At 31.5% G+C, this 64,200-nt stretch overlaps 1 protein-coding gene, 1 non-coding gene and 4 pseudogenes across 2 annotated transcripts; 3 read left to right on the top strand and 3 right to left on the bottom strand.

Moving 5' to 3' along the window:
• Positions 1-15,633: 15,633 nt before the first annotated feature.
• LOC148207731 (tetrahydroberberine oxidase pseudogene) lies at positions 15,634-17,566 on the bottom strand (annotated as a pseudogene).
• Positions 17,567-28,689: 11,123 nt separating this feature from the next.
• LOC111020245 (tetrahydroberberine oxidase pseudogene) lies at positions 28,690-30,357 on the top strand (annotated as a pseudogene).
• Positions 30,358-36,154: 5,797 nt separating this feature from the next.
• Positions 36,155-38,020, bottom strand: LOC111020159 (tetrahydroberberine oxidase). The gene has a single exon (XM_022296731.2). It carries the CDS (start codon positions 37,985-37,987, stop codon positions 36,365-36,367), a length of 1,623 nt encoding a protein of 540 aa, XP_022152423.2. The 5' UTR covers positions 37,988-38,020; the 3' UTR covers positions 36,155-36,364.
• Positions 38,021-53,971: 15,951 nt separating this feature from the next.
• LOC148207730 (U6 spliceosomal RNA) lies at positions 53,972-54,076 on the bottom strand. The gene has a single exon (XR_015787697.1). It is a non-coding gene; the product is annotated as a U6 spliceosomal RNA (small nuclear RNA).
• Positions 54,077-54,939: 863 nt separating this feature from the next.
• LOC148207729 (tetrahydroberberine oxidase pseudogene) lies at positions 54,940-55,896 on the top strand (annotated as a pseudogene).
• On the top strand, positions 55,896-56,819 carry LOC148207728 (tetrahydroberberine oxidase pseudogene; annotated as a pseudogene).
• Positions 56,820-64,200: the final 7,381 nt, after the last annotated feature.

Below are 64,200 nucleotides of genomic sequence, written 5' to 3'. Positions count from 1 at the left end.
CAACGGTTGGACACCCACCAGCTGGAAAAGGCAAGCGTCCTGCTCTTCTTGGCGATCCAATAACGAAGTTCGCCGAGAGTTGCACTAGACTCAATCCATGCAATGTTGTTCTCAACGTGGATGACAATTGATCTAAGATTAGCTGCTAAAAATAATTTACAATGACAGAATAACTTTATAGTAATTTATAAATTTAATTTTTTATTTATGGTAGTTTAAATATGATAATAGATAGAAAACATGACATGAACCTTCAATTAACATGACAATGGTTCTAAGATTTCCTGTTAAGAATAAATAGTATTATTTATAATAATAGGTAACCAAAGTGTACCTCCAAGTATCTTCATGGTACGAGCCTGCTTTAGACATAATCTTATGATTTTATACCAATGAAAATAATGGTTCAGTCTATATATATCATGAATCACTTCCCTTTAATTTATAATCAATGTGGAGTTTTATTTACTCGCTTACAACTCTAACAAAAAGAACCATAAAAATAAAAATTTTGGATTTATTGGTAGTTTAACGTTACCTAAATCCACACCACAAATGGGATATCAGAGATATAAGAAAGATCCTCGTAGTCATGACCACCTCTCCGTATTCTGATGTGAAAGCCATGGGCTCTACAGCAAATAACAAATGTTTGAAACATGGGAAGCTTTTGACGGTGTGATAATGAACAAGGTTTAGGGGTAGTGGCAGTTGAGAATCTGAGGTTTCGAGCGGAAAAGTTCAAAACATAAGAGAACGAAGAGTTTTCCAGTGTAAATGACTTTCGAAATGGAGTCGTCGCCCTTCGGAGAATGAAAGACATTGAGAAAATGAAGGTGGTTGCCAGCGGGAAGATTCCCAAATGCAAATTGCAAAAGTTACCATGAAAGGAAAGGCAAAAAGCAAGAAAGGAGCTCAAAAAGACTGGATAGAGCTTATGGCACTTGCATGGTTGGTTTAGGACAGTGGGGCTCGTTTTAATACAAGATAGAGAGGTGGTGGGACTTGGGGATTTAGTGAGTGAAGAAGTCGGGAGCAAGGAAATATAAACAAAATAAATAATAGAAATAGATGAGCCTTTTTTAAGGGTTTACTCACTAGATTCCACTTTAGATAAAAAACTCGTTTGAATTGGTTGGATGGCGACAATATCAAGAGGTTCATTTATCTTGTAAACTTAATTAGATTTCGTATCTTTTTCATGTGTGATCCTTAACCAAGGAAATAACAATTAGGGGGTGTTTGGTTCCCATTTTCAACCCGACGGGTAGAGTTTGTTAAGACAAACCCTCGTTTGTTGAGACAAACCCTCTTTTGTTTCACAATTTTATGAACCCAAGTTTATTATAGTAAATACTATTCCACCCCAATTTAATTAAAATTACATGTAATAAATAATTAATTCATATATTGATACTTTTTATCTAGTTTTTTTTTCCAAATGATCCGAGCATAATCTAATTTTTGTTTTGTTCTTACTATCTATTTCTAGCTGGTTTTTTTTTTTCATTTTTTGGTTTACTTGTTTTGATGGTGAACCATATGAAATGTATGTTGAGATGTACCTTGAAGAAGGTCTATAAAATGTAAGTATTCTTATCTATTTTTTGAAAATGTAAATGTCATTTGCTTAATTAATGAAAGACATTATAATTTTGTATAATTATTTTATTTTAATTTTATATCTTCTTTTTAGCTTATTAAGTTAATATTTTTTTAAACAATATTATTTAAAAGGCTTTGTAAAAACTGTAATTGTCAAATAAAATAAGTCAAATTTAATAGTAATTGATGATAATTAAGTAATACTTTTTTTTTACAATAATCAAGTAATCAAATTTACTTAAATAGTAAATAGTGAAAAATTAAATAAATGATTGATAACATTTTCTTTATGGTAAAATTTATGTCCAATGAATTTGTTACTCTTGTTTAAATTTTGATAAAATATTTAAAAGTATTTTTATAGATAATTGAATATTTATTTTAAAAATTAATCATTGGAAAAAAAAAAATTGGATTGACAAATATATTAAAAATATTTATATCCTTAAAATAATATTTCCTAATTTCACTTTTGTAAAATAATTTAATTATATTTTTAAAAAAAAAACTCAACCAACCAAACACACGCTTAATAAAATCAGTTTAACAAAATACAAAACACAGACTTAACAAACCCAGATTTAACACCAATCAAATACAAATTAAAGAAAATTTAGACTTAATAAACCTATTTCGTGTGTCAACCAAACACAGACTTAATAAACTCACACTTAACAAACTCACACTTAATGAACTAGTGAAAAATAACGAACTAAATACCACGTTAGAGGTTGGTTTTTAGCAAGTTGTTGAAAGAATGACAACTAATATGACACAGTGATTAGGACTTCGTCTAGAGTGATGAGCAAGTCATTTAATATTAAAAGAAGAAAAATATTGTCGGATAATGAAAAAAGTGTTTATATGTCATGCCATTATCATATCATTGGATCTGTGATCTTACAAAACGGGGCAATTGCATAAATGACCAAATTTAATAACACATTTTAAAAAATGGCCAAACCCATAGGATATTGCAATAATGGTTAAATTAATTTTTTCCTTAAATACTGAAAAATTGTTTAAAAGACAAATATACCTTGTAACCAATTAGGTATATATGCATAATTTTAGAGATTTAAGATTTTTACAAATAGCAAAAACAATTGAACTTAATAACAGGAATTCGATATTTAATAAAAAGTAAATGAAACTAAAAAAATTATCATAAATCTAATTTAAAAATTGCTAATTAGAATTTGAAAGTAGATTTAAAAAAAAAAATTTGATAAGACTGTATTGAGGTATATTTTGAAATTTACCCCTCTAAATCAGAAGATTTACAAATAAAAAATAAATGAAATTAAAATAATTAACTTAAATCTATTTAAAATTGCTAATTATAATTTGAAAGTAGATTTTAAAAAATGATAAGACTGTGTTGAGGTATATTTTGAAATTTACCTATTTAGATTTATAAATAAAAGGTAAATATAAATAGGGAAAATTAACATTATCTTTATTGGTTTTCTTAAAATAAAAAAAAACACAAAACAAAAAGTTTTGAATAGTACCATGCCTCCAACAATCCAACCCTCATAACTTCCACCACAGAACACTAAATCTTTTACATTTAAATATAAATTAATTATAATAAATACAAATACCATAAATAAGAAACAAATTTGACCATGGTGGAAAATTTTTAAATTCAGAAATCTAAATTGCAAAATTTGTAAACATTAAACATTTTTTAAAATGAGTTTTCAAACCAATCGGTCCAAGGCATTATCTCAAATAAATATTAAAAGTGATTGGCCATAAAATACAAAAGCCCAAAAACCAACCTCTCCTTTTTAAGTTTAGCTTTTCTTTATAACAAAACCTATTTTTTGGTCTTTAGCTGCCTCATTTAATTAATTTGGCTGTGAGTGTGTGTGTGGTTACACAAATATTGTGGTGGCAATGGTATTTTTTTGGAGGGGAAGAAAAAGGAGAACATTGGGTTGTAGAGTATGGTCGGTAGCTCGTTCACATGAGATTAGTAATTTTTTTTTTCATTCGGTATTCCTAAGTATCTATTGGTATAGTGCTTAGAAGTTAGGTGGTCATTGTTGTGGCATCTAGAGAGAGCTTTATAGAGCGTTTTATGAAGCCCATTATATTTATCTCAATATCGTAGTAGAATTTGTTGTCGCGGAAGATTGGACATAGCCCATAGTTCGATGAACCGACATAAATTTGCTTGTGTTATTTATGTGCTTTCCCTAATTTTCTCTTATTAATATTGTGATTGGCTTAGTTTCACTGACAAACTGTGGAAGGGAAAAGTTCTTGGTAAGCAATTTTCCCAACAAGTGGTATCAGAGCTGTAGGTGTTCAGCATCATGGGATCTAGTGGAAAGGTCAACTTCGATGGGGATACGAGATTTGATGGGGAAATTTTTTAGTTTTGGAATATGCAAGTGAATTATCTTTTCATGTATAAGAAGATGCACAAAACCATGAAGGAACGATAGGTTGGGATGACAGACATGGAACGGGTGGAGATGGACGAACAAGTCATAACAATCATCAGGTTGTGCTTGTCAATGAACGTGTCAAGTCTCGTGGCGAGTCAGACAACGACGATGAGACTTATGAAGACCCTGACAGACAGATATGAAAAAACTCTATGCCAACAGCAAAGTGTATCTTATTATGAGATACTTCAACATTCATATGGAGTAAGACACGTCAGTAAACTCCCACATAAACGAGGTGACTAAACTAATGATCAGTTGAAGTGATGGAGATTACTTTTTCAGAGGAAGTGAAGACTATAAAGTTGCTGTCCTCTTTGCCTGAGAGCTGGAAAATGATGAAGACGACTATCGAATTTGTTGGGAAATGAAAGTCTGAAGTTTTCAGAAATGTGTGATGCTGAAATTGCTGAAGAGATTCGTGGGAAAGGAAATGGGAAGAACTCTGCATCCACTTCTGGTGGGGAGAACTCTATGGAGTAAGCATTTGTAATTTAGAGCAAAGAAAAAGGGAAAATAAATCAAGGAGGATTAGGAAAATGAGTGCACTTTAATTACGTGTCAGCGGATGTGTTAGCTTGTATTGAGGGTAACACAAACCTGTAGACCAATCATCAGAGTAGGTAGTAGAGAGTATAGCTTCGGTGCATGTATCTTCAGACAGGAGTAATTGGTTCACTGATAGTATACTTTATAAACCACATTTCATGATATTCAGGTAGAAATTATTTAACAATTTTCGATCATTTGTGGTTTATTTACGTGCATAACTGATGTTTTTATAGGATCAAGCTATTAGAAAGAAATGAAGCATAAGCGATCAATTGAGGGAAACTAGAACGAAAAATAGGAGCTTGATGAAACCACTTCAGCGCTGCAGCGCCATCATTTAGCTCCATGGCGCGCCTGCAGGTCAGAATTGGTAGCAAAATCCCAAAGGAGCGCCGCAGCGCTAGTACACAGCGCCATGGCACCCTGCAGATGAAACTTGGGCCTTTTTCCGCGATGACAGCGCCGCAGCACTGTATAGTAGCGCCATGCCGCTACGAACTTGCACGTCCGTCACAAATCTGGGACGGCTCCATGGCGCTCACTAATGGCGCCATGGCGTGTAGCGATGCCTTAACTTAAGAGAAAGATGAGTGCGCCGTTTTTAGGACTTTTATAGGGATTCTCACATGGGGGTAATGGATCTTTGGAGAGGATTGGCTCGATGTTTGAGGCAAGAAGGCTGAGGAGACAATTTTCGAGGGCTCGTGATCGTGGAGATTGAGTCGGGGACGGTCAATCGACACTACGGCTTTAGTTTCTCTCATTTCCCTTATCTTTTCTAGATTATTATGAAATTCTTTATGGGATTTTATTGTATTTTCGTGAACATGAGTAGCTAATCTTCTTGTTCTAGGGATTGACGTAGCCGTTGGATTTATGAGTTGGATTTATTAACATTTGTCTTGATTGATTTGTTTTTAATCTATTTATGCATTTATTTGCTTAATGCTTTTAATCTCTTGATCACAGATTAATTGTTGCTAAGTCTGAATCTTATGCTCGGGAGAGGTGGTTTAGGTTGAAACATGCATGACTGGGGTAGTTCTAAGATCGGGAGATTTAGAATTATCTTAGAGGTTGTTAAAAGATTAAGACTTAAGGCCCTGCTGTGTTAATGAAACTAGATAGGGATATAGGTTTCTTAATAAGTGAGAGAATTAATTGTGCTCGGGAGAGACTTTTATGATTCTTGATTTCTTGTCTTATAGATTAATTGCATATTCAATCTCGGCATGTTTAATTTGTCCGGTTGTAGGTTCAATTGGTGAAATCATTTCCCTAGGACCCGTTCTCCATAAGAGTTTCTTAGAGTCTTTTATTCACTTTGTTATTTTATCTTTTGTGTGTCAAAAGAAATTCCTGATTGTTTCTCTAGATAAAATTGGACATTAATATCCGTAGTACTTGAGTGACTAGAAACCCAATCCAGTGGACGATATCAGTAATTACTTACCATCTTTATTAAAACTTGACCCGTACACTTGCGGTAAGCAATTTCTACTACATTCACATCCTTCATTGCAGTGAATTATGGTGCGGTGAGGATAGGGAATGAGAGACTTTCCAAATCATAGGGATTGAGGATGTTTGTCTGAGGACTGATAGTGGGACCGAGTTAGTTTTTCATGGTGTCATGTATATACCCAGTTTCAGGATGAATTTGATATATTCAAAGAAGCTAGATGATGAAGGGTACAAAAGTGAACTTGTAGAGAACATGTGAAAACTCATGAGGGGATCCGAGGTAATAGTTGTTGGCCATAGAGAAGCTTCAGTATACGTGTTGGGGTTTGGCATTGCCAAAGGACTAGAGAAACGGATCATGCACGGGGTCGTAGATGATTAAGGGGAGACATGATAGAACCAACAGTAGAGACAGTCAGGACAAATCAGAAGAATCTACTGTTAGTTCCTGTTCAACAGCTAGGAAGTAAAGGAAAGGAAAATAAGAATAGCTTAGTTAGTTGTTCAGTAGACTGTCGAAATTTAGCCCAAGTTGTTAGATGGATTAGCGAGCTGATGAAGTCGCATAGGCGAAAGAGTGTATTGAGGAAACAGACTACAGTTAGCGTTGAGGTAGGCGTGAGGTCTCTAGCTTGGCAATGGACTTGGTTAGGTTGGCCAAGTCGTTAGTGGATAAGCTTTCCTTCAGGAGTCATTGGGTGCGATGGAGGAAGGAAACATCTGGTACCACTTAATCCGAATGGGAGTACATAGCCGTGTCTCTTACGTCTGAGAGACAAGATCACGTAAGATTGCTCAATCTCATGACAATCGTAGATGGAACCTTGATTGGTACCAAAAAGATTTTAGAAGCTATTGGTGCAATGGGAGCAGAGCCTCGGTTTGTGCCAAGAAGGTGTTGACAGTATATTGTGGTGCAGTCAAAACTGAACCTTGATAGTTTGCCAAGATGAGGGATATTATTGCTATTGTTGTTTTATCTCTAAGTGGGAGATTGTTAGGATATAATGGAGACAAAATAAATATTAAAAGTGATTGGGCCATAAAACATAAAAGCTGAAACCCACCTCTCCTTTAAGTTTAGGTTTTTCTTCCTAACATAACTTTTTTTTTCTATCTTTAGCTACCTCATTTAATTAACTTGGCCGTGAGTGTGTGGTTACACAAATATTGTGGCGGTAGTGGCAGAGAAGAAGAGAAAAGAGAACGTTGGTTTCCAGAGCATTATTGGCCGCTCGTTCTCATCAGGTCAGTGAAGTTTTTTTTTTCTTTTCACTATGTATTCCCAAGTATTTATTTGTGTTGTGCTTAGAATCTAGATGGTCATTGTTATAACATCTAAAGAGAGCTTTGTAGAGCGTTTTTTGTGAGACTCATTGTATTTATCCCAATATCATAATAGAACTCGTTGTCACTGAATATTGGACGTAGCACATAGTTGGGTGAACTGGTATAAATTTGCTTGTGTCGTTTTTTGTGCTTTCCCTATTTTTCTTTTATGACGAAATGTGGAAAGAGAGAAAAATATTGGCAAACAATTTTCCCAAGAAAGATATACACTTTAAATAGTTTGCCTCATGAATACAATGTCTCCCGCAACTTGCTTCGTGTGTGTCAAACTATATGTATTATCTAAACTGCATACTTTACCTGTATATCTTAAATAAGTTGTAGTCATGTACGATTAATACCTCACGAGATGAATGTGTAATATGGACATTTACTCACTTTCTTGAGTTTCTTCATTCAATGGTTGTAAGCAAAAGCTACATTTTTTTAATTGAAAGTAACCAAAAATGTTATAAGAACCATTTGATATCTTTAGACCTTTAATTTTTGTATTGTTGATATTTTAATGTTTATTTCCCTAAATAAGAACATTACTTTTGTAAGACTAAAATATATTACTTTAGTAGATGTAATTAGATAAACATTTATTTTTCAACAAAATCATCAAATAATCATGACAATGCGAATAAATTGAAATTTATAATTATTTTTATTTAAAAAAATGTGATATGTACAATATCCCTTTAAAAATGGAAAAGTATTTTGATTTTTTAACCTTAAAAATGACTTATTTTCATTTAGGTTATATTATATATTTTTTGATATATACACAATAAACTTTACTTTAAAATTAATGAAACTAACTTTTCATAAAAAAAAAATTGTAATGACTTTAATTATATAAAATTTACTATATCGTGGCACTCTTATTTATTTTGTTATGATTTAATTATTAATTAAAATAATCGACAATCTACTTTATTTATTTACACTCCAACCGATCCTTCGTACTCTTTCATTATGAACTTCTCAATCCATAATCTAAGATTCGAGACTGCCAAAACCTTTAAGCCTCAAGCAATGGTGACGTTATTGCAAGTTTCCCACATTCAAGCATCCATCCTTTGAGCAAAAAATAACGGCTTCTAGACACAAACACGACGCGGTGGCCATGACTACGAGAGTCTTTTCTCTATCTCTTACAATGACGCTCCTTTCGTTGTCGTTGATATGATAAACATTCGATCGATTGACGTTGATGTGGAAAAAACGTTGGATGGGTGAAATTTGGAGCCACCATCGGCGAACTCTACTATAGAATTGCAGAGAAAAGAAACACCTTATGGTTCCCCAGCTAGGCTTTGCTTGACAGTCGGTGTTGGCGAGCACTTCAACGGCGGTGGCTATAGTGTGATGCTACGAAAATTTGGACTCACTGCGGATAACGTGATCGATACTTACTGTTGGGTGTCTCCAAAAAGGCAACAGACTTGGATGGGAGCGCCAAGTCATCAGGGGAATCTTCCTTCAGAAGTCGTTAGGTTCAATTGAGAAAGGAAGCGACGTTAACCACTTATTTCAAGTGGGAGCACGTGGTGTCTCTAACGTCTGGGAGACAAGACCACGTATGATTGTTCAGTCTTGAGGCAATCACAGACAGAGCTTGGGTAGGGTCGAGCAGTGTGGATCAGTTCATTGATATAGTAGTCAGAATTGTGCCTTGACAAAGGATGTCAAGAAGTTGATGGGACACTATTAATAGAGTGGGAGGCAGAGAATTGTCGCTTTGTCTCCAAGTGGGAAATTATTAGGATTATGGAGCCAAAACAAGAAACTCATGTCTATGAAGAAAAGAATTTTTCAACACTATTACCAATTCCTACCGGAGTAGGATATTGCTGTCTTATAAGGATTACAATATTGTTTTCCTATAAAAATTAGGATATTTGGCCTCTAGAGCCCTTATGAAAGGTTTCATTTTTACAGAATCCAAATAAAAGAGACTTGGATGGTTGTAGGCAGTGTTGAAAAAGATTCTGTATCCCGTGGGTTTATTGAGTGTTATTCATTCTTGTACCTAATTATAGTGTGTTATAATACTTAGAAGCTAGGGGCTTTGGACTTCTAGGGAATATTTTTGGGGAGAGTTTTGTATTTCAATTTTTAAACAGTTATTAGTGAATTACCCACATCTGAGTGGAAGAGTGGACGTAGTCCTTAGTGGTGAACCAGTATAATTTGCTGTGTCGTTTTTCTTGTGTTTTTACAGTTTTCTTCCTATTTGCATATTTTTTGTTGTGTTTGGATATTTCTGTGGAAGATGAAATTATTCTGGACCATTAATTTCCCAACACTTTCCACACAGAGCTGGAAATCTTTACAAGATTCATTATAGTGTGTTATTGGGAGAAGACGAAGATACTATACAAAGACAAATAAGTTGGGTCCATAAGCTTTACAGTTACATGACTCCTTTCGTGTCAAAAAAATCCAAGGACTGCATATATCAATTACAGATATCTAGGTATCGGAACAAACAACAAAAATGGAAACACGAGTTATGACAAAGCAAGCATATATATGGGGAGTGAAATACTTCAAGGGTAATTTTAAGAGGTTGGTGAGTGTAAAAACTAAGGTCGATCCATCTAATTTCTTTAGAAATGAGCAGAGCATTCCTTCTCTTTCGCCATGGTGGAAGAAGAAGGGACATTAGATGTCGTGATTCAAAGAAAATCCCAATTAATACAGTGGATGTATACTGATATCAGAATAATGGGGTTTTCTATACTTTGTTTAGTTTATGCCTTAATAAAGTTTTTACAATTGTATTCTTTTGGCTCATATATGATCAATTTGAAGGCAACTAATATACATACAAATCCTTTTGTATTTTTGCATTAAATAAATATTTCCTAGTTTGCTTGTTAGAATTTTTTTGTATATATATATATATATTTTTTTTTTGCAGCTAAGCTTTGTATAAAATTTATTTGAGCAGTTCTTTATTCTATGATTTTTTTATGATTTCTTTTGTTTTATATAAAAGTTACGAACTTCTATAGTGCATTTACCAATTGAGTTATATATATATGTTCATATCAATTCTATGAAATTCATTTTGGTTTTTGTTTTTTTATGTATATCAAGTTTAATATTTTTGTGCTTACTTCATCCCCAAATTGAAGTTAAAATTATTTTGAATAAAGAAAACTTGATGCTAAATTTGTTGTATGTGGGTAGAATTGAAAATAATAGCTCAGGTGTGATATACCATCAAAATAATTGAAAATATTTTTTTTTAGAAAATGATAGTATCATAATTTATGGATTTGGAAATCATACCGACTACTCCACGAGAGGTAGAGATTATATGTTGACAAAAGATATTAAAAAAAACAAACAAAATTAGATATAAAATATATGGGTTGTTATGTTTGAATTGAAAGACAAAAGTTGCAACTCCTTTTAGATCAATACATAATAAATGAACACTATTGGTTAAAAATTTTGTTATAATAATATTTGAGTGTTATGAAGAAAATAATTAATTAAAACAGATCTCGCGCCCCTCATCATCGAAATTCGAAAATGATGTCTAAACAACTATAAATAAATTATATTTAATTGAGTTTTTAATTAAGTTTATATTATAATATTAGAATTTAATACCTAAAAAGTTTAAGTTTATAGTTCAAATTCATAACTCCACCCATGAAGTATATGGGTTAATGTAAATTGGCTTGATGGATCAGAATGTTTTAATTGTGTTTAGTTTTGGAATAATCAGGAAATTAAGTTTTATTTTGAATGATATTTTATTAAGACTAATTGGAGCACTATTTTTTATTAACTTTTAATGTATGCGATATATAGTAGCTAGTATTATTATATTCCATGAAGAAGAAGTTTAATTTGCACAAATGCTTCTTATCCCTTTTCGGTGGAAAAATAAATGAGATTTTTGAACGAGAGATTTCCTTTCTGCTAGAGGTGGAAATCTATACCAAATCTATTATTCGATGGTTTAGACAGTAGAAGATGAAGATACTAAACATATAAGGAGTTGAAAACTTCAAGGGTGATTTAAAGAGGTTGGTGGGCGTAAAAATCAAAGTTGATCCTTCTAATTTCTTTAGAAATCAGCAGAACGTTCCATTCTCTTTTGCCATCGTGGAACAGAAGGGGACATTAGATGTTTTGAAATATTATTGGAAGAAAGTCTCATTGAATGGATGTATAGGGAGAAGAATAATGAGGTTTTCTAGACTTTGGTTGGTAGTTCTAAGCACCTTAATAAAATTGTCACCTTTGTATTCTTCATGTTCATTCATATATTATCGATTTGTCTTTGGAAGGCAACTAATATACGAACAAATTCTATAGTATTTTTGCATTAAATAAATACTTCCTTGTTTGGTTCTTCATTACTACTAATCTTGTCTTTCATGACAGTTATGAACAGTAACAAAAAGATTGGAATAAAAAAAATTGCCACAAATTATGCGAGCCCATTATTAGTGGTAAAAAATGCTAACTTCTTGATTTTTATAATTATATGATAGTTAAAAGCTACCACGAAAATTGATTTTTTTTAATTGTCACAAAATGATGGAGGCGCGATTTCGCTGGAAAAAACGGTGATTTACATATTTTTCCAATTTTTATGACATTATATAAATGTCACGAAAAATTAAAAAAAAAATCCAGTATTCCATTATAGTTAGTTTGACCATTTTGAAAATCTATGACAAGAAAAAATGTAACAAATGATTTCAAGTAATTTTTTTTCTTTTTTTTTTTACAAAAGAAAAGGAGTCTTTAAGAATGACTTAATTCTTTCGGGATTGCATGGTTGCAATGAGTAGAGATTTATGATTATTAGTTTCCACAAATTGTCCATAAAGTAGTAGAACAATTTCACATTTTTTTCAACTTTGCTCGGGGAACCTATACAATCACATTGCAACTATTATATTCTTGGAGTCGTTTATAGTGGAAAGAAAAATGAAGATGTACTATTATGTTTTGTTGTATACGTCTCTGAAATTAGTCGTGGAACTTTGATACAAAACTGCCCCGTAAAATTAGTTGGGTTTGTCTGAACATTTTCATTTTGATTTTTCACTTCTTTAAATTATAAAATTCCATTCTAATCCTTGTTCTTTGTCATTACAAAGACCCCACGTATTTCTCGCATTCGACAACACGGCAGTAGGCACTTCGACAATACTATGGCTGTTCTTTTTGTTCATTTTTCAAAATTATATCTTTATTACTTAGTTTGGATTTTGTGGTTTATTGTGTTCGAAAGGTGTACAATATTATTAAATCTATTTCGCAACCGTCATGAATTTGTCATATATAAAATTTCCTTAGACATTGCAAATCGTTATTAAATACAAAATGTGGCAAAAAAAAAACCGTTATAAACTAATTATTTTAGTGATATTTGATTATTTTAGTTACAGTTATAAACTGTCATCAAATAAATTTTTTGTGATATTTTTTAATTGTGGTGGATGATCCATTTGTGACAAATTATAACGTAAGTTTTTCAATAACTATCACGTTCTCTACTTTCTTGATGTCTTAGTTCATGACAGTTACATCACTGTCATCAATTATGTTAATGATAGGTTTTTAACTATCGTTGAAGCCTTAATTTGTTGTGCAGTGCTTAAACTATTTTGGTAAAACTTGGATCCTTTCTTTTTCATCTAAATTTGCATAAAAGATTGTTTGGGCAGTTCTTTATTTTTTTATTTTTCTTTTCTTGAATATTACTTTACAAATATGAGGAGTGAACCTATAACCTCCCATTCTATTAAAAGAAAATAGAAAGACCATTAACCAGTGTTATATACATGTTCATATTGGCTTTATGACATTTGGTTTGATTTTTTTTCCAATGATTAATGATTTTATAATAACAAAATTAAAATTAACAAAAGATATGGTATAAAATAGCATGGAGATTTATTTAAGTAAAATAATTAAACTAGTATGTATAAAAATAATTAGAATGTAGATTTTTTTTTTTTTACTTCGAATGTAGATTTATTTAAACTAGTATCTACTAAGGTTGAGATCCGAGAAAACATCTAAGGCAAATACAAAATTTGCCTCTCCTAAAAAAAATTTTAAATTAAGGTCAAAATACTACTTGATTCATGTACTTTAATCTTGGTTTATTTTAGTGTTTTACTTTCAAAATGTTTGTTTTAGTTCCTACACGTAAAAAATGGAGATTAATTTTGTCGCAACGTCATCGCGACGCGGAGCGGCCGACGTCATCCCCTGAAGGATCTCTTTCGAGATAAGGGTTTGGAGTCGCCACTAATCAAAACAGATTTTGGTTCGAGAGTCGACTGAGCGTAGGGAATGTTAGCACCCTACGACACCCGTTCGAAAACGGTACCACATTTTATCATAAATTATCTTATCATATCCTTGAATAAATTGGAGGGTTCCAATTCCCGTCACAAGGCACATTGAGACTTGAGCTAGGTGACTTAAGCATTGACATTCCAACACCTCACCAAAGTGCCACCACCTTAAGGATGTAAGCTATGTTCTTTTTGAAAATACAAACTTTGTATTTTTAAATTTTGTTTTAAAAAAAAAAAACTCTGAACGAAATTTTTTATTTAAAATAATTATTTAGTAAAAACAATGATAAAAAGAGGCATGCAAAGACTCGAACTTGGATCTGTATATTAAAAAATAAACATCTTATCACTATGTCAACACCCTAAGATGTAAACATTGTACTCTTTTACAAAAACAAAAGTTCTAATTTATTTTTTAAACTAAAAAAAAACCTACGAATTTTGTTAAATTTAAACAAAAAAATAATAATCTTTTATGTATTTTGACATTAAAAAGATTTTTTCAAGAAAAACTTTTATTTCTAATTAAAAAAATCAATTTTACTTAAAATAAATTGTTAAGATATTTTCTAAAATTATACTCATCATTTAAAAAAAGGATTTCATTCTCCTAACAACTTAGTGTAAATTACAAATGTTACTTTATTTAAATCAAATCCCTAGAAAACAAATTTCTTTAAATCCTCTATTTTTTAAATCCCTGCATCAGAAATTCTCTTTCTAAAAATAAATAAAAAAATAAGAAAACAAAATTAAGAACTTTGAAGGTAAATTTTAAAGAATCCAATTTATTTTTTAAATAAGATTTAGTTTATAAAACTCTTATTATTATTTTTTTTAACTTACAAAACTTTAATGCAAAATCTATTATTTAAATGAAATTAACTTTTTGTTACTTTATTTAAAAATTATTTTATTTTACTGTAAAAAAAGTATCTACATTATTTTTCAAAACTTATTTTAAAAAGTTTATTTTCTTTAAAAGGAAAATTTTTATTTTTTTTTGTTAAAAATAAACTTTTTTTTATTATTAAAAGAAATGTAGGGGTATACCGTGCAAAGATTTTTACCACCGATGTCGTTGGTCGTGTTAGAGTGGGTCGTTGGACTCTTTGTCGTCGTCGGTCTATCACCGGAGGATGGTCTCAAGGCGGCAATGGAGGTTGTGAGGTGTGCACCGGAGTCTTGTTGTGTGTTGGTTCTATTGAACCGCCTTTAGAGACTAAGGGAAAAAATAAAAAATAAAAAATAAAAAATTTTCTTCACCCAAATCATTCTTCTGTGGGCTCTCCGTTTTTTCCGTGTCCTCTTGTGTTTTGTTTGCCCTTTAAATATACTAAAAAAATAACAGTAACATGCGTGAGTCGAATAAAACCAGAGAAAAAGAGGGAAGGGAAAGCGTTCGGTTTTGACGGGAGGAGGAACAAATGTTTCTTTTTAACCAAAACAGAATCTAAATTTTTTTAATTAAAAAATCTTTATTTAAAACAAAATTATATAAATCTAATCAAATCTTTTTATTTCTTTTATTTTAATTTTAAATCAAATTCTTTAAAACAAAATCTATTTTTTTTTAATTTAATTTAAACTTTAGCTTATAACCAATAATAAAGTAATCCTATAGTATTTAATAAAATAAAAATTAAATAATTAAAAATAAAACTAAAATGAAGCCGGATCAAAAGTGTTGTGTTTTCTCTTCCGTTACGTGATTGATTTAAAATATTATCTACTGGTTCTTGCAGTAATAGAAAAATAGCATCTTAATAAGATCAGTGAGAGATAAATTTCACAAAAACAATTTGCCTTTCTCCAATACAAAATTTGAAACTAATATTTCAAAATTGAATTATTGCACCGAGTCAATAAGATGGAAAAGAACCAAATTTAACCAATCAAATACAAAATGTTGAAGAACCTAATTAGGATAAATTTCATCCTTTTTTTTTTTTTGACTTATGTTAGTTGTCTAAATTGATCATACATCAACTTGAAGAATGAAAGGTAGCTTTTTTTTTTTTTTTCCTGCTGCAAAAGAAAGGTAGCAATTTTATTTACGCATAAACTATAAACTAAAGTAGAAAACATCCATTTAATGGACCGGTCAAGCATTCTTCCAAAAATCATATCTCAAGACGTCTCATGTCCTTCCTTCTTCGTCCACCATGACAAAAGAGAAGGAATGCTTTGCTCATTCATAAAGAAATTATGAGGATCAACCTTAGTTTTTATGCTCACCAACCTCTTAAAATTACTCTTGAAATATCTAAGTCCCCATATGCTTGCTTTCTCATAGCTCGTGTATCCATTCTTGTTGTTTATTCCTATATCCAAGTCTCGATAATTGATATACGCAGCCCTTGGATTCTTCGAAACGAAAGGAGTCATGTAACTTTCAAGCTTACGGATCCAATTTATATGTTTTTGTGTAGTATCTTCGTCTTCTTCTGTCCAAACCACCGAATAATGAATCTTGTAAAGATTCCCAGCTCTATGCGGAAATGGAATCTCTGATTCAGGAATCTCATTCATTTTTCCACCGTAAGGGATAAAAAATATTTGTGCAAATTCAACTTCTTCTTCGTTGAACAATTCCCATATACCCTGAAGCCCAACTATGGGGATTGGCTCATTTACATAGTCGGTTTTGGCTTTTCCATTGGCTTCAAAAGCCACATTCCTATCGAGAAGGACATCTAACGGCTGTCCTCCACGGAAGCCGGCAAAATGGAGAACGGATTCAATCCAACTCATTTCTATACAATCTTCTTTCTTCAGCCCGAGCTCCGGGAAAGTATTTTGCATGATGGGAAGAAGCTCTTCGGCTTGTCCGAGGAACAAGGAGTCGAAAGATGTTTCCCGTGTTCTTTTTCCATTTTGATGATTGTTTGAGTTCATGCCTCTTAATGTTATTTTGACAAGAAGTCGGTCATCTTGTTTGTTGGCCACGTATTGCCAACGGTGGACTAAATTGGTAGCATTTTGTTCCAAGTTTCTTGTGATTTCAAAAACAGTCACCACTGGTGGAACTGGGAGGAGCTTAATTTTCCATGCAACAATAATGCCAAAGCTTGCTCCTCCTCCTCCTCTAATGGCCCAAAACACATCCTCTCCCATCGATTTTCGATTTTGGAGCTTACCGTTTACATCAATGAAGTAAGCATCGATCACATTATCGGCAGCGAGTCCAAATTTTCGTAGCATCATACCATAACCACCGCCACTGAAGTGCCCCCCAACACCAACTGTTGGGCAAAGCCCAGCTGGGAACCCTAGGGTTTTGCTTTTCTCTGCAATTCTATAGTACAGTTCTCCGATGGTGGCTCCAGATTGCACCCATGCAACATTTTTTTCCACATTGACATCAATCGACCGAATGTTTATCATATCAACAACAACAAAAGGAATGTCGACATAGGAGATAGATGAAAGGCCCTCGTAGTCATGGCCACCGCTTCGCGTTCGTATCTGGAAGCCGTGTTTTTTGGCACAAATGATGGATGCTTGAATGTGGGAAACTTGCAATGGCGTCACTATTGCTTGAGGCTTAAAGGTTTGAGCAATCTTCAAACCTAAGTTATGGGTGGAGAAGTTCATAATCGAAGAGTACGAAGGATCAGTTGTAATGTAAACAATCTTTGAAATTGAAGAACAATTGGGAGAATGAAGAGAAAGACAACGGAGAAAATCTTCATAGTTGGAAGCAGAAGCTACCCATACAAAGGATAAGACAACAAAAATATAGGCTAAGGAGGTAATTGGAGACTTCATATTTGGTTTTGTGTTTTGGCAATGGATGAAGGGTTCCATTTATAGTGTAAAAGAGGCACCTCTCTTTTTTATTTAGCTGAAGAAAACGGAAGTGTCAAAGTTTGAGATTTAGATTATTGAACAAAGAAAATTCAAAGCACGGAACTAATTATAATGTATTAAGAAAACAAATTTTTTTTTTTTTTGTCATTTTTTCTCCATATAGTTTTCTAAGAAATTTGGTCTAAGTCAATTACTGGTTAGAAAAAGAAGAAAAGAAAATTCCTCCTATTATGAGTAAGATAAATTTTTATTTATTTTTTCAATACAATAGGTAGAGTAGAGATTTGAAACCAGAGTAGGATATAAATATCTTTTAACCTGTTTAATCTGGATTGACATAATTTAACTAACTATAGAGAGTGAAAGTAGTAAATTAAGTTAGATTGTGAACATTCACAATAAAAAGAAAGTGAAAGTGGTGTAAAGTCAGATTACATATTCAACTTAATATTCATTTTATAAAAATCAAATATAATTTTTAAAATCAGAAAATGAAAAACAAAATAGTTATCAAATCACATATGAGATTTCCTATTTTGATATTACGTTAAAATTACTATTAAGTCTTCAGAAAATATTAATCGTTAGGGCGTCTATTACCCTCATTTGATCCGTGTGCGTACGTGCGTGCATATATATATATATAATTTTAAGAAACATGAGCTTTGAAAAGATATTAGAGATTGGTAAGAATTTAAGAGCACAAACAGGTAAACAAAGAAAACAAGCCGTTTAAGGTGTTTGATAATAGAAACCTCTACTTTGATATTTTAATTAATTAAACAAAAAGAAAATTGAGTTCAAATATTGATGGATATGTTTAATGTTTCGTAGATATATTGTTCTCCAAAATTGAAATAAAAATCTTATTAACTTCCAAATTAAAAAGTGGTGATAATGCCATTGCAGAACTTTCAAGCAGGATTGAAGCCTTTGAAATTTCTTTATTCAAGACTTTTTTGAGATACATCCATCAAAGAATGACAATGCAAAATTTGGAGGATTTGTTTGCCAAAAAAAGAAAACTTTTGACAAATCTCTTCTCTGGGCTTAAGTTAAGGTTTCGTGTGAATTTGTACTTAGTTTGATAAAGTATAAATTCACAGCAAACTTTAGCAAAAATATTTAGATCAATCGATTCTCTTGTAAGTTCTTTAGGTTAAAAGCAAATAAGTAAGTAATAATAACAAAGGAAAAAGATATTGAGATAGAAAAACTTAACACACAGGATTATACTGGTTTGCCCCTATCTTGGGACTACGTCTAGTCTTCTGCGAAAAAGCAGGTTCAACTATAGTTGGGAATATTATTACAATGAAGATCTCACTCAAGTTATTACTATCTTGCTTCTAAGTACCCTAACAATATAATGACTACCTAGGATTACACAATTGAAAATACTCTCACTAAAACCCACGGGATACAAACTCCTTTTTTTCACACACTGTCCACAACCACTCAAGTTTATCTTATTTGGATTTTGTACCAATGAAACCTTAACAAAATAATCTATTTATAACAGGTCAAATATCTCAATCCTTATAGGAAAACAATATTATAATCCTTATAAGATAATAATATCTTATTCCTTGTAGTAATTGGTAGTAGTGTTGAAAATTTTTTTCCTCATAGGACACAGATCATCTGTTTTGCTCCATTATCCCAACAAAACTCACCCTCACCCTCGTATATTATTTTTTGAAATTAATTATTTTATAATTAATGTTTAAGGTAAATATTTGATCGATATTGTATGCTCAATGAATGAGTTGGACCACATTTTTACTATTATTTTGAATAGACAATTTAAGTTATTTACCTTTTTAGTAAAGCAGCTGCCTCATAATTAAATTAAAGTATACTATTATTTTGAAATTATTCTCTTTGTTTCTTTTTGCAATAATCCTTAAGTGCTGTTTGTTTTTTTGGAAATGCAAATCCCCGATATCTTCAAATAACTAGAATTTCAAATGTCTGAAATTTTACATATCTAGTATCTTCAAATGACCATGTTTGTTTCGTAGGAAAATATATATGGATGTTCGGAAATATTTGGATAGCCACCTTTATTTTGTAGGATTTATTAATTAGAATATTCTAAATTTATATAATGTTCCAAAAAAGCCCTAATGAATATTCATATAATTTATACATTAATCTAATATAATTTATATTTATATAATAGATTTTCTTAAACTTAATTTAATATTTTAGGTTTTTTATATATTAATTCCATATATATATATATATATATAATAATTTTTGTATGTTACTCAGTTAATATAACACTTTTTTACCCCTTTTTTTTAAGTAATTAATATTGAATATAAATTTCATTTTCAACTTTAATATTTTTTAAAAAATATACAATTATATAATTAATATTATATGGGGTAAAATTCATTTATTATATTATCAAATTATATTCTTTTAAGAAGAAAAATATCAAAGATAAAACTTATCGTTAAAAAAATGTTGCTTTAAAATAATTTTTTTAATATAATAGATATTATTCATAATAATTTATTCCAAATATTAAAACTCAATTGAGATATTATATAATTTAATTGAAGTTTATTTTATATGTACTTGTAATACATAAACATACTCAATTGTTATTAGTTCATGAATATTTTAATTTATTTAAACTATAAAATCACAAATAAAACCAATGAAATTTGATAAAAGAAAATATATGAAAAAATAACTTAGGAGTAAAAATATCAACGTAGAATGCCTTCGACAGGGGAATTATAGAAAACTCATGTTTTAGAAGGGTATCTAAATCGACTCGGATGCCTTCTAAATGGACATTCTAAGATATTCGGATATCTCAACATACTGATCAGATATCTTACATTATCATAAAACAAATGTGGGAATCCAGATGTCTGTCTCACGAAATCTTAGATTCCCACGAAACAAACGGTAAACACTTTTTTTAATATGGTCGTGATTCCGGCTGTACTTCTTGTCACCGGGCCTAATTTATTTTAATCTAATTTTTCTTAAACTACGTGTTAAGTGAATTTTTTTAAAAAGATTTTATTGAGATAAAAGTTTATAACTTTTCTCCATTTAAATATGATATTTATCCCTTTAAACACAAGCAGGGATTCTAGCTGAAATTTATTGAAAATTTAATAAATTCTATTTGCAAATTGTCATAATACATATATATGTATGCATGCATATATATACAAATATATGTATGTGTATGCGTATACACATATATATGTATATATTTGTGTATATATATATTTTGTTATAGGAAGAAAATGGAGATCAAATTAAACAATTCGAAAGGAGGAATGGAGCCGAAGAAGAAGCAGACCTGTGAAGCATGGTAAGTGGGTTGGGACCCGGCAATCCGGGCTGGCCATAGTCGACTTTCTCGACGTCGAGGAGGGTCGAGAACCTCATCGATTCTCCCCGACTCCGCACAGCCCGAACTGAGATGACTTGGTCTCAGTCATGAATGCAGCATGAGGCCCACTCTATCTAGATCTCCTCAGTGGACTAGAATTCGACTTTTGTAAATCCTGAAGAGAATAAGATTCAACGGATGTAAATTCTAAAGAGATTAGGATTCGACTTCTATACACCCTACTCTCTACCCTACTCTTTATACTCAACTAATGTGATACTGACTTAAGCATCGGAATCCGTGTGGCAAAAGCCACATTGGTCTTAGAGTTATTCTGTTTTGAAGATCTCGATCCCTCCTCTTAGAAGATTTATGCGAATTTGGCAAGATTCCAAAAGGCCAAATTTGATAATCCTTTTTAATATAGTCGTAATTTCTTTAATCTAATTTCTTTAAAACTATATGTTTTAAGTGATTTTTTTTTAAGATTTTATTGGGACGAAATTTTATGACTTTTCTCTCATTTAAATATGATATTTATCCATTTAAACACAAGCAGGATTCTAGCTGAAATTTATTGAAAAGTTGATAAATTATATTTACAATTTGTCGTAATATTTTTTATTTTTTGTTTATTTTGAGTTGTCCATTATAAAATTTAAATGGATAAATTACAATTCGTAACCAACTTCTGTCACAAAAGATTTTTGTGAGTTGCCATAAAATCAAACCTCATTGTCTTTTAATTTTCACTCCATTTTTCATCTGTAAAATTCGGATTAAGGGAAAAAAAAAAGGTTGAGAGGTGGTGAAGTCTTAGTTCTAATAGAAAAAAAAATTATTTTTAAGAGAGACTTTAAAGAAGAAATGAAAAAATGTGAGAAAAGTAATTTCAAAATGTACATACTAGAATGGACTAGAAAAACAATTCTTTTCTTTTAAATGACCCAAGCTACTAAAAATGAAAAATATTTGGTAGAAAAGTCACATTAATTTTCCCATTTCTATAGCTCATATTGGATATATATATATATAGATAGATATTTTCGAAAAAAGCTCAATATATTTTTTTTGACATTAAAAAGAAAAAAAAGAAGCTCAATATTGGATTTAGTGTGACAAAAATCTTTTGTTCACGTTACATGGGAAAGACAAAAAAATAGTTAATTGGAAAATACGTGCACGTAAATTACTTTCTTGCCCCACTGGTCAATCGAGTAAATCTAAAATTCAATAACTTGGAGAAGACTTGCACGTAAATAACTTTGGACCCTAATTACAATGTTCGGTGTAGCACGTGATTCTAAATGTTTTAAAATAATCTTTGTCGGTAAGATTTTAATTTTATTTAATACAATATAAAAAATAAAATGCAAATGCAGTTTACCCAATAAGGTAGATCATTAATTTTTTTAATAAAAATATACCATGATAAACTATATGTAAATTTCCGACATGTCATTATTAAAATTAATTTTCTAAATCATGAAAAGTAAACAACTAATTTTTTTTTAATATGCCAACTTGAACCTAACTCAATTGATTAAGTCATATATTCTGGACTAAAAGGTTCGAGATTCAAATCCTCGTCCAAATTGAAAAAAATATATATTGTTGATGCATAGATTTGGCTTCCCTAGATCTTGCCAAATGTACACCAATCCTCTAAATATAAAAAGGGATCGATGGATCAACGTGACCTGCAAAACAGATTGAAACTAGGACCGGTGTGGCTTTACAACACAGGCTTCGATGCTTAAGTTAGTATCAGAAGTCGAGTGCAGAGAATAAGAAGTTCAAGCGTACCTTTTGGGGTTTGGTTAATCTCTTACCTTATAGTCGTCCAATCCCAATCCTCTCCAGATTTGTCCTAGTCGAATCTTAAATCTCCAGGCCTGTTACTTCGTTGTCGGTTTTAGGTCGGATTGAGAATCAATGCGAGTTAATACGGGTGTAACTGCGCAACGGTTGGATGGACTGTTATAGTTCTCTACCGGGGGATGAGAACTGTTCGGCACCGGCCACTAGTCGGCCGGGGGCCGGCTCGGGTCGCAGGGTGCCAGCCCCCTTTCCTGACTTGTGCTTTCTTCTCGGGTTCCTTTCGGCCTCCCATCGCTTGGTCTCTTCTCTTTTTATCTTTTCCATAACATATATTATTGTAGAATAACTTAAATGAAAATATGACAATAAAAATTTAATCAGTCAAAATATTTTTCAGATAGTTAAAACTAAAATTTAATATTAAATGAGAGGAAAGAGAAAATAAATTAAAATTTATTCCTCTCAAGTTATTTTTAAAGTTAAAAAAAATATTTTTTATTTTTAAAAGGTGATGGAACATAATATCGCATCTTTTTTAAATTAAAACCAATTACGATTTTTTCTAGCATTGTCAAGATTGTTGATGATTTTGTTGATAACTAAAAATGCTCATCGAATTACATCTATTAAAATAATATTTTTTTAGTCATAAAAAGAATAGTGTTCTTATTTTAGGAATAAATAAAGATTAAAATATGAATATTACAAAAATTAAAATGCTAAATATACCAAATGTTCTATTGTCGTTGACATCTTAAAATTTTCAATTTTGTTCTATTGTCCTTAATATTTTAAAATATTCAATTTTACTTTTAACGAATTAAAAATTTTCAATTAGATCATTGTATTATATCGATTAATTTTTGTTAATAAAATACATATATTTCATTAAATTACTCTTTCGATTAATCTATTTAGATACGCGGACATGCTACTTTAGACCTGCCATGTAGAAAAAAATACATTTAGTTTATGGGTAAGTTTGATTTTGAAGATAAGGCAGATGAATTTTATATATCAATGAGTAGTATCTAAGTAGCATGTTGACGTGTATAAATATGTTAATAAAGTAATAATTTGATAATATCAACTTTTTATTTACTATTCCAATAAACTTCTTTTTTTTGCAAAATGTCCTAATTGAAAATCTTAATACATTAGGGACAAAATTAAAAATTTTACAAGATTAATGGCCAAATTGTCAAATTACACCATTATTTATATTTTGTTAAAATTGAAATACAAAATGAAAATATAAAATTTATCTTCAATTTATATAGTTGACCATGGATTTTGGAAAGGTCCACGTGTCTCTCGAACGAGTAGCTTCGCTCGAGAATAAATGAACCTGCAACCAGAAAATTCGACGTCGGTGCAGTGTCTCGCCTAATACACTATGACGCTCAAGTTAATAATCGGAGTAGGAAATATGGAAAAGACACCTAAGTATTAGTGACATGTTTTTCACTTAGTGAAGGTGAGCGTTCTTCCTTATATAAGACTCGGGTTGCCGACCAAGAAGGATGACAGTTGGGGTGGCAGGGGTGCGTCACATGGTATGTGTATGTCCTCGACAATTGACAGGTGGTGCAACCACTGGCAGGCCTGGAGCCTACCACCGGTCGTTGAAGCACGCTATCGGACTTGGCCTGCTACCCTTATCGTGGAGACGAAAATGAGTATCCCCTACGGTTGTAGTGTACTGTGTGTAACCACTTTTGGTCCCGCAGCCATCAAAGGTGGATACGTGTCCTTCTCGGTTTTACCCTCAACATATATATTTATCTAATTTAAGGGAATGAAAAAGTAAAAAAAAAAAGTTATACATGAGTTAAAAAAAGAAATGGGAAAAATGAGGACAAAAATTTCTCCCAACAATCCCATTCTATATATACTATAGATGTCACCGAGAGGTTATTTTGTTTTAAATTAATCTTAATTTTTTTGTTGAGGGACTGTATAAGTCTTTGATAAACTTTTTATTTTGAGTTTTTTCATTTGCGTATATACCATACTTTTTTATCTACTTTTTAATAATGTTTTGAAATTTTAGCTTAAATTTTGAAAAGTAGTTTCTAAAAAGTTTTTTAGTTATTAAAATTTTGCTAAAGATTTTAAATGTGTTGGTAAGAAATTGTGAAAAATATATATAAAAAATTGAGAAAAAATAGACATAATTTTTAAAAACTGGAAACATGAAATCATTGCTAAATAGTTTGTACGATTTGTTTATATTAATATATTATAATTACATATTGGGGAAGGAAAAGAGAAAGATTTAGTAGAGGAAATTATGAGGGAGCTAGAGAAAATTGAAAGAGCTATGAGAAGAAGAATCGGTGGAATAACTCCCCACAAATAATATTGTTAGTTCTTTTATTCTACAATCAATTAATGTTTATGGCTTCAAATATATATATTAATGTAAATTTTAGTATATAGTTCGGCTGATAAAAAAGTTGTGAGTTTGAATATTCAATTCCGATTTACGAAAAAATATATATATTAATATATCACATAAACTAGTCGATGTTGAAATTGGATAGATTAAAACCTTTGCAACTCATTTTTTTCTTACCCATTTCACATCTTATGCTCTAAAAAGCCTTATTAGGCTCATTTTGTTTGTCACCGTGTCACCTCTTCCTTCATTCTCCTTTTAATTAGTGTATAATCAGTCTTGATTGCGATCAAAATAGTTATTTTTTAAAAAGGTAGGATCTAAAATAGAGTTAAAACAAAAAAGGTTACTAAAAGTTAAATATTAATCTTCTGAAGCAATTGTATAAAATGCAACTTACTATTATTTATCTCATATAGATTAAAAGTTCATTAAAGGAGAAAATAAAAGAAAAGAAAAAAACTTATTTCAATGATCCTAGAAAGCCCAATCCAAATAAGATCAAAGACGTTGAGTGTGTTTGAGAGTGATAGTAGAATTACTGATTCTGGAAAAAAAAGATTTAAGTATAATTGATTTTCCAAAATCTCATCCATGTGATAGTTTAATAAAGTAATTTGAAACTTTCCTAAAATCAGCTTTTTAATTTGCCAAATATAATTAATAAAAAAGAGTGATTTTGACCATAGTAGAAGTAATTTTAGTCGGGCCAAAATTACTTCCAACCCTTCATCTAATAAGTTACGAATTGAACCAATAGACTTATTGACTTCTTAAGATTGGGCCAATTGGGCCAATCAAGTAGTTTAGGTTGATTGAGCCTATGGTTTTGGGATGAATCCTAACCTAAATTTTTTAGGATCACAAATCCAGTGATACCACAATAACATGACATGTAAACACTTTTTTCATTAGATGATAATAATTTCTTCTTTTAATATTCAATAACTTGCTCGTAACGCTCGACAAAGTCCTTAATCGTTGTGTCACATATGATCAGTCGTCACTCTTTCAAATTGCTAAAACGACCAACCTCCAATTATTGTTTCGCTTTGTTAAAGATCCCACGTGAAAAAATACGATAACCTAACAAGATTTATATAATTTCGCTTTGTTTCGCTTTGTTAAAGATCCCACTATCCTTAGAAAAAACTCTATCCATTTCCATTATTTCTTTTTGTTTGTATTTTTTCCTTTCTCCCCACTCTTCTTCACTCCCTTAGTCCTCTAAAGTCCCACCACACTCAAGCAAAGCAAACTCTCCGTTCACTTTTGTTTTGATTGATACCTTATTCCTGCTTGTTTGAGCTTGTTAAACTCTGATACCATATCAATATTCATGGGGCCCCATCTCAAAAACAATTGGCAATGAGAGGAGTAGCCCATATCTATTATAAACCATTATAAGGTCCATTTTCTTTTCAATGTGGGATCCTTAACAAAACACACTACATATGCATACAAAATGATATGCAACTCTTAAACTACTCTGGATGGCAGAATCTGAACAACTATCTCCTTGAAACTCAGGTACATCCTGGGTGGAAAAACATAAGATAAAGAGTGAGTTGAAAATCTCGATTAGTGGTAAGTTGATAAGAAAATAATCTCATAAAACGTCTTTCATAAACAACTGGAATTCAATCTCTTAAAAACATTATAAAACTGAAGTAATATTATAACTCCATAAAAACTCAGGGAACTTTATCTTAATAAACTTGTAACACTACTTTCAGAACAACCAACAAACAACGCTTCCAAGCTCCGGATTTGGACTAGGATTTGGAATTCGAATTTGGCTCTAATTCCCCCAACATATTCCCATGCAATCTAGTTATGCTAAATTCTTATTTGCTCTAAAAGCACATTCTAAAAAAACATGTAAATCATTCTTCTTCAAACATAAAACAAGCTAGGGAAAACTTAACACCACACATGTACCCATATTCTATTCTAGTCTACTAACGCAGAGTAATCTCAATACACAGAAGAATAATTCTCTTAACGCGCGGAGTCAAATGGTCCCAAAGACCTTTTTATTTATGAGTATACTATAGAAACACATACATATAGCATACGGATAATCACTTGGATACAATAACATGATAGTTTAAGAAACTTATTTCTGAACAAAATTCTCAAATCTCAACAACTGTTCTAAAATTCATCTTTCTTCTTACCAAGAATTTTTCTAACTTTCTCAAATCATTTATAAAATCTTTCTTTCTATCAACATTTCATAAAATTCTAAAATCATTTCTAAAATTTCTTTCTAAATACATTTCATAAGCTTTAAACATTTCTTTAAAATCATAAAACATTTCTCTATATCATAACACATTTATGAAATTCACAAACAAACACAACTTCTGTCATTTCAAGTGGAAATGCTAAAATATACATAATATATATAATTTCTAGAAATTCTATATTAATAGATATTATAAAACATTTAATAAAACAACCACTCACAAATCCTTCAAACTGAGTCGTTCGCGGCTCCAATTTTTGTCTAACATGAAATATCGATCCAGTGCCATACTTTAATCCAATATAAATCCAACATATTCTTATTTCCAACATAAATCATATTATCTCCAAATTATCCCACAAGTCGAATTTAATAACTCATTATCTTTCCTCATTAAAAAACAATTTTTTCTCTCTCCTATTATATTATAAGTGGGTCCCACAATTACTGTTCCAATTTCTCTTCCTTACAAAACCCATGTGACTACCCTTTCATTTTCTTATTTAATTTAATCCAATTTCTTTTTCTCTCTTCCATTTACAACTCCTCATTTTCCTTCTCTCTTCTCTTTACTCCATCATTCCGACAAACAAAGTAATAAGTCCACCAAACTTCTTTTAGTTAAACCAAAATTATATACTTGAGTCACACAAACAACAATAAATATCTTCCAGCAATGGAATAAACGTGTCAAAAACTTTTCAAACCAAAACAGTTCAAATTTCAAAATGTGATTTTAAAATTCAAAATTTTAGATCTTTTTATAATTATTTCCATAATATCAGTCTAAGGATAATACAATAAAGGTATTAAATAATATTTACTATTTTAGTTTTGCTATTTGTTTGTTTGTTTTTTTTAGAATAAGTTTTGCTATTTACTCAACTTCTAACGTCTATATTATTTTGGTTATACTATAAGCTTCTTTAAAAAGTTGATTATCTTGACAAAAAATAAAAATGTGTTTATAATATGGTAATTAGACTCATGCAAAAACGAAAAGCTCACATTAATACCACAAGAGAGGAAGAAAAGAAAATTCACAAACACAAAAATAGAAAAAGAAAGAGAAAAAAACAAACAAAAAAACAAGGAGGCGAGTGAAGTGGGCTATTCTCTCGAAAATGAAAATAGAAGAGAATCAGAAAAATAAAGTATGGCAGACAAAGGCTCCGCCAATCAGATAGCTTTCCCAAGACGAGAGAGCGCTGCCTCTTTTACACTATAAATAAAACCTTTCATCCATTGCCAAAACACAAAATCTATCAAACATGAAGTCTCCAATTACCTCTTTAGCCTATATTTTTGTTGTCATATCCTTTCTATGGGTAGCTTCTGCTTCCAACTATGAACATTTTCTCCATTGTCTTTCTCTTCATTCTCCCAACAGTTCTTCAATTTCAAAGATTATTTACACTCCAACTGATCCTTCGTACTCTTTGATTATGAACTTCTCTACCCATAACTTAGGATTGAGGACTGCAAAATCCTTTAAGCCTCAAGCAATAGTGACGCCATTGCAAGTTTCCCACATTCAAGCATCCATCATTTGCGCCAAAAAACACGGCTTCCAGATACGAACGCGAAGCGGTGGCCATGATTACGAGCGCCTTTCCTCTATCTCCTATGACGACATTCCTTTCGTTGTTGTTGATATGATAAACATTCGGTCGATCGATGTCAATGTGGATAAAACGTTGCATGGGTGCAATCTGGAGCCACCATCGGGGAACTGTACTATAGAATTGCAGAGAAAAGCAAAACCCTAGGGTTCCCAGCTGGGCTATGCCCGACAGTTGGTGTTGGTGGGCATTTCAGTGGCGGTGGTTATGGTATGATGCTACGAAAATTTGGACTCGCTGCCAATAATGTGATCGATGCTTACTTCGTTGATGTAAACGGTAAACTCCACAATCGAAAATCGATAGGAGAGGATGTGTTTTGGGCCATTAGAGGAGGAGGAGGAGCAAGCTTTGGCATTATTGTTGCATGGAAAATTAAGCTCGTCCAAGCTCCACCAGTGGTGACTGTTTTTGAAATCACAAGAAACTTGGAACAAAATGCTACCAATTTAGTCCATCGTTGGCAATACGTGGCCAACAAACAAGATGACAAACTTCTCATCAAAATAACATTAAGAGGCATGAACTCAAACAATCATCAAAATGGAAAAAGAACACGAGAAACATCTTTCGACTCCTTGTTCCTCGGACAAGCCGAAGAGCTTCTTCCCATCATGCAGAATACTTTCCCGGAGCTGGGGCTGACGAAAGAAGATTGTATAGAAATGAGTTGGATTGAATCCGTTCTCCATTTTGCCGGCTTCCGTGGAGGACAGTCGTTAGATGTCCTTCTCGATAGGAATGTGGCTTTTGAAGCCAATGGAAAAGCCAAAACCGACTATGTAAATGAGCCAATCCCCATAGCTGGGCTTCAGGGTATATGAGAATTGTTCAACGAAGAAGTTGAATTTGCACAAATATGTTTTATCCCTTACGGTGGAAAAATGAATGAGATGCCTGAATCAGAGATTCCCTTTCCGTATAGAGCTGGGAATCTTTACAAGATTAATTATTCGGTGGTTTGGACAAAAGAAGGCGAAGATACTACACAAAGACATTTAAATTGGATCCGTGAGCTTGAAAGTTACATGACTCCTTTCGTTTCAAAGAATCCGAGGGCTGCATATATCAATTATCGAGACTTGGATATAGGAATAAACAACAAGAATGGATACACGAGCTATGAGAAAGCAAGCATATGGGGACTTAGATATTTCAAGGGTAATTTTAAGAGGTTGGTGAGCATAAAAACTAAGGTTGATTCTTATAATTTCTTTATGAATGAGCAAAGCATTCCTTCTCTCTTGTTATGGTGGACGAAGAAGGAAAGACATGAGACGTCTTGAGATATGATTTTTGGAAAAATGCTTGGCCGGTCCATTAAATGGATGTTTTTTTTTTTGAGGGACATTAAATGGATGTTTTGTACTTTGGTTTATAGTTTATGGCTTAATAAAATTGCTATCTTTCTTTTGCAGAAGCAGAAAAAATAAATAAATTACCTCTCATTCTTCAAGTTCATGTATGATCAATTTTTCTCTGGAAGACAACTAACATACGTAAAAAAAAAGAATGAAATTTATCCTAATTAGGTTCTTCAACATTTTATATTTGATTGGTTAAATTTTGTTCTTTTCCATCTCATTAACTCAGTGCGCAATTGTGTAAAAAATTTGAGGATTTACGTATTTTCTGAGATTAAATTACAATTTTGAAATTCTATCAGTATTTTTGTGTTTATTCATTTTATAAATTTTAAAAATATTTTGTTATAATTTTAGGCTTTAAATTATGCTTATTTTTATTTTTATCATTATTGTGTTTAACAAAATACTCATTGGATTGAAAATTATAACCACACTTATGACAGAGAAGATCCAACAAAACGAGAGAAGATCGGGGAAGAGCCAAGAGAAGGCATGAACCAGAAAGGGTGTCGATGCTTGGCAACCCAAACCGGCCCCCTAACCGACTAGTGGTTGGCGCCGACCAAGGCTCGCGCCCCGGCCGAGAACTCCAGAAGACCTGACTCGACCGCAATGCATGCCGGCCCGAGTCCATCGTGTCTCGACTGATCTTGATCTGACAACAGACCCATGACAAGATGTGCTGGCTGAGACTTCTTAAATGTATCAGGATTCAAATTCCACAATCCCTAGAAGGATCAGGATTCAACTTCTATTACACCTAAGTATCCTACTCTCTACTCTCTGACTATTTTGGTTTTGTAGGTCACGTTGATCCCTAGTATTCTAGAAGATTGTGCAAATTTGGAGGAATCTCGGGAAGCCAAATTTTTGGATCAACAATAGATAAAAAACTTTTTTTCATGCTTGAGCCGACGGTTTAAGACAAATAAAAAAGTAAAGAAAAGTTAAATTACCAATCTCATTTCCACTTTTACCACCGGTAGGTTTGTGTTTATTCATTTTATAAATTTTAAAAATATATTAGTTACAATTTTATACTTTAAATAAAAAATATCAATTATTAATAGTCAGAAAACTCGTCAGGCACTATTTGTAATAATATGAGGAAGTTTATTTATTATTATTTTTGAAAGAAGGGGAAATAGAGAAATTTGTAGTTAAATGATAGATATTATTTTATGTTAGGTATATATCAATTATTAATAGTCAGAAAACTCGTCGCGTGTAATAATATCAGAAAGTTTATTTATTATTATTTTTGAAAGTAGGGGAAAGAGAGAAATTTGCAGTTAAATGATAGACACATTATTTTATGTTAGGTATATTAGCTGACTCTGCGAAGCTTGGATGAGGTAGGCTAATGAATGCTCAAAACCTATAATATATATATTACTCTTTTTATTTTTTAAATTCTAAAATTAACAAAAAATAATTACTAAATCGATAATTTTCCTTGAAATCCTCGTCTCCAAACGAGTATTCCTGGACTTGGACCTTGATTCCCCAAATTGGAGAATGAGATGGAGACGAGAACTACAAATTTTCTCGAGAATGAGGATAGGAGGACATCCCAACTCTCGCGCCACCTCGTTGTCATCTCTTCCGTACATGATACATTTCTCTCTAGGATATCTCTTTAATTGTCTAACTTTTTAAAAAGCTGAAAACAAAAATGAGTTATCAAACATGTTTGATTTTCAGTATTTTAAAAAAAATTATTAGACATATATGATTTTTATTTTTAAAAAACAGAAAATGAAAAAGAAAGAAAACCAACCGGAAGAACTAAAAACTAAAAACCAAAACGTTATAAAATGGACTCTTTGATTTTTATATTTACTAAGGATTTCAAAAAATGATTTTGAAAAAATAGAAAATTGAATTGGTAATGGAAGAGAGAAAACAGAAGACTAAAAAAAAACGCTCCTCCCATCACTTCATGAATCACGTGGGAGGGGAAATTTTGAAAGAGCCAGTGGATAATATTTTAAATCAATCACGTAATGGAAGAGAGAGGGAGAGGAGACACAACACATGGGAATCACGTTCAACTTAAAAATAAATAAATAGATCTCCAACCTGCCATGCGAGAACATAATTTCAAACCAAAAAAAATTATAAATTTTGTTTCAATTAAATAAATTAATCTCCGTGTAGACATTTTAAAACTAAAACACTCAAATAAACTAAGATTAAAATACATGGATCAAGTAGTATTTTGACCTTAATTTAAAATTTTGTATTTGGCTTGTGACATGTTTCCCTGATCTAACCTTAGCAGATACTAGTTTAAATAAATCTACATTCGAAGTAAAAAAAAAAAAAATCTACATTCTAATTATTTTTATACATACTAGTTTAATTATTTTACTTAAATAAATCTCCATGCTATTTTATACCAGATTTTAGTTAATTTTTATTATATTTTGTTATTATAAAATCATTGATCATTGAAAAAAAATCAAACTAAATGTCATAAAGCCAATATGAGCATGTATATAACACTGGTTAATGACCTTTCTATTTTCTATTTTCTTTTTATTGAGTGGGAGGTTATAGGTTCACTCCTCATATTTGTAAAGTAATATTCAAGAAAAGAAAAATAAAAAAATAAAGAACTGCCCAAACAATCTTTTATGCAAATTTAGATGAAAAAGAAAGGATCCAAGTTTTACCAAAATAGTTTAAGCACTGCACAACAAATTAAGGCTTCAACGATAGTTAAAAACCTATCATTAACATAATTGATGACAGTGATGTAACTGTCATGAACTAAGACATCAAGAAAGTAGAGAACGTGATAGTTATTGAAAAACTTACGTTATAATTTGTCACAAATGGATCATCCACCACAATTAAAAAATATCACAAAAAATTTATTTGATGACAGTTTATAACTGTAACTAAAATAATCAAATATCACTAAAATAATTAGTTTATAACGGTTTTTTTTTTGCCACATTTTGTATTTAATAACGATTTGCAATGTCTAAGGAAATTTTATATATGACAAATTCATGACGGTTGCGAAATAGATTTAATAATATTGTACACCCTTCGAACACAATAAACCACAAAATCCAAACTAAGTAATAAAGATATAATTTTGAAAAATGAACAAAAAGAACAGCCATAGTATTGTCGAAGTTCCTACTGCCGTGTTGTCAAATGCGAGAAATACGTGGGGTCTTTGTAATGACAAAGAACAAGGATTAGAATGGAATTTTATAATTTAAAGAAGTGAAAGTTCAAAATGAAAATGTTCACACAAACCCAACTAATTTTATGGGGAGTTTTGTATCGAAGTTCCACAACTAATTTCTGAGACGTATACAACAAAACATAATAGTACATCTTCATTTTTCTTTCCACTATAAACGACTCCAAGAATATAATAGTTGCAATGTGATTGTATAGGTTCCCCGAGCAAAGTTGAAAAAAATGTGAAATTGTTCTACTACTTTATGGACAATTTGTGGAAACTAATAATCATAAATCTCTACTCATTGCAACCATGCAATCCCGAAAGAATTAAGTCATTCTTAAAGACTCTTTTTTTTTTTTGGCAAAAAGAAAAAAATACCCGTTATCATTTGTTACATTTTTCAAAATGGTCAAACTAACTATAATGGAATACTGGATTTTTTTTTTTATTTTTCGTGACATTTATATAATGTCATAAAAATTGGAAAAATATGTAAATCCGTTTTTTCCAGCGAAATCGCGCCTCCATCATTTTGTGACAATTAAAAAAAATCAATTTTCATGGTAGCTTTTAACTATCATAAAATTATAAAAATCAAGAAGTTAGCATTTTTTACCACTAATAATGGGCTCGCATAATTTGTGGCAATTTTTTTTATTCTAATCTTTTTGTTACTGTTCATAACTGTCATGAAAGACAAGATTAGTAGTAATGAAGAACCAAACAAGGAAGTATTTATTTAATGCAAAAATACTATAGAATTTGTTCGTATATTAGTTGCCTTCCAAAGACAAATCGATAATATATGAATGAACATGAAGAATACAAAGGTGACAATTTTATTAAGGTGCTTAGAACTACCAACCAAAGTCTAGAAAACCTCATTATTCTTCTCCCTATACATCCATTCAATGAGACTTTCTTCCAATAATATTTCAAAACATCTAATGTCCCCTTCTGTTCCACGATGGCAAAAGAGAATGGAACGTTCTACTGATTTCTAAAGAAATTAGAAGGATCAACTTTGATTTTTACGCCCACCAACCTCTTTAAATCACCCTTGAAGTTTTCAAGTCCTTATATGTTTGTTTTGTCAAAGCTCATGTTCCCATTTTTGTTGTTTATTCAAATATCCAGGTCTCAGTCATTTAAAATGAAAGGAGCCATAACCATAAAGCTTATGGATCCAACTTATATGTCTTTGTTCAATATCTTTATCTTCTTCTGTCCAAACCACCAAATAGTAGATTTGGTATAGATTTCCACCTCTAGCAGAAAGGGAATCTCTCATTCAAAAATCTCATTCATTTTCCCACCGGAAGGGATAAGAACCATTTGTGCAAATTAAACTTCTTTCTTCATTGAATATAATAATACTAGCTACTATATATGACATATGTTAAAAGTTAATAAAAAATAGTGCTCCAATTAGTCTTAATAAAATATCATGCAAAATAGAACTTAATTTCCTGATTATTCCAAAACTAAACACAATTAAAACATTCTGATCCATCAAGCCAATTTACATTAACCCATATACTTCATGGCATGAGTGGAGTTATGAATTTGAACTATAAAACTTAAACTTTTTAGGTATTAAATTCTAATATTATAATATAAACTTGGTTAAAAACTCAATTAAATATAATTTATTTATAGTTGTTTAGACATCATTTTCGAATTTCGATGATGAGGGGCCCGAGATCTGTTTTTAATTATTTTCTTTGTAACACTCAAATATTATATTATAACAAAAATTTTAACCAATAGTGTTCATTTATTATGTATTGATCTAAAAAGACTTGCAACTTTTGTCTTTTAATTCAAACATAACAACCCATACATTTTATATCTAATTTTGTTTGTTTCTTTATATCTTTTGTCAACATATAATCTCTACCTCTCGTGGAGTAGTCGGTATGATTTCCAAATCCATAAATTATGATATTATCATTTTCTAAAAAATATATTTTTACCTTAAGAATCATGTGAATTATTAAATCAAGTATGAGGGGGAGAAGAAATATGCCAAAAATGACTATAGTTTAAGTGGAGAGGCATCTATTCCTTCCTTTTCGGTCGGAAGCTTGAATATATATTAACGTTAAAAGATTGTATTTTAGTTTCAAAATTTTCCTTATTCTTTTTTTTTTAATATATTTTTTGGAAAGAATTTGAACGAAAACCTTTAGGTTGATGGTATATCACACATGAGCTATTATTTTCAATTCTGACCCACATACATCAAATTTAGCATCAAGTTTTCTTTATTCAAATTAATTTTAACTTCAATTTGGAGATGAACTAAGCACAAAAATTTCAAACTTAATATATATAAAAAAACAAAAACCAAAATGAATTTCATAGAATTGATATGAACATGTATATAACTCAATTGGTTAATACATCTCTATACAAGTCCGTAACTTTTATATAATTTTTACGGTAATATTTGAACAAAAAAAAATCATAGAATAAAGAACTGCTCAAATAAATTTTATACAAGCTTAGCTACAAAAATATATATATATACAAAAAATTCTAACAAGCAAACTAGGAAATATTTATTTAATGCAAAAATACAAAAAGGATTTGTACGTATATTATTTGGCTTCAAATTGACCATATATGAGCCAAAAGAATACAATATATATTAAGGCATAAACTAAACAAAGTATAGAAAACCCCATTATTCTGATATCAGTATACATCCACTGTATTAATTGGGGTTTTCTTTGAATCACGACATCTAATGTCCCCTCTTCTTCCACCACGGCGAAAGAGAAGGAATGCTCTGCTCATTCCTAAAGAAATTAGATGGATCGACCTTAGTTTTTACACTCACCAACCTCTTAAAATTACTCTTGAAGTATTTCATTCCCCATATGCTTGCTTTGTCATAACTCGTGTTTCCATCTTTGTTGTTTGTTCCGATATCCAGATCTCGGTAATTGATATATGCAGCTCTTGGATTCTTTGAAACGAAAGGAGTCATGTAACTGTAAAGCTTACGGATCCAACTTATTTGTCTTTGTGCAGTATCTTCGCCTTCTCCCAATAACACAGCATAATGAATCTTATAAAGATTTCCAACTCTATGTGGAAAGGGGATCTCTAATTCAGAAATCTCACTCATTTTTCCACCGTAAGGGATAAGAAGCATTTGTGCAAATTGAACTTCTTCTTCATTGAATAATTCCCATATACCCTCGATCCCAGCTTTGGGGATTGGCTCATTGACATAGTCGGATTTACCTTTGAAGGTGCCTTTCCATGCCAAACTCCTATCGAGAAGGACATTTAATGGTTGTCCTTGGAAGCCGGCAAAATAGAGAACAGCTTCAATCCAACTCATTTCTATACAATCTTCTTTCGTTAGCCCTAACTCAGGGAAAGTCTTTTGCATGATGGGAAGAAGCTCATCGACTTGTCCGAGGAACAAGGAGTTGAAAGAAGCTTCCAGTGTTTTTTTTTTGTTTTGATTATTGCTTGAGTTGATCATGCCGTTTAATATGACTCTGATAAGAAGTCTGTCATCTTGTTTGCTAGCAACATATTGCCACTGATGGATTAGATTGGTGGCGTTTTGTTCCAAGTTTCTTGTGATTGTGAAAACAGTCACCACTGGTGGAACTGGGAGGAGCTTTATTTTCCATGCAAGAATGATTCCGAAGCTCGCTCCTCCTCCTCCTCTAATGGCCCAAAAAACATCCTCCCCCATTGATTTTCGGTCAAAGAGATTACCATTGACATCAATGAAGTAAGCATCAATCACGTTATCGGCAGCGAGGCCAAATTTTCGTAGCATCACACCATAGCCACCGCCGCTGAAGTGCCCGCCAACACCAACTGTCGAGCAAAGCCCAGCTGGGAACCCTAAAGTTTTGCTTTTCTCTGCAATTCTATAGTAGAGTTCACCAATGGTGGCTCCAGATTGCACCCATGCAACGTTTTTTTCCACATCCACGTCGATCGATCGAAGGTTTGTCAGATCAATAACAACGAAAGGAACGTTATCGGAGACATAAGAAAGACCCTCGTAGTCATGACCACCACTTCGTGTTCGTATCTGGAAGCCGTTACTTTTGGCACAAATGATGGATGCTTGAATGTGGGAAACTTGCAAGGGCGTCACGATTACTTGGGGCTTTGGAGTTTTGGCAGTCGCAAATCTTAGGTTCTGGATTGAGAAGTTCAAAATTGAAAAGTACGAAATATCGATGGGAGTGTAAACAATCTTTGAAATTGAAGAGTTGTTGGGAGAATGAAAAGAAAGACAACGGAGAAAATCTTCATAGTTGGAAGCAGAAGCTACCCATACAAAGGATAAGACAACAAAAATATAGGCTAAGGAGGTAATTGGAGACTTCATATTTGGTTTTGGGTTTTGGCAATGGATGAAGGGTTCCATTTATAGTGTAAAAGAGGCACCTCTCTTTTTTATTTAGCTGAAGAAAACGGAAGTGTCAAAGTTTGAGATTTAGATTATTGAACAAAGAAAATTCAAAGCACGGAACTAATTATAATGGATTGAGAAAACAATTTTTTTTTTTGGTCAGTTTTTCTCCATATAGTTTCCTAAGAAATTTGGTCAAGTCAATTACTTATTAGAAAAAGAAGAAAAAGAAAATTCCTCCTATGAGTAAGATAGATTTTTCTTTATTTTTTTAATACAATGTGGGGTAGTATTTGAAATCAGGATTAGGATATAAATATCTTTAACCTGTTTAATCTCGATTGACATAATTTAATTAACTATAGAGAGTGAAAGTAGTGATTTAGTAAATTAAGTTAGGTTGTGAACATTCACAAATAAAAAGAAATTGGTGTAAAGTCAGATTACATATTGAACTTAATATTTCATGTTAAAAAAACAAATATAATTTTTAAAATCAGAAAATGAAAAACAAAATAGTTATCAAACCAACATATGAGATTTCATACTTAGATATTACGTTAAAATCACTATTAAGTCTTAAGAAAATATTAATCGTTAGGGCGTCTATTACTCCCATTTGATCCGTGTGCGTGCGTGCGTGTATGTATATATATATAATTTTAAGAAACATGAGCTTTGAAAAGATATTAGAGATTTTTCAGAATTTAAGAGCACAAACAGGTAAGAAAAGAAAACAAGCCGTTTAAGGTGTTTGATATTTTAATTAATTAAACAAAAAAAAATTTGAGTTCAAATATTGATGGATATGTTTAATGTTTCGTAGATATATTGTTCTGTAAAATTGAAATAAAAATCTTATTCACTTCCAAATTAAAAAGTGGTGATAATGACATTGCAGAACTTTCAAGCAGGATTGAAGCCTTTGAAATTTCTTTATTCAAGACTTTTTTGAGATACATCCATCAAAGAATGACAATGTAGAACTTGGAGGATTTGTTTGCCGATAAAAGAAAACTTTTGACAAATCTCTTCTCAGGGCTTAAGTTAAGGTTTCGTGTGAATTTGTACTTAGTTTGATAAAGTATAAATTCACACCAAATTTTAGAAAAAAAATATAGATCAATCGATCCTCATGTAAGTTCTTTAAACATGAACTATTTTATTTTCTCCTTCTACAGGCTAAAAGTAAATAAGTAAGTAATAATAACAAAGGAATAAGAGATACAGATAAAAAACTTAACACCACAGGGATTATAGTGGTTTGTCCTATCTTAAGACTATGTCTAGTCTTCTGCGAAAAAACAGGTTCAACTATAGTTGAGAATATTACAATTGAGATCTCACTCAAGATATTATTATCTTGCTTCTAAGTACCCTAACAATGGCTACCTAGGATTACACAATTGAAAATACCCTCACTAAAACCCACGGGATACAAACTCCTTTTTTTCACGTACTGCCCACAACCACTCAAGTTTCTCTTATTTGGATTTTGTACTAATGAAACCTTAACAAAAAGGTTCTATTTATAAGAGGTCAAATATCCCGCATAGGTCATCTATTTTGACTCCATTATCCCAACAAAACTCACCATCTTATATTATTTTTTGAAATAAATATTTTATAATTAATGTTTAAGGTAAATATTTGATTGATATTGTATGCTCAATGAATGAGTTGGACCACTTTTTTACTATTATTTTGAATAGACAATTTAAGTTATTTACCTTTCAGTAAAGAAGCTGCCTCATAATTAAATTAAAGTATACTATTAGGTTGAAATTATTCTCTTCGTTTCTTTTTGCAATACTCCTTAAGGGTCGTTTGTTTTTCGGTAATGCAAATCTCCGGTATCTTCAAACGCCTAGAATTTCAGATATCCGGATTTTTTAGATGTTCGGTATCTTCAAATGACCACATTTGTTTCGTAGGAAAATATATATGGGTGTTCGGGAATATTTAGATAACCACGTTTGTTTTTTTTCACGATCTATTCATGAGAATGTTCTAGATTTATATGATGTTCCAAAAACGTCCTTACCAATATTCATATAATTTATACATTAATCTAATATAATTTACATTTATATAATAGATTTTCTTAAACTTAATTCAATATTTTAGGTTTTTTTATATTAATTTTATATATGTATTAATTTTTTTTTTTTTTTGATGTTATTCAGGTAGAATTCATATTAATATAAGACTTTTTAAAAGTTAATTAATATTAATATAAATTTCACTCTCAACTTTAATATTTTTTTAAAAAATACAATTATATAATTAATATTATATGAGGTAAAATTCATTTATTATATTATCAAATTATATTCTTTTAAGAAGAAAAATATCAAAGGTAAGCTGATCGTTAAAAAAATGCTGCTACAAAATTATTTTTTTAAGATAATAGATATTATTCATAATAATTCATTCCAAATATTAAAACTAAATGAAGATATTATATAATTTAATTGAAGTTTATTTTATATGTACATGTAATACATAAATATACTTAATTGCTATTAGTCCATGAATATATTTATTTATTTAAACTATAAAATTACAAATAAAACCAAAGAAATTTGATAAAAAAAATATATGAAAAAATAACGTAGGAGTAAAAATGTCAACATAGAATGCTCTCGACATGGGAATCATGGAAAACGCATGTCTCAAAAGACATCCAAATCGACTTGGATGTCTTCCAAATGATATCCTAAGATACCCAGGCATCTCGAGATACTCGGATATCCTAGATTATCACAAAACAAACGTGAGAATCCAGATGTCCGTCTTACAGGAATCTTAGATTTCCATGAAACAAACGTCCTTATAGATAAGCACCTTTTCAAATATGGTCGTGATTCCGGCGGTAATTGTTGTCACCGTACTACGGCGTAATTTCTTTTAATCTAATTTTTCTTAAACTACGCATTTAAGTGAATTTTTTTTAAAATATTTTATTGGGATAAAATTTTATAACTTTTCTCCTATGATATTTATCCCTTTAAACAGCAAGCAGGGATTCTAGCTGAAATTTATTGAGTTTACAAAATTCAGTTAATAAATTCTCAATGCAATTTGTCAATAAGTATGTATGTATATATATAAGTATGTATATATATATATCTATATATATATATATATATATTATATATTTTGTTATACGAAGAAAATGGAGATCGGATTAAACAATCGGGAAGGAGGAATGGAGCCAAAGAAGAAGCGGACCCGCGAAAGGTAAGTGGGCCGGCGTGGAGACCTTCTTGGCGCCAAGGAGGGCCGAGAACCTCATCGATTCTTCCCGACGCCCGCACAGCCCGATCCTAGTTGACTTAGTCTCGGTCGTGAATGCAGCATAAGGCTCACTCTATCTAGATCTCCTAGATGGACTAAATTTGACTTATGTAAATACTGAAGGGAATAAGATTCGACTGATGTAAATCCTGGAGAGATTAGGATTCGTCTTCTATACACCCTACTCTCTATACTCAACTAATGTGATACTGACTTAAGCATCGGAGTCCGTGTGGCAAAAGCCACACCGGTCTTAAAGCTATTCTATTCTGCAGTCTTGTTAATCCCTCTTCTTAGAAGATTGGTGCGAATTTGGCAAGATCCCAAGAGGCAAAATTTGATAAGCCTTTTTAAATATGGTCATGATTCCGACTCTAATTCTGGTAACTATACTAGGGCGTAATTTCTTTTGATCTAATTCTGGTCGTAATTTCTTTTATTGTGATTCCGACTGTAATCCCCTTTTGATTGCTGACATTGTTCGGTGTCCCATGTCCCGTCTCATTGTTTCCTCTTAGTTCTCGGGCTTTTACCCCTCGTTCTCCCGAAAAAGAGAAAAAGGGCTGCTCGCCCTACCGAAGTACCAAAGGTCCAAGAAAGCACTGGCACCAACGGAAAAGAAGGAGTTCATGTAGCTGTTACGCCCGCCCCCTTGTTAGACAAATGGGGCAGTAGGTTCGACACTTCAATAGCCGATATTATAGATATATATATATTCGAAAAAAGCTCAATATATATTTTTTAACGATCACAAAAAAAGAAAAAAAAGCTCAATATTGGATTGAGTGTGACAAAAATCTTTTGTTCAAGTTACATGGGAAAAATAAAAAAACAGTTAATTGGAGAATACGTGCACGGGAATTTCTTTCTTGCCCCGCTGGTCGATCGAATAAATCTAAAATTCAATAACGTTGAAATCTAACAAACTTTGGAACCTAATTACAATATTAGGTGTAGCACGTGATTCTAAACGTTTTAAAATAATCTTTGTCGGTAACATTTTCATTTTATTTAATACAATATAAAAATAAAATGCAAATGCAGTTTACCCAATAAAGTAGATCATTAATTTTTTTTAATAAAAATAGACTATAATAGACCATATGTAAATTAATTTTTTATAATAATCTTTTTTTAATATGCCAACTTGAGCGTAACTCAATTGGTTAAGTCATATATTCTCCACTAAAAGGTCCGAGATGAGGATTGAAAAAAATATATATTATTATAGAATAACTTAAATGAAAATATGTTATTAAAAATTTAAATTCAGTCAAAATACTTTTTCAGATAGTTAAAAATAAAATTGAATATTAAATGAGAGGAAAGAGAAAATAAATTAAAATGTATTCCTCTCAAGTTATTTTTAAGGTTAAAAAAAATATATCTTTTTACTTTTAAAAAGGTGATGGAACATAATATCACATTTTTTTAAAAATTAAAACCAATTACGATTTTTCCTCGCATTGTCAAGATTGTTGATGATTTTGTTGATAACTAAAATGCTCATCGAATTACATCTATTAAAATAATATTTTTTTTAGTCTTAAAAAGAATAGTGTTCTTATTTTAGGAACAAATAAAGATTAAAATATGAATATTACAAAAATTAAAATGCTAAATATATCAACTGTTCTATTGTCCTTAATATTTTAAAATATTCGATTTTACTTTTAATGAATTAAAAATTTTCAATTAGGTCATTGTATTATATAGATTAATTTTTGTTAATAAAATACATGTATTTCATTAAATTATTGTTTTCATTAACCTATTTAGATACGCGAGCATGTCTAGACATGCAAGCTAGAAATAATACACTTAGTTAATGAGCAAGTTTGATTTTGATGATAAGCCAGATGAATTTTATATATCAATGAGTAGTATCTAAGTAGCATGTTCACGTGTATAAATATATTAATAAAGTAATAATTTGATGATATCAACTTTTTATTTACCATTCCAATAAACTTTTTTTTCTGCAAAATGTCTTAATTGAAAATCTTAGTACACTAGGGACAAAATTAAAAATTTTTACAAGATTAATGACCAAATTGTCAATTATTTATCACATCATGGACCACTATTTATATTTTGTTAAAATTGAAATACAAAATGAAAATATAAAATTTATCCCCAATTAATATTGTTGACGCCGGATTTTGGAAAGGTCCACGTGTCCCTCGGACGAGTGGCACTGGTGCGGTGTCCTGCCTAATACACTCTGATGCTCAAGTCAATAACCGGGGTAGGAAATAGGGAAAAGACACCTTAAGTATTAGTGACAGGCTTTTCACTTACCTGGTGAAGGTAAGCGTCCTTCCTTATATAGGCTCAGGTAGCCGACGAGTAAGGACGACGGTTGGGGTGGCAGGGATGCGCCACATAGTATGATGCCTGTCGAGGGTGTACGTCCTCGACAACTGGCAAGTGGTGCCACCACTGGCAGGTTTGGAGCCTACCACCTGTCGCTGAAGCACGCTAAGAAGACTAAATTGTTTCAAGCACTGACAGAACCAGAAGCGTCCCTTGTTTCAAAGTAAGACGACGGGTTATTATGGTGGAGCATGTGGTTTAATTCGATGCAAAGCGAAGAACCTTACCAAGGTTTGACGGAGACGAAAACGAGTATCCCCTTGTCGTTGTAGTGTACTGTGTGTAACCGCTTGTGGTCCTGCACTCATCAAAGGTGGATACGTATCCTTCTCGGTTTTACCCTCAACATATATATTTATCTAATTTAAGAAAATGAAAAGGTAAAAAAAAAATTATACATGAGTTAAAAAAAGAAAGGGCCAAAATGAGGACAAAAATTTCTCCCAATAATCCCTTCTATATATACTATAGATGTCACCGAGAGGTTATTTTGTTTTAAAGTAATCTTAATTTTTTGTAGAGGGACTATATAAGCGTTTGATAAACATTTTATTTTGAGTTTTTTCACTTGCGTATTTTTTCATACTTTTTTATCTACTTTTTAATAATGTTTTGAAATTTTAGCTTAAATTTTGAAAAGTAGTTTCTAAAAAAAATTTTTAGTTATTAAAATTTTGCTAAAGATTTTAAATGTGTTGGTAAGAAATTGTGAAAAATATATAAAAAAAATTGAGAAAAAATAGACATAATTTTTAAAAACTGGAAACATGAAATCATTGCTAAATAGTTTGTACGATTTGTTTATATTAATATATTATAATTACATATTGGGGAAGGAAAAGAGAAAGATTTAGGAGAGGAAATTATGAGGGAGCTAGAGAAAATTGAAAGAGCTATGAGAAGAAGAATCGGTGGAATAACTCCCCACAAATAATATTGTTAGTTCTTTTATTCTACAATCAATTAATGTTTATGGCTTCAAATATATATATTAATGTAAATTTTAGTATATAGTTCGGCTGATAAAAAAGTTGTGAGTTTGAATATTCAATTCCGATTTACGAAAAAATATATATATTAATATATCACATAAGCTAGTCGATGTTGAAATTGGATAGATTAAAACCTTTGCAACTCATTTTTTTCTTACCAATTTCACATCTTATGCTCTAAAAAGCCTTATTAGGCTCATTTTCTTTGTCACCGTGTCACCTCTTCCTTCATTCTCCTTTAATTAGTATATAATCAGTCTTAATTGCGATCAAAATAGTTATTTTTTAAAAAGGTAGGATCTAAAATAGAGTTAAAACAAAAAAGTTGACAAAAAGTTAAATATTAATCTTCTGAAGCAATTGTATAAAATGCAACTTACTACTATTTATCTCATATAGATTAAAAGTTCATTAAAGGAGAAAATAAAAGAAAAAAAAAACTTATTTCAATGATCCTAGAAAGCCCAATCCAAATAAGATCAAAGACGTTGAGTGTGTTTGAGAGTGATAGTAGAATTACTGATTCTGGAAAAAAGAGATTTAAGTATAATTGATTTTCCAAAATCTCATCCATGTGATAGTTTATAAAGTAATTTGAAACTTTCCTAAAATCAGCTTTTTAATTTGCCAAATATAATTAATAAAAAAGAGTGATTTTGACCATAGTAGAAGTAATTTTAGTCGGGCCAAAATTACTTCCAACCCTTCATCTAATAAGTTACGAATTGAACCAATTGACTTCTTAAGATTGGGCCAATTGGGCCAATCAAGTAGTTTAGGTTGATTGAGCCTATGGTTTTGGGATGAATCCTAACCTAAATTTTTTAGGATTTCAGTGATACGACAATGACATGACATGTAAACACTTTTTTCATTAGATGATAATAATTTCTTCTTTTAATATTCAATAACTTGCTCGTAACGCTCGACAAAGTCCTTAATCGTTGTGTCACATATGATCAGTCGTCACTCTTTCAAATTACTAAAACGACCAACCTCCAATTATTGTTTCGCTTTGTTAAAGATCCCACGTGAAAAAATACGAGAACCTAACAAGATTTATAGAATAAATGAACTTCATTGATATTGATATGGTATCACAAATCAACGAATTCAAACGAGTATCTGGTCCGAAAATAGAATCTAGAGTAGGCCCTTAAAAAAAACTCTATCCATTTCCATTATTTCTTTTTGTTTGTATTTCCTTTCTCCCCACTCTTCTTCACTCCCTTAGTCCTCTAAAGTCCCAACACACTCTCTTATCTTGTATTATGACAGCCCCACTACTGTCCTAAACCAACCATGCAAGTACCATAAGCTCTGTCCAAAATGAAGTCTTTTTCGAGCTCCTTTCTTGCTTTTGCCTTTCCTTTCATTGTAACTTTTGCAATTTGCATTTGGGAATCTTCAGCCGGTAGCCACCTTGATTTTCTCCGATGTTCTCTCTTCGTTCTGCCGTGGGACGACTCCATTGCGAAGGTGGTTTACACTCGGGCAAACTCTTCGTTCACTTTTGTTTTGACTGATCTTACTAACTTATTCCCCTTCCCTTATGTTTTGTCTCCAGTAGTAGCTTGAGTTTCGAATTCTTAAAACTTACGCATTCTACCATCTTGATGAAATGACTTTCTACAATATAATGCATATCACACATTCATTGAATGAACTTTAATGCATATGCTTCTCATCTAATGCAGGATCGTTATGCTCTGATACCAAACTGACACGATCTACCCCAAAACACCTACTAGTCCTAGATGAGATGTGCCGACTACAAACCCTGACTAGCTATGGAATCTATAGTCAACTTCTTCTTAGCTTTGACCTGAACTTTGACTAACAAGCTCTGAATGGATGTGCAATACTAAAATAATAATCTTTACAAAACAATCATTTCTACGTCTATTATAAACATTCTATTCTGTCAACATAGGGTAAATATAAAACTCTTTACAAACACACTACATTTACGTACAAAATGATATGCAACTCTTAAACTACTCTGGGTGGCAGAAGCTGAACAACTACTTAAGTACAACCTGGGTGAAAAACATAAGATAAAGAGTGAGCTGAAAATCTCAAAAAGTAGTAAGTTGATAAGAAAATAATCTCATAAAACGTCTTTCATAAACAACTGGAATTCAAGTTCTTAAAAACATTATAAAACTGAAGTAATATTATAAACTTCATAAAATCTCAGTGAACTTTCTCGTAGTAAACTTGTAACACTACTTTCAGAACAACCAAGCAATGCTTCCAAGCCGCAGATTCAGACTAGGATTTGGAATTCAGATTTGGCTCTAATTGCCCCAACATTCCCCTGCGATCTACTTACGCTAACTTCTTGACCTGCTCTAAAAGCACATTCTAAAAAAATATGTAAAACATTCTTCTTCAAACATAAAATAAGTTAGAGAAAACTTAACATCACACATTTACCGATATTTTATATTAGGGGATTTGTAATGGGTAGCATATAAGTTTTATATATTTAGCAAAATAGCATGCCTTTTTTATATTTTCAGATATAGCATTTTTTTTAAAATCCTGATTTTAAAATTTTCAGTATTCCCAAATTGCCCTTTTCAGTTATCGCTTCGTTATTATATATCAAACATATATCACATATATATCAGGAGTATATCTGACAACATTAGTATATCATAAGTAAATCAATAGTATATCAGAAGTCAATCAGTTCTATATCAGTTGTATAATAGTAAATCACTATTTTATCTACTTTAACCTTTTGTCTTATATTTTTGATCAATTAGAAATCAGTAGGTATTGGCATGCATGGAAAATGAGAAAAAAAATTTGATACTTACTGAAAATGAGAAAGAAAACTTGAAAGGAACGTGAATGTGAACGTCAATGGTGATTTTCGAAATTACTGTGAATGACAACACTACAAGAAATTAGAGGTAAATAGAAACTTAGAGTTTTTCTGTATATCAATAATATATCAGTGATATATCAAGTATACATCGTACATATATCAATAGTACAATTAAGTTTTATTTAAAGTTTTAAAGATCAAAACGAAATCAGCAACAATGTCATTCTTAAAAGGTTTAAACATCATTCTTGGGTATCAACATCAACATCAAATCAGCAGCAAAGTCCTTCAACCAAAAACTTAAAGGTTTAAACATCAAAACGAACCAGTAGCATAAACCAAAAGTAGACTAACAATGTCATTCTTAAAATTCTATAAAAGAAGAAGCATAAGTTCCAGAAGCATAAATTCCAACAGTCTAGAAAAGCGTAAGTTTCATTCTTGTATAATCTTTAGGTAAAAGCTTGAGACATCAATCTTTGTTCTTGGTGATTGTCGTGTCATCGGAGATAATATATTTCAAGCTTTTCGTTTTTCCATAGACAACACTTTTGACGTTGGTTTATGTTGTCTTTTGGGACGAACGACATCAACATTTTCGACGATGTTTTTTTATTTCATTTTTCGTGTTTGTACATTGCTTTTATCCGGAAAAAGAAATTATTTCATATATTAGTAGTATATCAGAAAACATATATTTGAGGTAATATGTTCGAAATAATTGGTAGATATCATAGTTATATCAGAAGTAAATCAATTTCATATCATATGTATATCAAACATATATCACATATATATCAGGAGTATATCTGTTAATCATAGTTATATCAGAACTAAATCAATAGTATATCAGAAATCAATCAGTTCTATATCACCTATAATAGTAGATATCATAGTTATATCAGAAGTAAATCAATTTCATATCATATGTATATCAAACATATATGACATATATATCAGGAGTATATCTGTCAATCATAGTTATATCATAAGTAAATCAATAGTATATCAGAAGTTAATCAGTTCTATATCACCTATAGTGGTACATATCATAGTTATATCAGAAGTAAATCAATTTCATATCAGATGTATATGAAACATATATGACATATATATCAGGAGTATATCTGTCAATCATAGTTATATCATAAGTAAATCAATAGTATATCAGAAGTCAATCAGTTCTATATCACCTATAGTGGTACATATCATAGTTATATCAGAAGTAAATCAATTTCATATCAGATGTATATGAAACATATATGACATATATATCAGGAGTATATTTGTCAATCATAGTTATATCATAAGTAAATCAATAGTATATCAGAAGTCAATCAATTCTATGTCACCTATAGTAGTAGATATCATAGTTATATCAGAAGTAAATCAATTTCATATCATATGTATATCAAACATATATCACATATATATCAGGAGTATATCTGTCAATCATTAGTATATCAGAAGTCAATCAGAAGTAATTTATTGTTGGTACGGGCCTGCAGGGTATACTTGTAATTTAAAACGTGGGCCTCCGTTTTTTTGCAAAAAAAATGCTATATTTGAAAAACTCAAACCTTGTTGCTATTTTGCTTATTTTCCTAACTTTTTTGCTATATCTCAAGTTGCCCCTTTATATTATGGTCTTTTAGCACAAAGTAATCTTAATACACATAGAAGAATAATTCTTTCAACGCGGGAGGTAAATAGTATCAAAGACCTTTATATTTCCCAGATATTATCTCATTTGGTTGGTTGGCACTACTAGCTTTTGGAATTCCAATTTCAACCTAAAGGATGCTCTAAGTCGAACGACTCTAAAATTATTCCAAAAGCTCAACCGTTCAAAAAAAAGGAGAAGATATTCTGAGGGGAGGATTTTCTCTCTATTTTTTTTTTATGCTTCACATAAATTCAGTTATGACTTCTTAAGAATTAGTTATGTGTGGCTAGCACCTTATCGGTGTATAATTTTTCTACTTTGTAGGTTTCAAATCTCTTTTATCTAAAAGAATGATGGAGATTTAATAATTTTGTTAGGACAAATTTACGTATCAACCGTTATAATTAATTAGGAATAATCATACCATAACAAAACGAGGGATGTGGATAGGGTAATTGAAAGAAAATGATCTCAATCAAGATCTCCTAAATTAGAGCATAATTTATACAATGAGTAACGGAAAAAGTGATAATATTGTAGGAAAGAGCAGAGTGATAATAGAGTCCATTTAAATCCAATACGTGTCATTCTATCTATTATGCACCTTTGGCTAATAATAAAGACAAATTATTGTCAACTACTACTGACTTCAGCATAACTCAGCGTAATTGGTATATACTCTTTCCTTCACAGTTGGAGGTTCAATTTCCATATCCCCAAATTGTTGTACTCAAACTTTATAAAAGAAAAATGATTATTTTAAGAAAGTTAATCGAATTCTCCTTGCTCTAGCTCTTTCCATTTTTTCTCTTTCAGTTTCTTCTTATTTTTCTTTCCGGAGGTTCGACCTTAGAGAAAAAGAATATATGTCAATTATCGCTGAACTATGCTCATGTTGGCTTTTGAGATATAATTATAACATATTGCTGTAAATAAATCCTACAAATTAAGTAGCAAATACACAATTATGATCTAGATCTGCCATATAGACAAAATAATTTAGATAAGAAACGATCCCTCAGTATAACATTTCTATAATCTTTTTGCTTTTCTAACTTGTTATATTTTAGATTTATTCTTACAATTAATAAATTGTAGTATCAAATCTTTGTCTTCAAGCTTGTACATCTCGACTTGAGATTTAGTGGCACATGTTCTCCAATACACTAGTTTGGACTTTCCCCATGTAATGTGAACAAAAGATGTAGTCACGATAATAAATGCAATATTGGGCTATAAAATGGGGTCTTTTCAATTTTCTCCATTCATCATGCTTACATAATATAATATTTTTCAAAATATGATCTTCCATGATATTTTTTTAAGAAAATTTTACTAAAATATAAAACAAATTAAGTTATGCATTCAAAATAAGAAAAGTTTGGTCTAACTCATTTATTAAACATAAAATGTCAATAAAATAAAATAATAATTAACCATCAACATGTTGAGATTGGTGGAGTCAAAACGACGTTGGAACGAGCTATGAACGAGTCGGGATCAAGCAGGGAAGCGTCGGGACGAAGCGGGAATGAAAACAGGTGAAGCGGCGCGTTGCAAGCTAGGGAGGTCGAGAGGAGGCAGTGCCGTAGCACTATAGATGGCGCTGAGACGCTGTCAATTTGGGCGCGGGCGGATTTTCGATCGTTTCGTATGTAGCACCATGACACTGTGTCGATGTTTATAAATACTGCATTTCGGATTTTAGGGTTTTTCAAACTGAAAAGGGGGTTTTAGCAGCCGATTTCAAAATGTTTTGGCAGCTAATTAGTGGTAGCGACTCGGGTGTTGGCATCACAGGTTGGGGAGATCAAGATCATCATTGTTGGAACCTCTAGGGGATATTATTGGGAAGAGTTATTGTAATTTAATCCTCAACACATTATTAGTGTATTACTCACATCTGAGTGAAAGACTAGGTAAACCAGTATAATTTTGTTGTGTTTTTTTCTTATATTTACAGTTTCTTCCTTATTTGCATATTGTGGTGTGTGTTTAATATTTACGTGGAAGAAAAAATTATTCAAGTTATTAATTTCCCAACACAACGTGTGTATATATATATATATATACTAACAATGAAATTCACACGAAACCTTGAAACTTTGAACTAAACGCCCTCTCGTTGAATAAAGAAATTTCAAACCTTCAATCCTCCAAGTTTTGCAATGTCATTTTCTGTTGAATCATCTATTTCAATAGCCAACGTCACTCATCACTTATTATGTACATATAAACAAAATGAAGTCTAAATTTTATTTTACTCATAAATTTTTTTATTTTATTTTGATCCCTAAACTTTTAAATATTATATTTTTGTGTTTCCATATTCTTTCGAAAACTATTTATCTTACGCTTTAATTTTTTAATCATTTTTAACCGAGGGAACCCAAATCTATTTAATTTGGAAACACATACTTAAAATTAACCTACTACATGTGCATGACATCAAACATTTATTCATGCGAATATATATTGATCAAATAAATCAAGTGTGTTTAGATGATTTTTGAAAAAAAAATATAAAAAAAATAGATATTGAATTTTATGAAGAATTATACTAGCTATGCCTATGGAGTGCTTCCTGTTCGAGCACTTTAAAAGAATTGTACTAATTTATGGCACAAATTAAAAATGGGTTTTATACCTGATATTTAAAAGATAAAATAAAATATTTATTACTATTTTAAAAATATTTATATATTTATAAATTTAGAGATAACATTGATTAATATTAATTTTTTTTTTGAAGTAGATTAACATAAAGTTAAAATAAAGACAATTGACTTGGAAAAATGTGTGAGCGTGGAAAAAATAATTTCAAGTAACTTAGTCAAGACTAATCTAAATTAATATTTTGATGTCAAATACGTACGTTAAAGGACATATTTTTATAAAATTATCTTTGTTTGAATACTAACACTTGACCTTATTATAATATTGCATTGGTAATGAAATCTCTTTACTGAACTTCTAGTTTTTATTTTTTAGTTCAGCGGACTACAAAATTTTGAAACTTTCATTATTTTAGACGATCATAATATATTTTAACCAATTTAAACTATATTCAAGTTTATAGTTAATTTCAAATTAGATTTATTTAAACTATAACTGAAATTATATTTTTCATGAAAATAATCCTCAGTTAATTATACCATGTAACCCTTTTTGTTTTCCAATCCTCCGACCTCACTTTGAATCTTTGAAAATAAAATTGGTCCAAACTAATTTATCTAATAAAAAAATAGTTTTATTAATTGGAGAGGATTATAATTCTACCATTGACTTAGAGATATATACGCCTAAACCAATCTCCATCCTCCAAAAAAATTTGGACAAAAATGGTTGAGGCTATGAATGCTCACGGGATTTTTTATAAGAAATTTTGTTGTCGTTATCAAATCTGATTTTTTTAAGTAAATAATAATAATAATAATTAATAATTTTATAGGTCAAGTAAATATGGATATTTCTATAATGAACACATGTATGCATCTATTAGGAATGCAAAGAAAAAAAAAATCCATCAAATACTCAGCATGACATGTACTTTTTCCCTCGAAGCTAGAGGGTTGATGCTTCATATCTTCAATTTGTTGTACTAATAGAAAGTGTGATATTTTTTTATTATCTTTACAACATGTGGGATGAAGATTCGAACCTCTGATTTTTTTGTTGATAAATATATGACTTTAGCCCGTTATGTTGTTTTCTTAGGTTCATACATCAGCAATACACTACAAGAAAATAGGTTTGATTCTCAAGGACGTCGAAAAAATATCATTGAAGATCAGTTTGAGTCGCTAAAAGTACCAGCGACGGTATCGCACGAGTCGTTAATTTGTCGCTAAAACCGCATCGTTTTTAGTTTTTGTGACATAAGCGATTTCCACATCACTAAAACACTTATCAACGACACCTTCCCTACGTCGCACATACGCCAGGTGGCTAATAATGTTATCCATAGAGTAATTTGATTTTGAGTTGTTAGGTTTTAGTTGTTGTTTCATTTTTTTTCCTCAAATGTAAACGCTAAGACTTTCAATTTAGAAATGAACTTGGATTTCCAAGTTTAGATTATACATATACGTGAGGATGTAATCGATCGTGTGAATCTTCCACATGCACGTGTGAATGATCCAAAAAACAAGAAGACCAACAACTTGCATTGCAAATTTGAATTATACATGTGGAATTTTGGTCCCAATTTGAATGTTTCAAGATGTTGTTTTCCTGAAAATATTTTCTTTTATGCTATTAAAAATTAAAAAAAGAACAAAATCCTTTATGTCTAAATTTCAAAAATATTAAAAAGTTTTAATTAAATATATTTGAATGTTTTTTTTTTCTAAATTTAGTCTCTATTATTTAAAAAATAGTTGAGAAAGTCCTTATGTTTTAACATTTTCTAATTTAGATCATCACTGTCAGTGAATATTAAAATTGGCCAATAATAAAACACAAGGGACTAAGTTAAAACTTTTTAAATAATAGAGATAGCTAAATAGAAAGAAAAGTAAGAAAAAATAAAATAAAATAACCTTAACGTTGGAGACTATATATTTTAACTTAAAAAAAGATCATAGTTTACTCATTTCAACTTGTCAAGCTTTGATACCATATCGAGTTTTATGGTTACCTCTCAAGATCAATAGGCAAATGAGAGGAACAACCTCATATATCTTATAAATCTTGTTATGTCCCTTAGTATTTTTCGACGTGGGACATCCTTAACCTATTGCCTCAAGATGATAATTTTTTTGGATTCACCAATATTGACGAGATATTATTGTAGATAATTTATCTCAATTTTTGCGTGTCATCCTCTCGTACAAGGACCATGCTAATCTTCTCTCGTTCCAATTTCATGGGAGGTCCCCTATTATCAAAACTTATCCAAATAAGACCTTACAGTATGCCTTGTTTTCTATGTTTAAACGTCTATAGGCTATATCCAATTTTGAAAATTCTCCAATATCTTTTCAAAACCCTTTTCTTATAAAATTTCCAAACAGGAAAATTCTATACCCAATAATGGTAATGGAGACCCCCTCAAGATTTACATAGCACAACGTTTCTTCATAAGAAGTATAATAAACAATTAGATCTAATACTAGATTATGAAATCTTAATTAAGTTCAATTTGTTATTTTGGGCTAATTTATTCGTAATCCCCTTTAATGGCAAACTCTCTGTCCTTGCGAATATGGACAATAATAAGGAACATGTTGATTAACTACAGACAATAAATCCAAAACTTCTTTTAAGTATATATTATAACATCATCTTATTTAGAACACCCAGGGACTCGTTTGGTAACGTTCTTATTCCTGTTCTTGTTTCTTTATTTTTAATGAAGAAAAATGTATTTCATGGTTCCAACTTCCAAAAGTCAAATATGATAAAATAATCTTTTTTAAGAAAATGTTTAGATTTATTTAAAAAATTGTAAACGAGAAACAAGAAACGGGAACGTTACCAAACGAGGCCTAAATTATAATTTTTTCTCACTTTTTTATCAAGTAATTGACTTAGCCAATTCATTTTCGAAAAAATGACAAAATGAACTTACTCAATCCATTACAAATAATTTCGTGCTTTGATTTTTCTTTGTTCAATATTTTAACGCTGAAGCTTTGACATTGTCTTTTTTTTTTTTTTTTTCCTTTTGTCTTTTCCTTGGGCTCAAATTAAGCTGCCTCCTTACCACTATAAATAACAAAGCCCTCATCCATTTCGAAACACAAAACCAAACATGAAGTCTCCAATTACCTTGTTAGCTTATACTTTTGTTGTCTTGTTTGTATCGGCAGCTTCTGCTCACAACCATGAAGATTTTCTTCATTGTCTTTCTCTTCATTCCCCTAATGGCTCATCAATTTCAAATATTATTTACACTCCAACTAATCCTTCGTACTCTTCAGTTTTGAACTTCTCAACTCATAACTTAAGATTCACAACTTCCGAAACCCCAAAGCCTCAAGTCATTGTCACACCATTGCAAGTTTCACAAGTTCAAGCATCTATCGTTTGTGCCAAAAACAACGGGTTTCAAATACGAACACGAAGTGGCGGCCACGACTATGAGGGTCTTTCTTATGTCTCTGACGTCTCCTTCATCGTCGTCGATCTAATAAACCTTCGGTCAATCAATATTGACGTGGAAAAGAAATTTGCATGGGTCCAATCTGGAGCCACCATTGGTGAACTCTATTATAGAATTGCAGAGAAAAGCAAAACTTTGGGGTTCCCAGCCGGGGTTTGCCCCACCGTCGGTGTTGGTGGGCATTTCAGCGGTGGTGGTTATGGTTTGATGCTACGGAAATTCGGCCTCGCTGCTGATAACGTGGTTGACGCTTACTTCATTGACGTCAACGGTAAACTACACGACCGAAAATCAATGGGAGAGGATGTTTTTTGGGCTGTTAGAGGAGGAGGTGGAGCAAGCTTTGGAATTGTTCTTGCATGGAAAATAAAGCTTCTCCCCGTTCCACCGGTGGTGACTGTTTTCACGGTTACAAGAAATTTGGAACAAAACGCCACCGACCTTGTCCACCGGTGGCAATACGTGGCCGACAAACAAGATGACAAACTTTTCATCAGAATTATATTAAGAGGCGTGAACTCAACGGATCAATATGGGGAAAAAGGACAATTGAAGCAGCTTTCAACTCTTTATTCCTCGGAAAAGTCGAAAAGCTTCTTTCGATAATGCACAAGACTTTCCCTGGGTTGGGACTGGCAAAAGAAGATTGCATACAAATGAGTTGGATTGAGTCCATTCTCTATTTTGCCGGCTTCCCTAGAGGGGAGCGATTGGAGGTTCTTCTCGATAGAAGGCCATTGGTCCCCAAAAGATTCTTCAAAGCCAAATCAGACTATGTAAACGAGCCAATCCCCAAACCTGGGCTTGAGGGCATATGGAAATTATTCAACGAAGAAGATGCTGAAGCAGCAGAGATGATTCTGAGCCCTTACGGTGGAAAAATGAATGAGATTTCTGAATCAGAGATTCCCTTTCCGCATAGAGCTGGAAATCTTTACAAGATTCAACATTTGGTGTATTGGGAAGAAGAAGGCGAAGATGTTGCACAAAGACATATAAATTGGATTCGTAAGCTTTACAGTTATGTGGCACCTTTCGTCTCGAAGAATCCAAGAGCGGCATATATCAATTATAGAGACTTAGATATTGGGACGAACAACAAGAATGGGAACACGAGCTATGGGGAAGCAAGCATTTGGGGAGTAAAATATTTCAAGGGCAATTTTAAGAGGCTGGTGAGTGTTAAAACTAAGATCGATCCTTCTAACTTCTTCAGAAATGAGCAGAGCATTCCTTCTCTTTTGTCATGGTGGGAGAAGAGGGGACTTTAGATGACTTTAAATATATGATTGTGTGTACCGAAGAAAGCCCCATTTGATGGATGCATACGGAGAGAATAAGAGGGTTTTCTACTTTGGTTTAATTATAGTTTATGCCTTAATATAAAATTGCTTCCTTTGTATTCTTTACGTTCGTATATGATCAATTTGTATTCATAATTAGGCAACCTATATAGGTACAAATCCTATTGTGTATTTTTCGATAAATAAACAAAATATATCCTAATTTGTTCCTCCACTATTTTCGTATTTATTTTGTTTATTTTGGATCCTTATTTTCTCAGACTTTTTTCTAAATAATACTTTTTAACTTATTTTAATCGTAATTTAAAACCTATTAAATGAAAATTGTGTTTTTTGAAACTTACTCCAAAAAATGCATTCCATATTATGGTGTCACTCGGTCTCAATTGTACTATTGTCAGTATTTGGTAAACTCTTGAAGAGACGACCGTACAAATTTTTTTTCTTCTTTGCCAAAAGAAGGTCCTCTCTCCTACCGCAAAATGTATCGTTTCTTCAAGAGATATTCAATGTGCATGACAAACCCGTAATTTGGTCGTCTCTTGAAAGACTATTATGTCTTTTTTTTTTTTTACCCCATCCCACTTTATCTCTTCCCCTCCAACCAAAATCATCAACCACCATCTCTCTGGTGCTGCTTGCTGATTCTGCTGCCGCTCCGACCACCTCCGCTGTTGATGCTGCCGTAGATAATTTCAACAATATTTTGAAATCCTAACCAAAATTCATTTTTATAAGTTGTTGAAAAAAAAAATCAAATTCAATCTTGATTCAATTAAACAGATTTTAACTTAATTAAAAAAAGAAAAATATTCCACCAACAAAATAAAATAGCATACTAAATTTAAATTTAATTTAATAATACTTAAAAACATTAAGCCCAAATCATTTAGTAACATTTCTGTTCATTTACACATGGTAATACACTATCAATCACAAAATTCAAGTATATTTTAGGTCAAAACATTGGAGGTTCCATTTAAAGAAAAGAAGAAATAACCAATGAAAATCTTAATCATGGAAGCACATTTTCTTTTTCATTTAAACTCAAAATCTATGCCAATATTTTCATTACGAAATTATTAAGATATCTATAAAATTCGTATATATAAATTATATATAGACAAAAGAAAATTACGACTTAAAAAAATTAATTTGAGTTTAACATTATTGTACGTTCAAAAGAACTTAACCCAAAGAAAATAGCCACAACACATTTCGAGTGTGTTTGAGAGTGATTTTGGTATGGCAAAACCATTTTTGTCATTGTCAAAATCATTTTCATTTACATTAATCATGTTTGGCAAATTAAAAAATTGATTTTAGAATAACATAAAATCATTTAAAATTCATTTTTAAAATATAATGATTTTGGAAAATCAATTATCCTTAGATCTCTTTTTTCAAAATCACTCCTTGCATCACTTCCAAACATACCCTCCATAAATAACGAAGTTAAGGGTACATTTTGGGGCTACAATTCATAATTCAAAGAGGAAGCAAATTCAGCCAGCATATTTGAATAACTATTGAATTTTTTTTAATATATAACACAGTTTTTGTAATTACAAAATAGTTTTTTTTAGTACAACGGGTAAGGATGGAGTCAAACTCACATCCTCTTGGTTAAAGATATATGCTAATTACCGTTGAGTTATGCTCGCTTTAACGTAATTACAAAATAGTATAATCTTGATGCAATACATATTAAATAATTAATATGTTAAATTACAAATAGATATTTCTACGAAGGTAAAATTTAAAAATTCTCTTTTGTAATATTGCATCATAAATCTGGATGAGAATTCGAACTTACCACCTAGGTCTACAAATGTAGAGATTGAGGATTAAACCTCTCCGACTCATATGAAAAGAGCAATATTTTTTAACTGTTATGAGCTAAGTTCATATTGACATATACATGAGTTGGTATCATATTTTATCTATCATTTTTTATTTGAGAAGCCTAGTTTATTTGTCATATGGTTTAATAATAACTATTGCCTATTACATTATATAGATTTTTTTAGTACAACATATAGAGGTGGGGATTCGAACTGATCATGACCTTTTGGTTATAAGTATCTTGCTTGCTATAGGATCCATTTTTCTGATGGGGTTTATCACCACTTTAGCTACTTTAGTGGCTTGGCCAGTTATTCGAGATTTCGGAGTGGGGTGAGACGGCAATTCGATAGAATCAAGGTCGGATCGAACCTGGACTCTCGAATCTTTTGCTTCTTGGATAGCGGTGAACAATGCAACTTGCGTTGCGGGAGATGTCCGCTTATCGGAGAGCTAGCTAACTCGTTGAGTTACGTTCAAATTTGCTATATTACATGATATTTTGTTTAAATGAATTGTATATTATATCTTTATATAGCATATTAAAATAATCATCATTTTTATGTAATGATGGCATTAAATTATGCTTTGTTATTACTTTTTGTTAGAAATAACAAAAATATGCGCATCGTTGAACTATAAAAAAAAATAAAAAATTAGGTTCTTGTTATTTAACTTTTCAAGAAAACAAACGATTGGTTTTCTTTCTTTTTATTAGTTTAACAGCATGGGTGGGGATTTAAAGTTCATACATTTAGGACAAATTTATAGGGACATGTTTGGGATGTGTAAATTTAAAATACGTGTTCTATCTGAAGTGAATTTTCTTTTTTTCTTTTTTTTTTAAGTACAGTGGTTGAATCATAACCACTTCTGTAAAAATTGTTTAATAAATTATTTTAATGTTTGGTTCTGCAGTTGATTCTGATAGGTTTAAAAGTTGTTTTGAATAATTGATTTTTGTTTTGAAAAGTTATTTTAGAATAATTAAATTACTAAAATAGAAATAACGTTTGAGAGGCAAAAGAGAGAACAAGAATTCAAGATAAAAGAAATTAGGGGCCATTTATTTTTTGGGAAGGCAGATGCCCGACATCTTAGATATCTGGAATTTTAGATGTCTGAGCCACGTTTGTTTTGCAGGATTTATTAATCAGAATGTTATAAATTTATATAATGTTCCGAAAACACTCTTATGAATATTCATATGATTTATACATTAATCTAATATAATTTACATTTATATAATAGATTTTCTTAAAATTAATATTTTAAGTTTTTTTACACTAATTGTCTGTATGTATTAATTTTTGTATTTTATTAGGTAGAATTCATATTAATATAAGATTTTTTGAAACGTAATTAATATTGAATATAAATTTCATTTTCAACTTTAATATTTTTTGATATATGTATTATTGAGCATTTTTTAGCTTTTTACCGTGAAGGAAAACCGAAGCAAAAAAAGGGAGAGTGGCGCATTGTTTTTCTTCGGAAGAGCAAAAGAGAAGAAGTGGATCTTGGACTATAGAGTGTTGTCTACACTCGGTATACTTAGAAGTTAGTATCTTTTTGCTGGGAAATTAACTGACCTTAATAATTTCCCATTCTACAGAAAATATCAACACAACCAAGAATATGCAAATAGAAAGAAAAGCAGTAAACGACACAGCAAATTATACTGGTTCACTAGTAAGGGCTACGTCCAATCTTCCACTTAGATGTGAGTAATTCACTAATATTGTTAGTCATTGGATACAATAACACTCCCCAAAATATCCCTTAGGTCTCAACAAAAGCCCCCTAGCTTCTAAGTATTTTACACAATTAATATTTAGGAACATGAATGAAAAACTCACAGAATCAAGATACAATTACCCGATAATATCGATCTTCATCAACCCCAAAGCTTCTGTCAATGTCCAAGCCGTTGCCACTGATTTGCTGCAAAAAAAACCCTCTGAAAACGGCTGCAAATAACCCCCTTTTCGACTGGTAAACCCTAAAATCCGAAGGCTGGATATTTATAAACATCGAAACAGCACCATGGCGCTGTCCCCGGTGCCATGGCACTATGGACGCAAAACTGCACCGGCACACCAACTAGGACAGCGCCATGGCGCCCTAGAGCGGTGTCGCGACACTGTCTTCTTTGGCCCAAGTGGCCTACAGTGGCCCGCTTCCCCATTTTTCATCCCCGCTTAGACCCGACGCGTCCCAGCTTGATCCCGACTCATACCTAGCTCGTTCTGACTCCACTAATCCCAACAGTTTTGTCTACTTTGGAGTTCTTATGATCGAGTTACCGAAAAGAAAGGTGCACATTCTTAGTATACGCAGTAACTATCAATTCTTTTAAGTCATTTCTCAACCACACTTTCATGGTCTCATGATCCCTCTCATTCGGATATGGTATCGGTTCATTCATGTACTCCTCCTCTCTATTCGGACGTTGCAGTCTGTCCAAGAATGTGGTGAGTCTCATGGCGAATGAGACAATGGTGATAGGTCTGATGAATGCACTAATGAACAGGTATGAAAAAACCCTCTGTCAATAATAAGATATATCTTGTTAGAAGAAATTTTAACATTCGAATGGGTGAGAATGCTTTTGTGAATTCTCATATAAATGAAGTTACTAATTTAATCAATCAGTTAGCTTCCCTGAAGATTACATTTAGTGATGAGGTGAATGCTATTTTATTGACTTATTTGCCTGAAAGTTGAGAAACGATGAAGACGACTGTGTCTAATTCGTTAGGAGATAGAAGTTTGAAATTTTTAGAAATTTGAGATGTTGCAATTACTGAAGAAATTCATAGGAAAGAGAGAATTCACTTCTAGTTTTGCATCTGGCCCAACATTAGCGGTTCAACTGAAAGGTAAAAAAAATGTTGAATACGATGATAGCAACATAGAAATTGAGGAAGAATGGGAATGGAGAATTCGAATGTTATTACTGCCACAAGAAGGGCCACTTCAAGAAACACTTTAGAACCAACAACATTGACAACCAGGATAGATCTATTAGTTTAGGTTCAACAATTTGAAGGTCTGGAAAAGAAAAAGAAAAAGAGTTATGTTGGTTGTCAGGTAATAGCCCTAATTGTCAGACGGTTCAGCGAATTGATGAAGTCGTATACGCGAAATGATGCATCAAAGAGAAAGACTACAGTTGGTGCTGAGGTCGAGGTTGGAGTTTCTAGCTTGGTAACAGGCTTGAATGGGGATGTTAAGTCAACTTCTTTCTTTGGGAGTCGTTGGGCAGGATTGAAGAAGGAAGTATTGGAGGTATCACTTAGTTCGAGCAGGAGCACGCGGCAATATCTTTTACGTCTGGGAGACAAGACCACGTAGGTTGTCTAATCTCAGGGGAAGAATAGATGGAACCTTGGTCGTTGTTTTCCAAGATGATCAGATGCTATTGCTACATGGGAATAGAGCCTTGGTTGTTTGTCAAGAGGATTGGAACTGTTATTGCATGATATTTTATCTCCCAGTGGGAGATTATTAGCTAAGGTGGATACAAAAGAAAAATTCATTAAATGCTTATTATTGGGCCAAGAAACCACTTTTGGGCCCAAACCAATTTTCCTTCTTCCCCGAGTATCATCTCATTACATTGATATATGTATTGAGCTTTTTTTAGCTTTGTGCAGTGAAGAAAAGGGGAGAAAAGAGGGGAGAGTGGCGACGTTGTTTTTCTTCGGCAGAGAGAAAGAGAACAAAGTGGATCTTGGACTGTAGAGTGTTGTCGGCCGTCTGTTCATAACTCTTGTGAGATTTTTCATTCTGTATTCCTAAGTAGCTATTGTTGTAGTGCTTAAAAATTAGGTGTCTATTGTTGTAGCATCTAGAGATCGTCTTAGAATGAAAAAAGACCCATCGTAATCTTCTCAACATAGTGAAACCTACATATTGTAAAAGATTGGAACTAGTCCCGAACTTGGGACGAACTCGTATATTATCTATTGTTTAATTTTCTATCCCTATCGTATATTTCTTTTATAATTGATTAAACTATAATCTGCTCTGTTATGTGGAAGGGGAAAAACTAGTTAGATCCTGTTGGATTGCTCCTACATAAAAATAGGTATATTTTATTATAATGTACTATTTCCAGCAGTTTGTTTTTGGTTTTAAGCAAACTCTGACTAAACAGAATAGAGGAAAATATGTACTAATTGAAAATGATTGTTCATTTCAAACTTCTTTTGAGCCCCATAAAAAAGTGTAGCCTTTTAGCAGCACAGATTGAGCAAAGAAATTAAAAAGCTTTGTGTTTGAAAATTTTGGAACATCAAAGGTTTTAACTTCTCAGAAACTTCCCCATTTGATTCTTTTTGTTGGTAAGAATTTTTTTGTTACTAGTACATCAACTTTTTTGCCTAGTTGTATGTTAGTGACACAAGGAGGAAAGCCTACACATGTGTAATAGCTCGAGAAATTAATAGATGCATCATGTGGCATGTCTTAATCATTATTGTACAACCAAGAGATTGTAAGTTTGATCTCCTACCTTCACATTTTTTACTAAAAAAAGTGACACCATACCTTACATTCATCCATTAATTCCAATCGTTAATACTAACTACACTAAGTTGAACTTTTTAAATAATGAGGACTAAATTAGAAAAATCACTCAGATATTAAAGTCTAAAACATAATTTCCAAAAATTAATTTTACTGGATTAAATATAATCGCATAAGAAATCATAATCTAAGTAATAATAAAATCTGCCAAAGCGAGCATAGCTCAGCGGTAACTGGCATATACCTCCAACCATGAGGTCAAAATATTGAGTCTCATTTAGAGTGAGGCGGACATCGACACGTGTGGGGAGACTAGCACAGGTAAGCTCACATAAGGTGGGTTAATATCTATACATTATTATTGGTTGGACAAAACTATATATTTATCAATTACAAAAACAGATGATGTATATTATCCATTCAATTGTGTAAATTAAGTTAGGATTCCAGTTATAACACAATTAAAGTAACGGAAACTCGCAACTTAAAAGAATAGGTGAACGACCTAAAACTTTTAAAAAGTTATAAGAAAGATAACAAATAAAGATAAGAGAAGAGAGACCATTGCAGGTTTATATGGATTCACCTAATGTGGATTGTCAAGGATCCCACATTGAAAAAAGAGAGAATTTAACAATGGTTTATAATAAACATGAGCTAATCCTCTCATAACCAATTGATTTTGAGATGGAACCATGAAATATTCGAGAATGATTTCCCTTACTTTTCTCTCGTGTAAACGACTAAAACTTTCCTTCTCCACATTTTTAATTGTGTGGCAGCGTCGTGACTCTTCATATATCAGAGCCATGGCGCTTTGAACTTGAAGTTCAACCTAGATTTTTGGCTCCACAGCATCTTTTGGTTCTATTTTTCTCATGACAAGTGATTTGCAAAATGTTAAACATAGTTTTCGTTATCTCAAAAAAAAAAAAGAGCAAAATATTATATATTTAAATCTCTAGTATTTGCTTTGGTTTCTAAGTTTAAACGTAATTTATTTTTGTTTCAAAAGTAAAAAAATCTTATATTGTATTTTCAAGCCACTAAACAATCTTAATAAAATAAGTATATATATAGATTACTTTGGTATAAATTACTTTTTCAAAGTGATTGCTATATTTTAAATAAATTCATTAAATGGTTTACTATTTAAATTAATTAACATAGTAAATCAAAATGGTAAGCTTTACTCTCGTTTTGACGATGATAGTAAGCCGTTTACTAT

The sequence above is a fragment of the Momordica charantia genome, unplaced genomic scaffold, assembly GCF_013281855.1.
Source record: "Momordica charantia cultivar OHB3-1 unplaced genomic scaffold, Mcharantia_2.0 BLBB01000098.1, whole genome shotgun sequence".
Lineage (NCBI taxonomy): Eukaryota > Viridiplantae > Streptophyta > Magnoliopsida > Cucurbitales > Cucurbitaceae > Momordica > Momordica charantia.
This window is presented reverse-complemented; position numbering and strand designations above follow the sequence as displayed.

What these genes read in the sequence shown, in the direction of transcription:
- LOC111020159 (XM_022296731.2), bottom strand. Translation starts at nt 37,987, where the DNA reads ATGAAGTCTCCAATTACCTCCTTAGCCTATATTTTTGTTGTCTTATCC.